General features: G+C 40.1%; 1 pseudogene; it reads right to left on the bottom strand.

Annotated features, from left to right (window-relative positions):
• Positions 1-24,534: 24,534 nt before the first annotated feature.
• LOC117388679 (tubulin alpha-1C chain-like) lies at positions 24,535-31,671 on the bottom strand (annotated as a pseudogene).
• Positions 31,672-72,089: the final 40,418 nt, after the last annotated feature.

Below are 72,089 nucleotides of genomic sequence, written 5' to 3' on the forward strand. Positions count from 1 at the left end.
AAAACTTGTACGTGTCCTCTATCTGCAGATAAAAGCAATGGCAACACAGGTTCATTTGTGATAAAAAAAAACAACAAAAAACTGAGAATGCAGGCTACAGATATTTTTGATACTTGTCCAAAAGGGGAAAAAAAAGTTCATAATGCATTTGTTGGTGGTTGTGTTTTAAATGTACGTTTAGTCAATCAGTGTCGATCACAGTTGAGCATAATGCGATTTCCTGCTCTACACCACTTGTCCAGGGAGTCTGCATTCATTCACCATCCTCCTCTTGTGCTTAAACAAACACATGACGCTGGTCGCACAGTGGAACAGCTCCTCTGTCACCTCCAGCATACGGGGTTCTGCTGACCTCTAACCTTCTCTCTGACTTTCTCCCTGACCCCTCTCCTGCTCATCATCCTCCAGCCCTCAGACTCTGTAGGCCTACAGGGAGGTTCTCAGCAGGCCCTGTCTCCTCCACAGCTGCCCCCTCATGGGCTCGTTCTGGTGACGATGGGGGGGGCTGTCTGTACGTCGTCTCCATGTCTTTAAGGAGCTCTTTTCTCAGAGGTGTAAGCAGAGCAGAGACCGTCTCAGACACACAGTGATGTCTATAAACTGGACTTTTGCAAAGCTTTAGGATAACTAGGGATGGACGATATACCAGTGCTCGTATCGGTATCGGCTGATATCGATGCAGACCCTTTTACATTGGTATCGAGATATATACATATATTTTTGACTATCTATTCTCTGTGTGCCATTTTTTGACTGATGAATTAAAATCAAAATAGAACAAATTACTATGTTATTATTTTGACAAAAGTTAATCTGACTTCACTTCAACTTCAAGGTAAATTTGTGGGCTTTGCTATGAATTTTAAAAATATCAGATATTGGTATAAAAAATAAATAAATAAAAAAAATCTATGTTGGCGATCCCTACTGATAACATTAACTCTATGTACAGTGAGTCATAAGTACTTGATACAATGCATTTAGAGAAGGAGGTCTCAGATTTTCAAATCATGTTCAGTTTTTCTTATGTCAACCCAGAGCATACGCAATAGGCCAAGTGTTTGGCTGCTCTTGTGGCTACCTTGCTGACGCACCGAGCAGTTTTTGAAATTTTTGTCTTTTTTAGCTCATATCATGGGATTTTAACCAACTAAGAAGTGCTACAAGTTCAGTTCAAGGGACACAAGCAACTTGGATTGTGTGAAATGCAGAAAAGCAGTTTGTTGTCCTGTACCCATGGAGATTGCGAAAGAAGCTAACTACATACTTTTGAGATGCTACAGACGTTTTTACTGTGGATCGAGATTCAGTAATTTCTAATTGTCAAAATTCAACTGGTCCTCAGTCAGTAAAACCATTTTTTGGTGTTAAATGGCAATTATTAAAGGTCCTGTATTACACAAAATTGACTCTTGTGAGCTTTTAGCCAGGTTAGAATGCTGTTACCTTCTCAAAAACATCCAGGAGTTGTGTTTTGTGTCATTCACAGATGTTTGAGTAATTGTACATTATTAGTCTTTCTACATCTCCAAAGCTCAGAATGCTCTGTTCCACCTTGTGATGTCATGAAGCAGTAGTTTTCAAGTTAACAGCTACCGTTTACGTTTGGTCCAGTAGAGATGGCAATTCCAGGTCTGAAGTCATCCAAATTAGTATTTAATTTGAGAGAAGAACACTCCCTAAATATGCATGATTTGTGTGTTAAACGTGTGAATGAAACACAGTACAGTTCTGAGTATTTTTTGATGAGGAAACAACATTATAACATAGATCAAAAAGTAGTGTAATATGGACCCTTTAAAAGACATCTTGTTCATGTTCAGGAAATTTATATTGAAAGTGAATATTGTTAAAGATAAGACAAAAAATGAAATTTAGCCTGGCTAACTCTCTTATTGTCTAACCAGTTGAATAAAAACACATCATTTAAACAAGACACGGAGAGGTGGAAAATTGGATTATTGTCATATTGATCCATTACATTTTTTATGGGGTAAAAAAGTGATATCTCCCAGCGAGCATCAGAACTGGCTTGCATGCACTGTAATGTAGCTAACAGCTCTTTATTAACTCTCTTGTGAGCCAATTCCCTCAGATCGGTTTAATTAAGAACACATCATTTGAAGCCAGTCACAGTGAGGTGGAAAATGGGATTATTGTTCTAAAAACGCCACAGTGGTCAAACATGGAGGATTACAGGGCACCAGAGGAGTTTGGGAGGAGACGATGTTTCCCACGCGCTTCCTGCTCTCCGCGGGCTGCCTCGCTTCACAAAGGGTGGTCTGTTCCCTCCTGTTTGCTCACTTTATTAAAATAGCCGACAAACTAAAGCGATCAAAACCCTCCTCTGGAACTCTGGAAATAGGACTGAGGCAGCAGCAGTGTTAAACCAACAAACGTGCTCCTGTAGGCTCCCGAAGCAGTGTGTGGAATGTGCTTATCTCCACAGGGCGTTCATTTGACAGCGTGTAGGCCTATGTAATGTTGATATTGTGACCAGTTTAAATTTGACACTATAAAGAGATGGTTGGAGTAGCCAAAAGTGTCAAGTTAAAGGAGCTCTATGTAGCCTGCGCTCTTACTGTTTTAAAAATCACAACTGAACCTGTGTTGCCAGAGCCTTAATCTGCAGATAGAATCACATACAAGTTTTTCTCATTCTCAGTGTCTGAACAGGCCTCATGTGAAAGCTCAGAACCTCCATAGTTCACTCAATGAGCTGCAGCGGCTGCACTAACACTGATGAATGGGGTTTAGGTAGTGACCATTCAGATCAGAGAGCCCTTTTAGGTTTAAACCAGCTGGATTTCACTGAAACGGGCAACCCAAATTAATTCTGCTGTCTGACTGGATAATCGTCTTAAAAAAATGAAACATCAAATTATAAAGAAGAATAAATCAGCATTTGAATTGTTATCAGTAAGAGTTCTATTTGATTTGAACGTGTTTACCTCAGATCTGGAAATAACATGTAGCCTAATAGAAATGACTTTAAATGACAAACCATAACATCATTCCCTCATCAAAAACATACCTGAGTTGTATTTTGCTTCATTCACGCTGCTCTCAGTAATCAATTGTAAAATATCCTTTGCCTTCAAGTCTCTCAAAATATGTGGTTTGAATTTTCCCTGGATTGTTGTCACAGGTAAAAACTCTACAAGTACATAATCAAATAGCGTTCACTACAGATGTGTTCTTAGATTAACATGTTGGAACATTACACCAGATTCCAGTATGTGGGCCCAAGCCTGACAGCAGCAGTTATGGGGAGAGGAGCGATAGTTTTTCAGTAGAAAGTTAAGCTGATAGTTGATGGAGCTGGAAAACATTTATTTTTATTTAGATATGGTCAGATTATATTATATAGATTATATTTTTAACCCTTTGTCTTCCAGTTTAACAATAAAATACTATATTTTACCCAGCTACACAGTGCTGCCATTCATAGGTCTTTGATTATGTTGATAACGTAGCTTGTTCATGTTGACATATTATTGGTGTGCGTGCGGCTTCATCCATGGTTCGTCTTATCTCTACCCGATCAGGAGCACTCTGGCTGGGCACTACATGTGACCCCTCTCCCTGAAAGCCCTCCACTCTTTATAAGTTCCAGACTGTGTACTCTGCACTGCTCTGTACACAAAAGGACCAGTGCAGGCTTAGGCACAGGCTCATTACTACAAGAGGTCCTGACGGCTTTACGAGGCCGTAACTCCCACTGTAAACCATCTCCACTAGTGTAAATAAATCAGATGTGCATTACACAGCAAGGAGAGTAAGCCCAATAATACAAAGGTTGCCGGTTTAATCCCCATTCCCACTGATTTACACTGCTCTTGTGTGCTTGACCGAGACACTATATGGAGCTCAAAAGTGATAGTAAGAAATTTTTTTCCATCGACTTTCCAAAAAAAAAGAAAAAAAAAAAAATGTATTAAAAGTTTCCAAGTTTTCTCTGGGTAATCAGATCTGGGGTAAATAATTAAACTTTTCTGAAACTTTAATAACTTGGCGGTTTATAAAGTTTCAGAAACAGTTTATAAAGGATTTCACCAAATATTTAATTTAAAATGTGCTTTTTGGACTTAAAGTAATCCTGTTTTGGATATTAGTTACCACAAACTCTTAATATTTGAATTTTTTGAAATGTGGATGAGAAAAATGAATGGAAAATTTACTTCCAGTCACTGTTGAGCTCCACAATGCTTTGCCTGCTGTCTCTGTATGTGTAATGTGTATGATGGTGATATTGAATGTTCCACGGCATGGCATTCATTAAATTAAAGGTATTTCAATTACTAAAAAAAATCTGGAAAATTGTTTACTGTGCACAGATCTGACCTATATGACCTTATCTTTATGAAGATAGGAAAGTTTTATGCTATACATTGGAACATTTTAGGCAAAGCAATAGCATATCCATAGAAACAAGCAGGTAGTGGACCTTCCAGAATGATTCTTTAAGGTTTGAATGTGAAGTGAATGAGAGTAGTGGGCTGGAGGTCTGTGGTGAAGCACAATAATCCATTTTCATAAAGTCATGTTTGGAGAGAGCTGGATCAAAGAGCAGCTCTGGAGCCGGACAGGAGACCACCCCCCTCTGCCCCCCACATACCCCCCCCCCCCCCCCCCCCCCACACACACACACACACACACCATGCCCCCCCTCGCCCAGCCCGCCAAGTACATGCACAGTCCTCTGATGTCACCAGGGAGCCAGAGTACAGTGAAACCTGATCCACATTCAAAGTGCGTCTCTCACAGGCCCTTGCTCTGTCCCTCTGTGCCCCCCCTCCACACCCCACCAGAGGAGCAGTGTCATCCCCCTGTCCCAAACGCCCCACTGGACCCCCGCCTCCAACCAAAGCCCTTTCATCTGAAAAGAGTGTTCATTGTAGCACAGTGGACTTTCTCATGTTGGGTCAGAGTGTTGTAGCTCATGTGTTGTCAAAATAAACTATCATCTGAATATTAGCCAGTTTCAATATACATCACATGAAGTTGGCGGTTTACCACCTGATCATGTGTTATGATAATCATGGTCATCTAATTTAAGCTTTTTGAGGTTAGGCTGCACCTCAAATAGTAGTAAAAGTGGAACAAGTTGTGCAATTCAATGTTAAATTTAAGCTTATGCTAAAAACTGTTATACCACTGAGCTGAATCTCTCAGAGGCTAAGCAGGGCTGTCCCTGGATAGTACTTGGATGGGAGAACGCAGGGAATGCCAGGTGCCACAGTGGGGCAATGGTGGTAAAACTATTGCTGTGTCCTTAGGCAAGACACTTGAACCACATTGTCTAGTATGAATGCGGTGTAAGTGTTGGTGGGCGTGAGAGGGCTGGTGCGGACTGGCAGCATTGCATTATTACTACATATTATTACATAAACTCACTCTTAATACAATTTTACAGCACCACTGAAATGTGGGACATTATGTAAAAGCAGTGGTTTTGGAAGTTTTTTCATAAGAAGCCAACCTCTTATCTTTTTATGGCAATGCATCTCCAGCTACACTTGATTGGCTGAAAAGAAATATTTGTATTAGAGAAATGTTATTTGATATGCAAAAATAAATATACATTTTTAGCAGGTCCACACTTGCAAACACCCCCCCCCCCCCCCCACACACACACACACACACACCCACACACACACACACTTGTCCTCTATCCCATGAAATGGACAGTTCACTCTCATCCTTGGAGTTCTGGGGGTAATTAAATCCAGGCTGAGTGAGTGCGGTGAGCTGTTTGGGCTGGAGGCGTGCTGCTGGGGTCAAAGGTCAGACATGGTTCATCCTGCTTTTGTGGGAATCATCTGGTCCATGACGGCTGAGCGTGTCCCACCAGCTCAAAGAGTCACTGTGTTATGTCAGGTACCGGGTTTGAAGGAGATAGATGCTTTTTTCAGGTTTGCATTGACATGAGTTATGAACCTGGCATTGCAAGGGTTAACAGTGGGAGAGTAACTTAAGAAGGCATATTATGCTTTTGTCTGCTGTATAGTAAACATACATTGTACTTCTAGATCATTCTGTTATATTTTGGACAGTTTAAATCACAATATTGATCTGAAGCAACTTACGGTAATAAAAGAAACAAGTCAGTTGGTTCCGGTTTCAAATTCCAAAATGACTACATGTCGAAGGAAGTAAGTAGAAGGCAATGGATGTGAATGGGGTAATGTGACACAGGAATAGTCAGAGCAATGTTGTCTTGAATGCAGGAGAATGAAGATGAATCACTCTAAATAGAACTTTTGCAGTATGTCTCCTTAAAATATACAATGAAATCCAGCATCATTCCAACAGTTACATTTTCAGGTTGTTTGGCTACACTTTCCTCTTCACTTTATATTTGAACCCCTGGATTATGTGTTTGAGGACCTGGACTTGACTTGCTCTCCCAAAATCTAGTGTTTTCAAAGGATAGACACACAAAAAAACAAAACTAAATCGTATCTACAAGAAACAAAAATCTGTATATTTTAAAGCAGAACTAAGTAACTTTAGATAGAGCTCTTTATAGTTATACACTGTCAGAGAACAGAACCAGGCAGCATAATCACTTACAAAAACAATGCAAAATATAAAAACGAGCCAGGGTTTCTTAGGGGATTTCTCTTTGGGTTATGTCAGCCATGTTGCAAGGCTGGTTTTCCTCACAGAGACAGCTGAGGGAGACAACAGATGCTTCAAATGCTCCGAAAATATATATTTAAAAAGCTTATATTACACTATTTTCTGATCTATGCTATTATAATGTTGAATTCCATATTAGGTTTTATAAATCACTACAGGAGATAGCTACATTTAAACTTGTGTAAAACAACAAAGCTAAAATGGTAGGGAAAGGGGTTGCGCTCAGATCCATATAAGACTCTAAATTAACATGTTAAGTGAGTTCCCCCAGTAAAGAACTTAGCCCCCCTATAGCTCCTCCAACCAAAAATATCTGACACCTCCCCTGCATGTAGGAACTGCTCCACTGTGGTTTTAAACTCTACACACCTTCACTAGAATCAATAGGATAATTTCCAACATGGAATTGTTAATCTCTATTAAATAAAAGGCAGGGTAGCTGGTAGGTAGCGGTTAACTTGAAACCTGCCACTTTATGACATCACTGAGCATATTAAGATTACTCAAACATGTGTGAAGGAAAAAACACAACTCCGCGCATGTTTTTGATGAGGTAACAGCTTTATAACATGGCTTAAAACTCACAAGAGAATCTAACTATCACAGCGACTCACAAAGATGTTTAGTTTTGTTTGTTTTTTTGTCACTAACTCACAGTGGGAAGAGTAGCCAAAACATTTACTTGACTGAAACTAGCAAGATTTTTTTTTTACATATTTAGTTTAGTTTAGTCTTTATTTAAGGGACCATGTACAGAGACATTAAGCATAAAACAGAGATGTTCTGCACCAGATTATAGCTAAATAGCTAATTTCCATCTGCAGTCCCTAGTTTATAGAGGAAAAATACACTAGTCACAATAATAATAAAAAAAAACAGACAAGAACTTACAATTTATATGCACATTCACACGTCTCAGTCATTCATCCCGTTCAGACACTCTGATGCACACACATTACCATACTTAAAATACATTACACACTTTACATATTACATTTAAAACACAATAAAAAAATAAAAAAACCCTCAGTGCTGGCAAGTGTAATTGTCCCAAAGCCATTTTTTTAGTTCAGAGGAGAATGTAGTATGGTTTGTGATAGTTCTTATTTCAAGTGGGAGGTTGTTCCATTGTTTTATTGCGTTGTAGGAAAAGGCTGTTTGTGCAAAAGCAGTTTTCCGTTTTGGGGTGATACATTGTCCGGTGGTGGAAGCTCGTGTGGTTCTGGAGGAGACGGTGGATGCGCACTGGACGAAGTGTCTGAGCGGTGTAGGGGCAGAATTATTCAGTATTTCGTGGACCAGCCGGAGGGATCCTTGCTTTTGTAGATTGTTCAAGTTCAACAGTTTATATTTCTGTAGGAGCAGTGGTAAGCTTTCATTTTTTCTAATTACATCTGGCCTAAAATGACTCCCTTTGTGACTAACCCCGTGTCTCCTTTAATAAGCATTACTGATTCCATATTGTTCTTAGTTTGTACAGACCCGTTTAAACATCCACTTAACGTCCAAGTTCAAAGTGTGTTTTGTACACTCACACACTTAAGCAGTGACTAAACCTGAGCTCTTGTCAATGTGTGGAATTACAGGGAACGTCTGTCTAAATACAACCATACGCAAACACTGTCCCTGTCCATTTCAGGCTTTTAGGACAAGTTCATGAGATATTTGTGTAGCCTCTTCTCCTTCTCGTCTCTCTTTCTCCTCTCCTCTTCCTCTCCTCTCCTTTTTTCCTGTGTGGTGCATCCCCTGCGTCTTTAAGTGTGGCAGATCCAAGATGTCCGCCGTGTGAGTGTTCGTGCACTCTGACATTTATGGGCTCCGACTTCTTTTCATAGAGGCTTTTAGCTCCATTAGGCTCTTGAGTCGCCCTTTATACTCCTGAGAATGTTTATCTAAGCATGGACTGGGGCAGATCAAACGGCGGGCGCCCAAAACAGGCACTCAGCTCTCATGTCGGGGGCCAGAGAGTACCCCTCCACCCTCGCCTCAGGGGCCAGAGAGTACATAGAGTGTACGCCGAGAGTACACCAAGAATAATAGGCCCATTACCAGCTTGTGGTGCTTGGTCCTAATTACTCTCTGATCTGAATCTCTACCTAAACCCCAGCAATCAGTGCTAGTGCAGCCTCTTCAGCTCAGTGAGTGAATTCTGGAGGTTGAGTTTTCACATGAGGCCTGTCCATATACTGAGAATGAGCAAACGTTTCAAAAATAGTTTCATACTCACAGCCATTACTAACCTGAACAATCTATAGACCACGAAACTCTGATTATTATTATGCACTTTTATAATGTGCCTTGTGTCTGTCCAATGTATGTGATGTGTTTGTGTGATATTGTATGTAAATGGTGTTTTTCCCTGTGTGAACATGACTGTGAAGACAAATTTCCCCTCAGGGACAATAAAGTAACTAACTAAACCTGTATATGTCCTCTATCTGCAGGTTAAGGCACTGGCAACCCAGATTGAGTTGTGATTGTAGTACTTTTGTAGTTTTTTTTAGAAAGATAATTCTACATACAGTTACTTTTAAGGTACAGAAGGTATGTAACTTCCTGAAGGAGCCACGTCACCTTCATGATTCCATGGACATAGAAAGTTATAAGCATACTTCACAACATTCTCCATGGAGATAAAAGTTTTATGCCATACTGTAAGTCCACTCACAGTAAGGACACAAGATTTTTTATGCAATAACCAAAATGAAATGAAAAAAAACCCATTATTTTATTTTAGTGTATTTTTTGCCTCAAAAGTCACATCGTATGGCATTAAGTAGATGACTGGACATCGTGGTGAAACATATTCCAATACTGCTTTAAAGTGCATAGACAAATATTGGACCTATAAAACTGAAGTGTATGAGATGAGTTTGTACATTTAATACTCTCACTCTTTAAGTTTCTCTCATAAACCAAAACCTTGAAGCTATTGTTTTAGCTATATTTAAACTGCTATTCCATCCACAAACCATTTTGGAATTCATGCCGATCTTGATTTGTTTAAGTTGTGAAGATCCTGAAGGTTAGCATCAAATCCTCTATGCTATTAGATTACTTCTTGTTTGAGCATCTTGACACAAAAGCATCCTTATAGTTGTGTAGGTCTGCTCTGTTTATTGGCATAGGTTACTTTTCCTGGTATTTTCCGTTACTTAAAAAAAACAACTCTCTTCTAATTTTAAGTGCTTGTGACTTGAGTCCTGTAATTTACCTGATGGAGCTGAGCTAAGTGCTGGTAGTTATCTGACAGAGGAGCAGGAGCCAAGGGTCACGTTGGAGAACTCCCCAGGGGAATTTTGTGCCGTCTCTCCACTTTAGGGATTATTTAGGCTAACTCTGGTGTGTCAGCCGTGACCCTCTGACCCCTAAACTCTGTGCTCCTCCTCTGCGTGCGTTCCTCTGTTCTTCTTAATGTTCCTCCATTTGATTGCCTGGGATCCAGAATCTCCATGAGTTCAGATGGGCATGATTGACAGGTGGATTAGCCAATTAGGGGCACACATGGTCTGTCTGTATCAGAACAAATATGGCTGCTTATGAGGAAAAAAGAAAGGAAAAAATATCAAATAAGTCATTGAGAAACATTGTGAATTTCTGCAGAATCAATGAGTGATGCTCTAAACCTTTGTTCAAAATGATGAGTGACTAATGAGCTCCTTCATTTTATGTCACTCTCTGCAGTTGCGTGCCTACTCAAAATCTTGACTATTATTAGATTTTTAGAGCTAAAAGATTATTTAAATGACATGCAAACAGCAAAATCTTCTAATTTATTTACGATTATAGTACCCTGAATGCTTACATCAGGTTTTGCAGTTTACATGTCATTTAAATCATTTTAAAGCTCCAGAAATCAGATTATAATCAGACTTTCATGTGCATGTAAATTTAGACACTGAAATAAACTAATCTGAGTGGATGACCTCTGTCTGCTTAGAGACCAGGGTTATGACAGTGCAGAGGTTAGGTGTGGACCAAAAGGTTCTTCGGGAGGTTCAGAGGATCCAGAGCTCAGTCTGATGAGAGACATCTCCTGAGGGTTCCTGTCAGTCTTCTCTTCATCATAAAGGGGATATATTAATTAATTTTCACTTTTTTTTAAATAAGAAAGGCATGAGCCCCATGGGTCTGGATCCATAATACAAGACTGATGCTACCTTCATGTGCAGATGAAAGGGCAAAGGTTATCTCATCTCTACAACTCTGATATCAAAATAATTTTCCAGCTCTCCAGTGGAAATTGCATTATTGTTCAAGCGCAATGTTTAACTCAACAAGTGCCACTTTTCATAATTTGCATAGCCTCTGAAGGCAGCACGACTAAGTGCACTCACACAAATGAGCTTTAGTGAAAAACTGTCTCATCACAACACACATTTAGAACACTGCATCTAAGTATTTGGGTCATATATTCTACTGACCCACACACATGTTGGGTTAGCCCTGCCCCTCCCCCCTCTGCTGTTCAGGAGCTGTGGAGGAGTGTAATAGTGTTGTGGCACGGCCTGTCAGCATGAGGATCAGATACTGTGGGAAAAAGCCAGGAGCTGTGTGTCCAATGGACTATGCTGATGGAAATGTGTCACTTTGTGTTCATTATATACACTTATACATTTTTATTTGTTTTTATATTATATAATTTCGTATTTTATTTTATATATATATATATGATATATATGTATATATATATATATATATATATATATAATATAATATAATATAACTTCATTTTAGTACCAAGTAGCAACACTTTCTTAGATATTGAAAACATTTTTGCATTGTAGAACATATCAGCCAAACTCAATGTTTGTACTATATTTGGCTTAAATGGGCCCTGTTTTATCCGAACAGCTACAAATCCTAATCTCACAAATGTATACCCCATCAAATAGCATATTCTCTTTACATCCCACCTTATGTAATTAAATGTATGTGTCCTGTAGAGTTTTCCCACAGCACACACTGAGAGCAGAGGCCGGCCCCGTTACCAAGCTGCGCGTTGCCCCCTATGGTCAGTGTGTGGTGGGAGGGGGAGGGGGAGGGGGAGGGGGTGTAGTGCATGAGTTGTGATCAAAGTTTAACCAGTGCCCCGCTGCTCCGCAAATAAGCCCCCCACCTCTGAGCTCCGGGCACAGGCATGTTTCAGTCTGCCTGCCTTCTGCGCACTCGGCTGGGGGCTCGCTCAGAGACAGCCCCTTCCCCTGGAGCTTCCCACAAGAGTGCATCGACTCTGGGAAGGGGGAGTGAGAGACAGGGGTGAGATGGGAGTATTGATGGGATCAGATGGGATCAGACTGTATTTTCCAAAAAATAAAGCGAAAAACAAAAAGAAAAAAAGTTCATATTAAACGGTTTGCAGAGGTCCAATCCAATGTTTTTTCTCACTTACCTTATGCATTCAGAGCATCCTAATTATCCACCGAGATGAGTTTACATGACAACTTTCAGAAGCCAAACCGAATTTTGACGCCACAGTAAAACTAACAATGACTAGCTAATAGACTAATAGTGCACTTCCTGATTGTGCAGACTATAAACTGCCTTATAATTAGATGCAAACAGTACGCAGGTGTCTCATTTTAACCCCAAGAGCTGCTTATACAATATATCTGTACATTTTGCGTCAGGTACAGGGTAAATTTTTTTGCATTTTCCTTTTGTGACTTCAAATTGTGATTTTGATTGATCTCGCTGCCCTAGTCACTGCGCTTAAAAGTCACATGTTAATAGTGATACTATATAGGACTAATATTAGATTTAACTGAAGCTAAATTACATTAAATGAACACTACAGAAATGCAGTATTGATACTTTGCAGAGGAAATCATCAACACTCCCTGAGGTGGTGAAGCTCACCAGTGGCACTGCTCTGTCTGAGGCTCAACTGAAGTTGGTAAAAATGTGTTCTCAAAATAGCTAATTGAAGTACTGGATGAGTATTGGAAGATAGGGAATCGATACATGAGCCATTACATTTTCCAGTATCAGCACCGATATCGATACTAGTGTTTACATTGAAATTACACAATTACAACTTTTACTTTACTGTGAATGTTTTTCTTCTTCGGGTGGACATTTGGTTTATTGCCAGAGTGTATGGAGGGGGTGGTGTTCTGGGTGGCCGTGATATCTCTTGTGGGGATTGTAACTGGCCCCTCGCCCCTCTCACACACTGTAGATCTGGAGCCAGGCTAAGAGCTCGGGTCCCTGTGGCAGCCTGATGGAAGCCAAACGCCGCTGTGTAAATACAGTGGCAGGTGGGACGTGTTGGACATGCCTACTCTCTCCGTTACAAATGGTGGCTAATGTTCCTGACCTCCTCACCTATAGGGGCCCCTCGGCAGCTGGGGCCCCGGAGCTGAGTGTAACAGGGAATGCATTAATATGCGTGTATGTATCATCCATGGGCAACAATGTTCAAATTAGTTGATCTAAGTCTGGAAACTCAAGAAAAAACAACAAGGATTTCAACGACACATTGTCAGTAGCCTGTGATCAATACGAGCGTCCACGTTAACAAAAAAGGTGAGAGTGACTAACTGAAAAACTGTTGGCTAATCAGTATTCTGCTCTGCCACACACGTCAATATGGACAGTACGAGTGGAATCAGAGTTTCATACTTTAAAGCTTTACCATTTAACTTTCTGGAGGTGGCACATCACCTGCACAATTCCATTCAAATAGAACATTAAAATCATACTTGTGGCTTAGGTCTGTGCAGGCTGTGTGTGTGTGTGTGTGTGTGTGTGTGGGGGGGGGGGGGGTAAATCACTGGAGGAGCATAAACATGTCAGCAGCTGCTCTGGAGGTCACAGGTCCATGTACATGCCAGACATTACTGCTACTTTAGACTGACTGTCTGTTGTTGAATTTACTTTTTCAGGGTGTCCTGTTTGCTGTATCCTATAAAATCCCAACTTTTCCCCATTTGGTGAATAAAGGGATGGGGCATATTAACACTTTTTAAAAACTATTCTACATTTTGGGGGACAAGGGCGAGCATACCAAGACAAAACCCCAGTGGTTGTCTGGGAACCACAAGTCTGAAACCCCTTCTTCTTCTTTTCTTTTCTTCATTTTTATACTTTTAATTTTTTTCTTCCTTTGAGTTTACAGATCTTTCTTACGTTATTACAATATTTACAACTTTTTAACCCAGGAGGAGCTTTAGCTACGGCGATATTGCAAAATATTTTTAACACTATCTTAACTCTAACCCCTGGCCCTTAACCTTAACCAAAGCCTTACCTTAACCCTGAATTCAGGTAAGGTCTGAATTTAAAACCTGGAAGAATTTCAAAAGGAAAACCTATAGTCCCAGACTGCAGACATGAGAGCTACAGTGTTTTTTTACACTGACCTCTATCCAAATTACATTAGAGACACCCCAGACTTAATTGCAAAACTCAAATAAGTTAGAGTCAAACATCCAAAGATCCTCTTTACTCTTGATGTATCAAGCCTATATACAAACACTGACACTAACCTTGGAATGGCAACAGTAGAAAGAGCCTTGAAGAATCATCCAGAACCGTTTTAGTAGTGTTTATCTGCTTCTCCAACACTCAAAAACACTCAAGTCTGCAGAAGACTAATGTGGCTACAACTGGCTGACCTATGACCTTTATGATGGACATAAAAGACAACCTTTGTGACTGTGGAAGGGTACGCATATCAACATATCATCGACAAACAAATGTTTTCTGTGCAGGGGGCGCTGAAGAGCAAATTTTAAAGATAGAAGTTTAAATTGCATATCATTATGTCCAGGTCATTCGTTAAGAGCTCATTATGACCATGCTCTGAGACTCATACAAATTCTTTTAACAACTTTTGATCACAGATATGTCCTGATGATACTGCACCAGTTTGGAGTCTGTCAGACAAAAACCTCTAGGACAAGTTTGTTAAAGTACCCGGTCTAGATTTTGGCTATCTACATATTCTGATTCAAAATGGCTGCCTTCACGTTGGAGATAGGGTGTGCTTGGCATAGAATTTTTTTGCTCAGGGTCACATAAAGAGTGAGTGTATCAGATTTCATTGTACTATGACAAACTTTTTTTTTAAATTGCCCTTGACTTTTTTGAGGCGTGGCCATGCGAATGTGGATGTAGATACACAATCTTCATTGGTGTTTTTGTTCAGAATGAATAATGAATGTCTGTGTAGCAAATTTTATTTGTCGTACTCTAATTTATCGTACCACTTAATTGTCTATATTTTTGTTTTTATGATTTTCCTCAAAATTTTACAAATACAATAGGGCTCTCATGCTCGGGCTCTAATGAGAAGAGATAAGTGGAGGGCAGGGGCCTCCTCAATGGGACATTGAAAGAAATGTCCGATCCACAAATATTGAATCTTATTATTTGTTTGGATTGGGCTACGCAAACTTGCCTTCTTAATCTCATGTTATAAAGTCCTTTGAAACAAAAAACTGTGGTTGAATTATCCACAATAAAATAATTTCACTTTTGCTGAAGATGTTGAACTTTGTGCCAGTTTGTTTCATGTGGACAGGCCCAGTGCACTGTGTGGACCCAGTTTGATGGATAGGACAGCTGCTGGGATGCATGTCTCTTTTGTGGATTACAATTGACAGGACCAACATGTCACAGGTAAAGTGTGTCTTTTTATTAAACCACAGCTGCCTTCAAAACCAAGTCACTATTATGCTATTTTAACTTTAAGAACCTGCAAATGTAGATTTGTGCAAGTGATGTATTTATATCACTTTTAAGACACCTCTCTTTCAAAAGTGTTCTTGTTTATTTTGCTCTCATCTTGATAAATCATGTAGCACCAGCTAAACAATATCATCTGCATTGTCTAATTTTATATGCAGTTTGGCCAAAACATCTCATTTTACATATTCATTTGGTCCCAAGAGCACAGGAGCTACAAAAGACACAAATCTCAACTGCGTTCACTTTTTCAGTGTTTCCAATGCATTTAGCACATACACAAATACTTAGTACCCGTAGTGCCACTGGGGCTGCTCCACAGAGCGCACTAACATGTGTGAAAACCACCATACTTTCTGTCTCTTTGTTTTTAAATGTTGGAACAAGATTTGAAATCCATCTGGGAGCAAAAGTTGGGAGTCAAATGAGCAGCATGGCTAACCAAACAGCATTATGTGCTATGTAGGACTTTGAATAGTCAAATGTTCAGAGCCGGAGAGTCTACTGGCTGCTTTCACTGCGCACTTCGTTTGGGGAGATGACAAACGATAACACTTCTCTTCTAAAATCTTAAAAACTGTGTAAGAAAAGTCTGGAATTTTATCTGTAAGCTTGAGGAAAAATGCAAACTGAACATTTGTGAGTGCTCAGAAGAGACAACTTTAGATGAATGAATTCATGAAAAAGGTATAAGCAAAAAAAGTCATTTTTACAAATTTGCGTCCTTGATGGAAAAATACTTTTTCTGTGTCATTATCCAAAAATGAAAACAATGAACAAGCTCTTAATCATAAATCTGATTCTCATGGTGACAAGACTGTAGGAATGTAAACTGCTCGGACAAACAAGTTCCAGCTCTATCCTGCATTAGATACACGTGCTAGCTGCTTTCTGCTACAGCTATAATATTAAGCAAGATAACATGCTAACAGGCTAATCAATCAAAGGCAGAGCTAACCCAGAGGTGAAAGGTCACAGCACAAATCCATTTACACCTCAGAGCGCGTCAGACAGGGAGGAACCAAGTACGTATCACTGCAAACATCACATCAGTCTACAGTCCAGACACACAAGTATGTGCCTGTAATGTGAAAATGATCTGACCCTATCTCGTGATGCTAATGTTTGTCATGTCGTTCAAAGGTAGCAGTGTGGACTTATCTCTGAGATTCCATGTTGGCTAGACTGTATCTGAGAAGGATGTCGTGAAAGCTCATGAGAAATGGTCTTGAAGCTGTAAAATAAAAAAAAAAGATAAAAATGTCATGTTGTATTTGTGTGCAATCAAAATAGAATGAAAAAACATACACACCACTGACAAAAAACTGCATTAAAATACTGACTAAGTTACCCAGTTATTTTATTACTGGTAAAGGCGCTGTACGTGATTTTGTCTTAAAACATGAAAAAGCATACTTGTCCATTTTAAATTGTTTGTAGTGATCCAAAGTTATTACTCTCTTAGAGTCCAAATGATTTATAATTAGATGTAAACAATACACAAAAGACTTATTTTGACCTCAGGAGATGTGTATACAATATGTGTGCACTGAGGCAAGACAAAATTTGCTCAAATATATAGAAAAAAAAGTCTTGTGCAGGGCCTTAAGTTACTATGGACATATTTTAATTCACAAAACCACCATTTGCTAGTGGTGTGTTTATAAAATTGGCAGTGACTGGACATTTGCTATTGACCTGTGTAGCTACAAACACAAGATCACTGGGCTAATTAAGCGAAGTTTGAAAACATCTGATCAAATATTTGTGTGTGAATTTGAAACATCACATGAGGCTGAAAAACTTTTCATGTTTTTGCATCATTAATGAGCAAACCACTAAACCCTGTTAATCTGAGGTGAGAGAAATGTAATTTGGTTTCAAATAACTGGTGAACAATAAACTGCTTTGTTACACTGAAATTAACTAATCTGATTGCACAGTGCAATCAGATTAGTTTATGGCTTGAGGCTCTGCTGGCTGTGCGACTAGCACTCACACTTTTACAGGAAGAAGGTTCCGGGTTTGATCCATGGATCCCCAGGACCTTTCTGTGCAGAGCTTGCATGTTTCCTCAGTGTCTGGACGGTTTTCCTCCGGGCACTCTGGTTTCCCCAATCAGCCCCAAACATGTACAGTCCTCCAACTAACCAAGCTTGACCAAGCGTGGCAACAAGTTCACAGAGATGGGTCCCCTCCTGACGAGCCCCGGGAGCATTGAAGGATGGGTCAAATGCAGATGATGAATTTACCTACAGGGACAATATTCTTGTACCTTGTTTTCTGTGTAATTCCTCCGTTTTTTGCTATGGATCAGATCTGGATGACTAAGTTTAAATCTGTCAACTGGACAAACTGTTGTAGGAGTGAAGATGTTTCTTGGCTCATCGTTCAAGCCGTTTCTTCAGTTCTGGTCAGATTGCTGGTGGACACTTCCTTATATCTACCTTGTACCTTGTTTATATCCAAGGCTTTTGGCAATTGCTTTACCAACCTGAGAGAAGAGGGTTGAACTTTGCTCACACTTGTTGTATTCGGACTTTACTATGAACATCAAACACTCCTCATTCTCAGAACTACAGTCTTTGGGGAATTATCTAGTTCCTTTGTACCTGCCCTGCATGAGTACCACAAAGGCTTCCATTGTGCCCAAATTCTGCAAGAGAGAAGAGCTGGGATGAGAGGAGAGACAGAGGAGAGACAGAGGAGAGACAGAGGAGAGACAGAGGAGAGACAGAGGAGAGACAGGAGAGACAGAGGAGAGACAGAGGAGAGACAGAGGAGAGACAGAGGAGAGACAGAGGAGAGACAGAGGAGAGACAGAGGACAGACAGAGGACAGACAGAGGACAGACAGAGGACAGACAGAGGACAGACAGAGGACAGACAGAGGAGAGACAGAGGAGGACTTTGATGTGCTAACCGCTAACTGTCCATTGTACTCACATTCATCTTTCATACATTGACAGCTACATAATCCCTGTGTTTGCCATCCCACAGGTCAGAGATCACATAATTAGATACATATGAGCACAATAACACAGTAGTGACTAATGAGTGCAGGGGTCACATGTCCAGTCTGCTCAAAGGTCATGACCCAGATAGAGTCTGTGCTATTGGATTAACTGTAGTTCAGGAGTTCAGACTACACAGATATCCTTTGTAATGAATAAAGTAAACAGTTGTGTTCAGAATATTCTAAATGACCTATAGGCTGAGAGTAACTTCTTAATGTCCCCCTCACGAGTATATTTTCTCTCAGGCTCAGACAGGATCAGGAGGGCAGGAGCAGGAGCCCTCTCTGACGCTGCACAAACACATTAGAACTCTGTCAAAGCAAACAGAAGCGGAGAACACAGAGAACACATGGAACGCTCCTCAGCTCGAAAGTTCTCATGAAGGGCAGAGGGGAAGTGATACAGAGGAAGTGCACTTGTTAAGAGACTACACCTACAACATATGGGGGTTTATAGTTATTGTCTTGAAACTTTGTGTCTGAAAAACATGAAAAACAGAATTAGTTTTTTTTAAAAGGTTTGCGGTGATCTGAAGTTATTCCTCACTTATCTTATGCATTCTGAGCATCCCAATTATTCCCCAGGAGTTTATAAACACTTTTCACAACTTTCAGATGCTAATGTGTTCTGTGCAGTACAAAATTGACTTATTTTGACCTCAAGGGCTGCTTATATATGTGTACTGGGGCAAGACAAATTTTATTTAAATACACTGGGAAAAAAAACAAGTACAGGGCCTTAAAAGAGGCTGTACCCATTACCCCAGTATAGTCCTTACTCTGAGCTGGCTCTATGGAAATGTTGTTCCTTTGGCTATAATATTCCACAGTATGGCATAAAATGTATCTTATCTCCATGGATGTTCTAAAGTATGGTTTTAACTTTTTGTTTCTATGGAATCATGCAGGTATGTGCCACCTCCAGAAAGTTACATTTAACTAACTTTAACTACATTATCCTATAATACTGATTCTGACACCAAAACACTTTCTTTAGGCAACAGAATATGATTTTCAACATTAAATCATAGTACTTTCTTTTATATTGCCATGTGGTCTTATATCCATGTAAGGCCTGAGTTGTCCAGGTAGGTTCCATAGTGGTCCATGATACAGCTCAAGATTAAAAGCTATTCAGGAAAGGTTCATTTCTATCCTGTGAATGTGACTTCTTTAGTATCAATACTTGTTCAGATGAGTGTCTCGTTTTGATACTAGGTTTAGATACTTTAAACACCCCTAATTTTGAGATGTGCTATGGAGCTTGCTGTTTGTTGCAACATAAGATCACAAAGCTAAAATCCCTCCACACATAAGTACAAATCATTGCAGAATTAGCTAGATGAATTTGTCAGGTTTCTGAAAACGGTGACAACCCAGCCTATGCAACACAAGGTCAACATTGTCTTCTCATTTTCCACAAAATGAAAATGAAAGACACATTATCTCTAATTATAGCCCGCTTTTCCTGTACGCATTTGAACCCACTGTGGCATATTGAGTTTACCCAGAATCCCCTGCAGCTCCCTCGGCCTGGAGCTTGTGTTACATAGCGCCATTGCAAACACACTGACCACACACCACAAGCAGTGCAGGTAATTACACATACGCACAAGGGCCTCCAGTGCGGGGCCCAGGGATGTGGTGGAGGAGATGCTGGGGGCCCCACTGTACAATCAGAGCTCAGGGGCCATGGCGCACATTATAATCAGCTTCAGTTTACACTTTGTTTGTTGTGGCGGCCGGGGCCGTGCTGTGCCAAGAACTGTGTGGTCTGTGAGCAGGCCTGCAGGCGGCCATATTGGTCTGGTATACAAAACATTCCAGCGCTGAACTTTCACTGCAGACAAAAACAAGCAGGGAGTTTTGGTTCTTGGTTTCCATCTTGCTGCTTTTCGTACAGGGTTGTCATAGCAAAGTGGGTGCATAGTGAGTTCGAAGGTTTTTTGTTGGGGTGACAGTGGCTGGAGTGGGAAATGTGAATGAGGTGTGTTACCCAAAGACAGCAGGAACACTAGTAAGGACTCTAAGGAACATTTATTCCTATAGACCTTCTGATAAAATGTAATATTAAAGGTTTGGAAGCTTGATTAGGGCTAATACACTTTTTGGTAATTAATGATGTTGTATTTTCCTGTTTTTTTTTTTACTATTATTTTTCACAAATGCCTCTTTTTTGCAGTATATACAAATAACCACAAGAAGGAGCCAAAGTGTCTCTTACTTGCCCTTCCACATAAAGATGTAACTATAGATATTTTAACCTACAACCTTAAAATATTTCACTGTAGTCAACATTAACACTTCATAACACTCCATTTATCTTTCACTGTTTAGCTTTTTAACTGTTTCTACCTTAACACCTCAGACTTTAATACAGAGCTCACAGCTGACACTGGTTTAACTGATGTATCAACAGATGTCAGGAGGTCAAATCTCGCTCGGCACATGCTCTTGAATCTTGCAACTTTTATTATCCAGCTTGCCATGTTCTTCACAGCATCGCACCAGTTAAACTTAATTATGTGAGCAGAAAAACATTCCCCAGACAAAAAGCTTTTCTATATATCCTGTGTAAGCTGTAGTGTGGTGGTTTCATCATCCGACTGTGAATTATGTCAACATTTGAAGTGCTACTTTTACATGTGAATATTTTTTCTTCTGTATCTGTACTTTTGAAGTATTTCTTTCATCATACTATACCTCCAGTGGTGGCATCAGTCCTGTCTCAGCACTGGTCAGACCAAACAGTTGCACCAAAGACCAAAGAGTAACAGACAGAGACATTGTATCTGCACAGATCATAGCCTGATGTCTGAGAGCTAAATGTTATCTCTGCTCCTGATAATATCTTCAGAGCTCCTCACATACTGTATATGTCTGGGTGTCTGCAGGTGGAGTCCAAAATCCAAATACTACCTCTGATACAACTATGTGGGCAAGACATCTCAGTGGAGTATTTGAAGATGACTCAGGTCTTACTAAAAAGACTAATTCTAATCTTCATTATATTTTTCTGTTTATTTTTAAGTGTTCTAGAGAATGCAAAATTTACTCGTGTAAGCTTTAAGACATGTTAGAGTGTTGTTACCTCACCAAAAACATACCAGGAGTTGTGTTTTGTTTCATTCATTGTTTCAATCACACGTTTGAGTAACCCTGCATTATTAGTTTGTCTACAAAATGCCATGTTCTACGTTGTGATTCATTCATTAGAGATAGGCCATTCCAGGTCTGAAATTATCCAAATGATTCTAGTGAAGGTGTATGGAGTTTAAAAACATAGTGGAGCTCTTGCCATCACAAGGTGGGAAAGATATGCAGTATTTGTGTGTTAAATGTGTGAATGAAACCAAACCAAATCGAGGTATGTTTTTAATGAGAAAACAGCATATAACATCCAACAGGAAATCGCATGGACCATTTAATTACAAAAACATTGTTATAATCTAGTGTTTTGGTTCTCAAGACAGTTATCTAGTCAGAAAATAGAATGAGCCTCACATGAGTCTCTCATTTGGGTTGCGAGTTTCAGTGCTGAAATCCAGTTGGTTTAAACCTAAAAGCGCTCTCTCTGATTTGAATGGTCACAATCATTAATCAGTGCTAGTGCAGCCTCTGCAGCTCAGTGAGTGAATTCTGGAGGTTCTGAGCTTTCACATGATACATGGCCTGTCCATATACTGAGAATGAGAAAAACGTATGTGTCCTCTGTTTGCAGGGTAAGGCTCTGGCAAGCCAAGTTCTGTTGTAATTGTCGTACTTTTTTAATACCATAGTCCAGGCTGCATACTGTTCTTTTAACAGAACATTTTAAGGACTTTCTTGAGGACTTCCCATTCAAATATATATATATAATATTTTGTTTTAAAAAGTTAAAACTTTTCATTATTCTGAATCCCATGAATACCAGGTCCACTACTAGGGCCAAAGAAGACTCTTAAATAAGGGCCAGCCCAAAGAAGAACAAAAACATTACCATGGTTACCATATTTAACCACAAAGTTGTTGCTATTTTTTGCCACAAAATTACTGTAATCTTTCCCTGCTGTGTATCTTTGTTTTGTTCTATCATTTGGCTCTGATGAAAAAGTAGAAGTAGAGCTAGAGTTCCCTAGTTTTAGGTAACTGGAGCTGTTTCCCACCTCTGGAGTCACGCTACAGTCTGGCCTCTCTCACAAACACTGGGATTAGTTTGAGGCAGATGAATTTAGGGGATTATCTGGTGCTACCGGGCAGAGGGGAGGGATATGCTGAGGTAATGTGGTCAAGGTGGTCAGAATGGTTACAGTCGGAACATGATCTATATTAAGGCATTTTAAACTAGCTCTTAACTACAGTCTCACAGAGGAATGAAGCAGTTTGAACTGCAAAAGCCATGCTGAAATGGGACAGGCCTACACCATGGAGTGTATGTCAACTGCTGTCTGTGCGCTTACATTGCTTACATTATGTTGCCTAGCAACCATAACGGCTGCTGATTAATGAGCTAAACGATTAAAATGGACTCTAAAATAATACTTTTTACTTTTAATTATTTATTATTTAACTGAAGAAGAGTCAAGGTATCATCGTCACAGGCGTTTATTTCTCTTTAGATTGAATGAAGTAAGGAATTATTCTCAATAGGCACATATAATGTTATAGGTGATTTTTTCCCAATTGTAGCTAGTATTACATAACTGTAAGAAAATATATCTTGTTTCTCTCATAGAAGTCACGCGCCGTGTATGATGGGATACAGAAGTGTGAGACGTCTGCTCAGATGCACACTTTATTCATGGACGATCTCCATGGAAATGGTGGAAGCGCAGGGCACATTTGTCAACCACATTCGTGGGGTGCATGAAATGGGACAAGCCTTGTCGCGCCGGAAGGGAATAAGTGTCCTTCAAATGCAGCCAACAAAGTGTGCAATCGTCGAATTGAGACACACAATTGAGAAAGAAGGGGGAGGAGAGATCAGGTCTTGTGAGCACAGACACATGACACAGGTCCAGCCAGGGGTCAGTCCTGATGAGCTCTGATAAGGAGAGAGACACCACTTTGTTTTTGCTCATTTTCAGCCTGTGAATACTGCAGAAATTGATTCTTCTTCCACCCACTGTGAGCACATACCATATTAAATGGTATGTGCTCTTACAGTCATTCCATTCCATTCTCAGTATATGGACAGGTCATGCTTCATGTGAAAACTCAGAACCTCTAGAATCACTCACTGAGCTGCAAAGGCTGCACTAACACTGATTAATGATATGCTGCAGGTGCTGGGGTTCAGGTAGTGAGGATTGACATTAGAGAGAGTCCTAGATTTAAGCCAACTGTATTTCAGCACTGGCAACGCAAATGGAAGACTCATGTGATGTTGTTCTATGCGCGCCGTAAGGAACGAGGTCGAGGACTAGTGAGTGCGAGAGACACAGTCCTGGATGAAACATCCAAGATCCATAAGTACATTAAGGACAAGGTCCCAACAGATGGAGCATCATAACCAAGTGATGGGCATAGTGTACAGAAACACCTGTCTGAGTACGGACTGGAGACCCCAAGGTCAAGGTGGGAAACAATTCCAAAGGTAGTGGAGAATGATCAAGCCAAGATCCTGTGGGACTTCCAGATACAGACTTACAGAATGGTGATGGCAAACCAAATGGACATTGTGGTGGTGGATAAACAGCAGAGCGAAGCCGTTGTGGTGGATATCACAGTACCAAGTGATGGGAACCTCAGGAAAAAGGAACATGAGAAACTAAAGAAATATCAGGGGCTCAAAGAAGAGCTGGAGGAGGCCTGGAAGGTGAAGGCATCAGTGGAGCCTGTGGTCATCAGAACACTCAGGGCAGTGACCCCCAAACTGGAGGAGTGGCTACAGAAGATCCCAGGAAAAAACATCAGACACCACAGTCCAGAAAAATGCAGTACTAGAAACAGCAAAGATACTGAGCAGAATGTGTGTGTTTGTGTATATGTATAGGTGTATAGACACAATATTGTGTTAAAGGTACACTATGTGACACTTCTGGTGGAGGGTCTGGCCTCTTCTTTTCTCCATGAAGATATTGTTGCTTTGTCTGGAATGTTATATGTGAAACAACTCTAACATGCTATAAGGTCAATTTAAGCTTCCACTTACTCTGAAAAACATAAATAATCGTGTTTCTTGTATTTCTATTTATTTCGGCTTCACTCTACAGTGTCGCGCACCACCTCCTTGTACTCCTTCTGCAACATTTCCATGTTCTCTCTGGCCTCTGAGAACTCCCTCTCCTCCATCCCTTCACGCAAGTACCAGTGCACGAAGGCCCGCTTGGCGAACATCAAATCAAACTTACGATTCAGCCTCGCCCAGGCCTCCGTGATCACCGTTGAGTTGCTCAGCATACAGACTGCCCGGTCCACTTTGGCTAAGTCTTCCCCTGGCACCAGTGTGGGTGGCCGATGCGTGATGCCAACCTTAATGCCGGTTGGGCACCAGTCCACGAAATGCAACATCTTCTTTGCTTTGAGTCTTGCAACTGCCACATTCACCTCCTGGTGTACCACATCACCACGGTACAACAAACAACACAACATATACTTTCCTTGACGCGTATCACACTTTACCATCAGGCTAGTGGGTTGGAACACCTCTTTAGTAATCTCAGCGACAGTTAGCTGCTCATTGTACGCCTTTTCGGGGGATATCACAGGAGCCATAGAAGTTAAAGGGAAGTGGATCCGTGGATATGGCACCAAATTGGTTAGCAAGTCTGCCAGGTTAAAGTTTAACACGCCGCTGAACCTCAGGGAAGCAGTGATGTTGGAGACCTGTTGGCTCAGCAAACGATTGAGGTTGCTGTACATCAGTCGCGGAATGTTCAGATTGCGTTGGCAGATATTGTAGAGGGCTTCGTTGTCCATCATGAAGGCACAGTTGGAGTAATCCATGTTGGTGTGGGTGGTGAGGATGGAGTTGTAAGGTTCTACGATTGCAGTGGAGAGCTGGGGTGAGGGGTAGATGACGAACTAGATCTTGGTCTTCTTGCTGTACTCGTCGGCCAAGAGCTCCATCAGCAGAGAGGTGAAGCCCGAGCCAGTGCCCCCTCCGAAGCTGTGGAAGAGGAGGAAGCCCTGGAGAGCAGAGCACTGTTCACTCTGTATACCTCTGCTTCTCTCCTCTCCCCACAGACTATGGTTGTAAAAAGTATCGAAAATCTGACACTGAACTAGTATCAAAACTAGATGCTCATTTGAACAAGTATCGCTACTAAGAAAGTCACATTCACAGGACAGAAATTAACCTTTTCTGAACAGATTTAGAATGATCTTGAGCTGTATCAGAAGTATAAGACCACATGGACTAGTACACGCCTATGGACCACTATAGAACTTACCTGGGCAACTGAGGGATTACACGGGTATAAGGTCACATGGTAATATAAAAGAAAGTTCTATTAAAGTACTATGATTTAATGTTGAATGTTGAAAATCACATTGTATTGTCTAAAGAAAGAGTATTTTTAATTATCATTGTGATATCAGAAACAATTGAGTATCGACTCTGTTCCTTAGTATCAAATCAAGTTTGAAATTTTTGCATTGTGACAAGACTAATACAGACAAGACTAATAAAAAACAAAACATTATTTTCAAAGGTGCAGGGTGCAGGAGGGGACCACGCTGACAGTTAGAATGTATGTTTTTCAAAGTATTTTTGCACAGAAAAATGCTAGACATATATGTTTCTCCATTGAGTCAAGCAGGTTACAGACTGCACCTTTAAATCCTTTTTTGTGGTTTAGTGGTCAGATAAGCAAAAATATTTCAGCAGTTTGAACTTAAATGTTTGGCCTGGTGGCACCCCTTGTTTGTTTCTATGGAGATGGCTTAATGCTATATAATGAAACATTTTAGGCAAAGCAACAGGTAGCTTCAGACTCTATAATGTGATGATGGCATACACCCAGATGAGGGGATGGTGACATTTTTCCCTGTTTATTACATTGTATTTTCATAAGAAATATCAAAATGGTAAATTCACAGTTACACAGTGCAGCTTTAATTGTCAGACAGACAGGTGAGTGCACTGACCAGTTTGCGTATCTGGTCCATGACGGACTGGATTATGCCCTGCCCCAAATCGTATCCACGGGCGTAGTTGTTGGCGGCATCCTCCTTCCCTGAGATGAGCTGATCAGGATGGAACAGCTGACGGTACGCCCCACTCCGCACCCCATCTGAGCAAATGAACACAAGGAATGTACAGCTTTAACACCTGAACTGAACCATTTACTGAAAACATATGGAAATGAAGATGAATCTGGTATTGCGTATTGATCAGTTTAGTCTGTACATTGATGCAAATATGTTGTTATGTGAATTATTTATAGACTCTATTTTAATTATTTATTGACTCTACTTTATTCTTATTGTTTTTAACACTGGGAATTATTAGGATGCTACTTATTTAAAATTTTTCTATTTTGTGGTTGGTGGCATCTGTAACAAAGAGAATTTCCCCTCGGGGATCAATAAAAGTGATTCTGATTCTGATCTGATTCTAGTTTATTTCCTTGCTGATTTTTTCACGCTTCAATAAATTATTATATTTTTCCATCCTTATTTAAAAAATGCATGAATCTGTTTGGTAACATTTTGGTAACAAAGTACAAAGAAAGGTTTAATTCATAATGAAAAAAATTGTTTTTTAAGAATGATTCGAGATTTGTAACAACTTAAGTGTGGTGTTTGAGTTACAGTATTAATGAAGTAGTTACTAAGACTGGATCATTTTAATAAACAATTTGTTCATTATGAAAGACGGAAGCCTTTGTTCATGTGTTATTAAGGCTATTAAACGAGTCGAACTTTAAAGTGTTACGTTGCAGTCTTTGTGATTGGCTAGTTGCACACATTGACGTTGCAAGTTTGATTTGATTACAATAAATGTTGCAGCCCTACAAGCCTTCACATCCTCCTTACCTACTACAGTGGGTTCCAGGTCCACCAGCACGCCCCTGGGCACCTGCTTGCCCACTCCGGTCTCATAGAAGAAGGTGTTGAAGGAGAAGTTATCCGGGCTGCACAGGCTGTGATGCCCGGGCATTTGGCCATCAGGTTGGATCCCATGCTCCTGGCAGTACAGCTCCCAACAGGCATTCCCAATATGAACCCCGGCCTGGCCCACGTGCACTGAGATACACTCTCTCTGAGGACAACAGCAGAAGCTCATGAAGCATTTAGTAACACTACAAATAAACAGGGAAATAGTGGTTCTCAGTGTTTCAGCAGGTCCTTTGGTTTTATTTAGGAAAGAGCTCATTAAAATATTTTGGGACTTTCCATTTGTGGAATAAAGGCAAAGAAGAGAAAGCAGCATGAAATGAGGGTGAAGAGTGAGCTGAAAATTGTTAGGCTTCCACAGATCCTAGCAATTGTTGCTGCATTGCATTTGTATTGTATCTTAAATGTCATTTATGACACTTTCCAATGGTGGTTTAGTCCTGATTCATACGTGGTTTATATCTGGTTTAGACCTGCTTTATATCTGATTTAATTTCGGTTTGAACCTCGTTTCGATCTGGTTTAGACCTGGTTTATACCTAGCTTAGACCTGTTTTAGTCTTATTATAGTCCTGGTTTAGACCAGATTTGGTCCCAGTTTAGATCTGGTTTTAGATTTGGTTTAGACCTGCTTTATATCTGGTTTTGACCTGGTTTTAATCTGGTTTTGATCTGGTTTAGACCTAGTTTGAGGTGAAAATAGTATGAGTATCTCTATTTGGCGCTGGTTTTACACAGCATCATGTTTATACTGATTTGGTCATTTTTTTTGTACATTACATATACCCATAATCAACTCAAAAATCTTACATGATGAAGCTACATAATGAAGCTTTCTCCAGACTACCAAACACATCATATTGTTTAATTTCCCCAAAGAAGCTGTAAAAGACTCTACTGTGTGACATGCCGCAGTGCAGGATACTCATAATGAAATCCTCTGGGCTACAGACCACAGCCCACTCAAGGTCAAACTATCCCGAGTTTATCTCTGAGTTCAGCTCCCTCCCAGTAAACCATTCTTCCTCCCCCACAAATTTAAAAGAATACAGACACAATGCACCACTAACTATAGCATTGTCACCATGGCAGTGCCTTCAGTTCTTTGTTGGTAGAATCAATTATATCCACCTGGATTTAACTAAGCAAATAGGTACGGGCCTCCTCCAGTTGGTCAGGTCTAGGTTCAGCAACAGTCTGTGCTCAAAGAATGAGGTCAGCTGACACCTGAATATACTGAATGACCAGGTTATTTGATCAATGGATTTTTTCTTCCCTGATGGCACGGGCATATTCCAAGATGACAATGCCAGGATTCATCGGGCTCAAATTGTGACAGAGTGGTTCAGGAGCATGAGACATCATTTTCACACATGGATTGTCCACCACAGAGTCCAGACCTTAACCCCATTGAGAATCTTTGGGATGTGCTGGAGAAGCTGCAGCGTCAGACTCGACCATCATCAATGCAAGATCTTGGTGAAAAATTAATGCAACACTGGATGGAAATAAATCTTGTGACATTGGAGAAGATTATCGAAACAATGCCAAGGTGAATGCACGCTGTAACCAAAGCTAAAGGCGGTCCAACGAAATATTAGAGTATGTGACCTTTTTTTTGGTGGTATTTTGGTTTGCATTTGCATTATTGCTATATCAACATTTCAAGAAGGAATCCTTTGACTGAAACCAATGAATAGGCCTACAACTATTGTGTCCATGGGCAAGACATTTCCTCTTCCTGTATCTATACGTTAATGTGACAACAGAAATCTGGGCGTCAGGTAGTCAAGGCAAGATGTTTATTTGTATAGCACAATTTGTACACAAAGTAATTCAAAGTTCTTTAACGTTAAAATAAATTTGAACGTAGTCAAAGTAGAGGTGTCATTTGATATATGAAATACAAAATAATGAAATGATATAATAAAATTGTGTAATATAATTTTTACAGTTTTACATTTTATTGCTGAAATGTCAAAGCTAGTAGAGAACATACACCACGATGTACACACCTGTTGTCATGTCATGTAGATCATACCTTTTTGCATGAGCACAATAACAATAAAACTGCTTTGTAAGTAACTTTGTTTGCTAGGATATGCTTTATCTACCTATTCGTGTGTGTGTTTGTGAGAGAGAGAGTGTGTGATGAAAACACACATTTGACAGACAAGGTCACATTGAGGTCATGATCTGCTCTCTTAACCAATCAGCAATAAGGACCTAATTATAAAACGGCTCCTCTTTGTTGCACCACCTCTCCTGGCTGTTCTCATGGCTATTTGTGTAGAAGTAGCTTTAACCCAATTTTATATTTCCTGTATCCAGCGACCACAAAGTACTGTAACAGAATCCGAAGTAAAACATCACATTATTGAAGAGAAAAGTCTGGCAGAGCAGCTAACCCGAGCCCACATCTCTGCACAAACAATGGGCTGGATACACAAGGCTCTGCACATTAAACTGCCATTTCCAGCATAAAAACAGCTCTTTGTTTTGGGCTCTGTGGTAAGGGAGGCCTGGGAACATGACTCAGCTCTCACATACTCTTATTAAGACATCGCCAACTTTAATATTTTTCCCATGGCTATTAATACAAAAATTAAAGAAGACATATTGTTCTTGTGTCTGCTACATAGTTAAAATCTATGACACCTGTGGATCAGCTATATTTTGGACGACATTGACCATCACTGTGCTGTTGTGGTTACAGACAGATCAGACTATAAAAGCTGCACTCACAAGTCCACATGGTAACTATCCCTGTAGTTGTCTCTGTAATCCCTCAGTCGTCCAGGTCTGATCCATAGGTAAAATTGTTGTGATGGACACCTGCCTCGGGTCAGAATAGATTCCCAACTGAATCCACAGGCACCATCACAATGCTCAGTGTGCCGTTTGAGCTCCTCTTGTTAATTTTAATGCTTTAGAAATCATAGGACCACTGCACTGTAGTTACACAGTATGCAGTCTGAGCCTGGGGACAGCTTCTACACAGACCAAACACACATTGTGACAAATGCAGTGGATTTGTGCACTTTATGGGGTAATCTAGAGCCCCCCCTCTGTCTTCTGTGTGCAGTAGCATAAATATAGTTTACAGTTTAGTCGTATGCTCTTCTATTCAGTGAGTAATCCAGAGACCCAGAGACCACAGCCTAAACTAGGGTTTAGGCTGTGGTCTCTGGTGCAGGTTAATAACCGGCAGTAGCGCTGCATGAAATGTGATCTCACTCATCGAGACTTTTAGTGACTGACAAACCGAGTCCAAGACAAGACCGAGTCCAAGACAAGTCCAGTTGATTGGTTAACACACTGGAATTTGAATAGAAAATAAGTTGATTTTAAATAAGTTTTCATTTTAAACTATTACATAATTCCTAGATGTATTGTTGTTGATGAATTGTTGTCAAACAGAAAGAGTGACGGCTGTGAGTGGTTCAAATGTGTTGGAAGAAACTCTGAATGATTTATTTAGCTTTGGTCACAAGCAGTCTGAAGAAACTTAAGCGCAGTTTAAGTTTTTCATAAATATTGATAATAGTTTTACGTCAGTCAAGTTTCAGTTTGAAAAGAAAAATTGAAAAAAAGGTTTCATGTTTGACCCAGAGCCTGATTTTTTGTTTCTTTACATAATTGCAAGTAAATAGATAAAGGCTACACTCAAGCCTCAGATGTCAGCCAATATTCAAACGTACATGAATGACACAGCCTGTCTACGTCTTTAAAGCTCAACATGCTCTGTTCCACCTTGTGATGTCACGTAGCCATAGTTTTTAAGTTAGCAAATACCTCTTACCTTTTGCTTAGTAGAGATCAGGAATTCTAGGGCTGAAATTATCCAAATGAGTCTAGTGATAGTGTATGGGGTTTAAAAACTGTGGAGCACTTTCATTATCACCACCTGACATCACAAGGTGGAAAAGGGTGTTATCCTTTTGAGGGAAGAACTCAGTTTAAATATGCAGGGTTTGTGTGTTATACGTGTGAATGAAACAAAATACAACTCCAGGTATGTTTTTGATGAGGAAACAACATAATAAAATAAGTTCAGATGATAGCGAAATGTAGCCCCTTTAAAAGACAGAATGCAAGATAATATAAGACTATTAACTCTTGGTGTACAGGATAAACGGTGTGTTTCCAGTTGTGGGAGTAGTGGAGTTGGATTGTGCTGCTTCCTCTGTGTCGATCCCACACATCCTGCTGGGTGCTGGCTGCTCCCTCTGCCCTGGCCTTGTGTGTGTGTTCTGGGCCTGCACACTTCTGAGTCATGGTGGGTTAGGACTGATCCGGACCGTGGAGGAGGAGGAGGACAGGGGCCAGTAAAACACATGACGCAGACTGGAAGATGAGAGCTGCTAATGTGATCCCTTGCGCAGAGTGGATATAAAACAGCACTGCACTGGAAAAACTAAACACATGACACAGTGTCTCTATGTAATATTTGTTTTGCACTTTGAGCCTGTCCCTGCAGAGCTGCTGTAGTTGCCGTAACTGTACAGTAATGTTGTGATAATATGCGGGGAAATGGCAATAGCAATAGTTTAATGAGAGCTAATTGTTACTAAGAAAATATCAACTATGTTTTCTGGTCATTTTGTCTTTCCTGGAGTCAGGCTTAATAATATCCCCATGGAAGTTGAATGATGTGTCTTCTTTCTACGGGTGGTTCTTCCATGGCTGGGATTTCAGGTCCTATGTTATTTAGAGTGACTTGGTTCTTACCTGGTAGATCTTTTAGTGTATCTGCGAACAACAATAATGTCTGAGTCTGTTGATCTGCTGTAGGGAGTGCCTCAGGGCTCTGTTGTCGGACTAGCTTTGTTTTTGTTCTATTTTCTCCCTCTAAGCATGTTGATCCAGCAGTTGAGTGGTGTTTCCTATCATCTATACGCTGATGACCTGTAATTGTACTGCTCCTTTAAGTCCGCCAAGGCACAGGAATTAAATTAAGGTTGTTTGGGCTCTGCTGTCACTAGTTAGACCGACATAAAAAAAACTTTCGATAGTGTGATTCAGGTTTCTGGTGCTATAAGTCTGCTGTCATTGAAATAACTTCGGCAGTCAGCTGATGGCCTCTCACGTGGCTCGTGATACAGTATTTGTGGTGAATAATCCGCTGTGCATTTTAACAAGAACCAACCCAACAGTGAAGTACACAGACCCTTAAGGAGGAAACAGAATTATGATGGATGCACAAATGGGATTAGCACTTCTCAATGCAAATGAAAAAGGTGTGCAACCTTCAGGGCAGGGGAAATGTAAATCCTTGAATTTACCCTACACAATTATCAAAGCTACATGTGTGTATAATGCAGAGCAGGGCTAGGAGGCTGACTACGGCTACACAGTTTAACAGCAATATATATTACAATGAAACACGCAGATGAATAACAACAGCTAAAAATAACTAGTAACTAACAAAAGAAATCAAAATATTGAAGATGTGTAGTGTTGCAGGTGTGCAAATTGCCTACGCACATGTACTCCATGGTAGGGCACTAAATCCAAGGTTTAACGCAATTAATCCACGGTATCGCAATTAACCAAAAATTTGGTCCTACCACACAGTTCAGCTCACCATGGTGTTGATTGTCTTTAGTTGTTGAGTTGACTGAGTTGAATGCTTTACATTTTAGAATCAGTCCATTACAGAAACCTGATCTTTTAATCCCGGGGTAAACGCTACTCCTCATGCAGGTGTTGTGCGTTTACCGTGCAAGGAGGCGCTAAATATGATGGTTGTACGAGTTTTAGAGCTCTAGTTAACTGTTTGTGTTTTCTGCCCACCATACTATCCTCATACCCCTGTTTAATTTTTCTCATATGCTCCATCTTAATCTTAAAGAAAGGGATTTTTACTTTGATGGGGAATTAACTGCTAACACATAACATATTTAGATCACCTTTTATTATTTTAAAAATGTTATATTTGCCGTATTATGATGGCCACAATGACACAAAAAACGTGCATCTAGGACTTCAGGGATTGACTCATGATAGACTTAAGGTCATCATCAAAGAAAAGAAATATAATAACTATGACGTCAAACATCATAGATCTACAGGAACACTGAATATATCTCGAATGATTCCATGTCTCCCTTTATTGTTCTAATGGGGGGTTTAGCTTTCGACCATTGTTCCCTTATCAAAGACAGGCCTGAAGAGATTTTATATGTCATCCAGGATTTTAGCTATCTCTCCCCTATTTGGACCCTCCTTATGGTTAGAGTCTGTCCATGCTCCTACATGACAAATCTCCATAAATATGATGATATTACAAAACTGTACACAAATACAAACCTGATACAGTGGATTCAATAGACTCAGAGCGTCAAAACGAAAGTGGAACTTATAAAATATGTAAATACGTTGTTTCCGGGAAATATTGCATTTTCTAAACAATAAAGGGTAACATGGTGATTCAATATGTTGAGTGTTAGCAGTTCATACCCCATAAAATGTAAAACCCTGTCTTTAATTTGGACTTTTAGCACACTTTTCACCTCGGTCGTTCTCAGTCATCATTTTTTGAATTCCACAGCTGGCGACAATATCTCACTCATCTACTGCTGATCACTTTCTGCAAATTCCTCCAGCTCTGATCGGCCATACTGTGGACTCAAAACCCTCCACGGGACGATTGTCAATGAAACACTTCCCAGTACAAATCTACAACATTAAATCTCCTCCTTTCCATCACCACCGTGTCTGCTTTCCTCCTCTGAACACCTAAAGTAGTCCCGTCCAGATGGGGCCAGAAGAGCCCTTGGGAGGTGTCTAGTTCCTGGGTGGTATCCGTGCATTACAAAGTGCTGACGTCAGATTGTGGAGGGTCTCCTGGAGGATGGAGGTGATGGAGGAGAAGCAGAGCCCAAGCACAGGCATCCATCACAGGGGATGTGGTGCAGTGGAGCTGGTCAGGAAAGTTATTGGTGCGACAGGATTGGAAAAACAAACGGGTGTGGAGAGTGAAAGTGAATCTAACGATGAGTGAAAAAGTGGAAAGCCAGAGGTGGGTAAGTAGACTAAATATTTACTGATGTATACACAGAGATGAGTAATACTCAGTTACATTTACTTGAGTAACTAAGACATTACATCATACTATTTTAGTACAATATCAGGGCTATACACACCAAAACACACCAAAATTACCAACATTGCCCTGCAAAATTGCCAATTGCCGATCCAGTAGTTGACCACAATGTGGACTAGACTAGTACTAACTGGCCCAGAATTAAACAAGGACTAAACTAGAACTAACCCACAATAAAACCAAGTAGTAATAAAAAAAGTAATAAAAATATATCTTGTGAGAAAATGATACATATCATTGCCTGTCACTCTAACACATTTCGATGTGCGATATATATTGCTGCAGTAAAATATTACTCATCAACTCATCCTTTATTGAAGCTACTTTAGGCCAAGGATGATTTCAAAATGCTGAAATGATTACACTTCATTTATTCTATATTTTTTTACTGAACTCAGAATGTTTTAGTGGAATTTGGTTAAGTTGCACAATAAATCTAAACCTAGCTGTGAACGGTTTTGCAAAATCAAATAAATACAAATGTCTATTTTGTTTTTCTGTTTGGGTCCAGAATCTAACTCAACGCAAAATAGGGGTTGAGGCCGGAAAAGTTTGGGAACCCCTGTACTAGACACAACTGACATTAACCCCCCAAAATATTGTTCCAGCTATCGTGTATTGTAACAATAAGTGTATATCGGCCTCAGAAAGGGTTAACTTTATTCTGTGAACGTGAACCCATAATAAACCTTTATGTAATTCCACCAAAAAACGTAAATCTAAGTCCACTCTAATTCTGCGGCCCCTCTCCAGCCGGAGTGTTTATTTGACTAAACTGTTTGGACAGAAATGCTCTAAATATGATTAAGTGGAGCGAGTGTTTGCATTTCGAACACTTAATTTCTTTCCTAAACAACATTCCATGAACATGCCCCTGCCGGGTCCTCCTAGAACAGGAAATTAGCGTTTGAACTGACAGAAGACTTCCTGTCCCGCCCACTGTGCCACCCGGGTGCAGCTCTGTGTTTACACTGGGGAGCAGGGGGTGACGCGGATCAGGTAACGCACTTAGCAACCACGCTGTGCTGTCCAGGTGTAGGTCCTTGTTTGCACTAGGGAGCAGGGGATCAGGTAACGCACTTCGGAACCTCGCTGTGCCATCCGGGTGCAGTTCTCTGTTTAAACTAAGCATCAGGGGATGACGGGGATCCGGTAATGCACTTCAGAACCATTTGGGTCGAACCCTGATGCGGAAATTGATTTTTGCTTGTTGTTCTTGCCCCAGAAGAGCTGCACACTGTACGAACTGTGGAGGCTCTAAACAGTCAGAAAAGGCAAAAATGTACAAGTTAACAAGTAGTTACTTGTTACTTAGACAAATTGGAGAACAGAACAAAATAGTTTTGGCACAATGCGGTAACACAAACATTTTCGCAACCCTAAAAATCATGTTTATGTTTACAATAATTTTGAAAAATACCCCAAACTAACCTGAAATCGGTTGGGAAAAGGCAGTACGTCATGATGAATATTTAAATCTGATAGGCTAAAGTGTCACAACAGTGCAACAAGCCAAGTTGAGAGAAAAGCACAGACATCTTCACTGTTCAGTTTGTATTTCTGCTAAAATAGCCTGAAGTACGCTCACCTGCCTCGCCATGTTTGTTTTGGTTAGTCTGGGCTCTTTGGCTCTGCCAAAACCACAATGCAGGCACAATCATAACAGCGGGAGCTGGGCCAGAAGCCTGTGCCTTCTTGTGAGGCAGAAGTGCTAAAACCTGAAACTATGTCTGAATACTATGTCTATACAAATTTACACAATAAATAAAAAAATGACAACTTGACAAATAGCTGACAACAATAATGATATATCGCTGTCATGCCTGGATTACATCAACATAACAGTCAGAGGGAAAAGGGTGACGCACACACAATTAATTCTACTCAATATTTCTTGTATGTATTCTGTCCAGTGGTATATTTCTCCCCCATTTTATCCACGAACTATCTCTGAAGCATGACAGTCTAATCCCAGCCCCTGGTGAGGCTTTAACAGACAATGTGCAAACACAGGGCTGGCACCTGACTGGAGCGCTTTTGTACTGACCACAATCCTGTCCCGTCTGGTCACAGGTAGCTCCGTGAGAAACCAGGGTGTCACGGCAACCGGCTGGTCACGCCATGGCCACACCCACCTCGCCACCACACAGGGCACAATAGAAACCCTTATTATTCTTTCAGTGTCTCGCCATCTAAGTCTCAAATGATCTAAATTGTATGAGGGGATTTCTGTCCATAGTTCCACGAGGCGTCTAGTGACAGAGGTGGGCCACTTATCCAGTCAAACATGGCACGAAGACTGCTCCATTGTTATCTGCATACGAGAGGGTAGTTATGTGTTATTAGAGCTAGAATACAGCAGACAGGGCATAGTCAGTATTGTTCTCCACATGTGATGGAGTTGTGGTTTATGGAATTGACTTTATATTGTGAAGAGGGTAAAACAACATAGTACTTTTGGTTAAGATAATAACAAGTAAAATCCCAATAGGAACAACAGCAATTCACAAAGACTACAAGGATTAAATTTACATAATATAACTTTCTCTGCAATGTTGTTGAGAGTAGCTGTTGATATTTCACTGATATGTCTGATGTAGATGCCTCTGGATATGTTTAAAATGCGCTCTGTGAACTCAATCTTAATTTTAGAAAAGTTAAAAGATAGTCCAGTCACATTATAGCACAGTGGTTGAGTGGCTAACATTCACATTTCAAGAGTGTTCCGGGTTCGATTCCCAGGTCACCCAAGCTTGTTTGTTTGGAGTTTGTATGTTTCTCCCTGTGTCTGGGTTGGGTTCCTCCAGGCACCTCGGTTTCCCCCATCAACCCAAAACAAGCGCCATCTCAGTTGCTTTCATTAAGCCATCCCAGATTGAGAACATGAGGAACTCTTTAGACTCATACTGGTTTCTACCATTAAAATGATCTCTGATGTGGCTGGAACACTGGTGGTGGAGAGGATATGGAGAGGCTGAGACTAATAGTTCTGCTGCTGCGGTGGTGATGCTGAGTATGACATGCAGGTGAAAGAGCAAATCTAAAAATAAGTTAGAAAGAGCAATTCTTAGTTTTAGAGAGTCTAGCTGTAGGAAAAGCTCATCCTCCATCTATAGCAAACTTAGTAAAATATCAGGATTATGGTCTTTCAAAAGTAGTTGGAAATGAAAGCAGGTACTGTATCTAACCAGCTTTCTCCATTGGCTGAGTGTAGTCTAGTCTGAGTCTCTTTTTTTATTTTTTATTTTTTTGACTAGCTCTAAAACTTGGCAATAAACTAAGTAGTATGTACAGTAGTGGACATAATATGGTGCCCCCTGATGACCTCTACAAAGAAAACTCACCTCCCTACATACCCCCCTCCCCCTCCCTGATTCATGGGGAAAATGTCCGCCTGTGGACTGGCAGCAGATGAAGGCAGTGGGCGGGGTTTTCCAGAGGAAGTAGGTGGGGTTTTCCGTGAGCAGGGGCGGAGTGTTTGTGTAGCATTTCCACTCACTTACAACAAGTTCAGTCACAGTTCAAGAAACAGAGCACGTCCATTTGGTTCTACAAGACATACACCAGGACGGAGTGGTAGTGGGAGACTAGAAGTGGATATAGTTACTCATACATTGGTGTACTAAACACTAAATTAACTTTTTTGTGATAAACTAAATGAGTCTAATTGGGTCTTATATAGTCTGTAATAAACATTGTTGGCCTTATTGTGACATTTTAGATAAACTTGTTAAAATACAGACTATAGAGTCTAAAACAGTGCCTGTACTGCCTCTGACATTCCTGTATCCAGCACATATGAATACTGCTGTTGAAAGTTTATATGCACTTCGCACAATTTTGCCAAAGACAGTGTCACAAGTTTAAAATGGAGGAGGTTATAGAACGGTGAACCAGAAGAGCACCAGGGCGAAACTCTTACTATTGCAACTGCAAAGACATTCAAGTAGCATTCCAATAAGCTGACTTTGACTGCTTTAAAAAAAATAAATAAATAAAACGTGCTAAAAACAGAACTAGCTAAACTAGAACTAATTTTAAATGGTTTGCAGTGATCTAACGTTATTCCTCACTTACCGTATGCATTCAGAGCATCCTAATTATTCACCACAATGATGCAGAGTTTTACCATGACAGTAAATCTAACAATAACTAGCATGCAAAATGCGCACTTCCTAATTATCAGACGACACAGCATTTTATGATTAAATGCAGACAGCATGCAGCATACTTATTTTAACCTCAAGAGTTGCTTATGCAATATATCTGTACTGGGAAAGACAAATTTTGCTCAGAAGTAAAAAAAAAAAAAAAAAAAAAAAATCAGGTACAAGACATTTAACGAGACACACAAGTCACATTTAATAGTAAACTGGCTGAATTGGCCTGCATCCATCTTTAAATGGCTTGTATCTGGATGTGTCTCTGCGGTACGTGTAATCTGGCCCTGGCTCAGCTCAGAGGTGGAAAGTGTAGACTCTGGCACCAGGACAGAGGTGTGGGCCAGAACATGGAGCCACAGCCAGGATGCAGCTCCTCTGCCTCTCAACTAGTCTGCTATTGTCTGCTTCTGTACATACATGGAGATGGGCACAAAGTCACTCCCCCTTCAGAGTGCTATCACAACACAATCAGCGTGCTAATGCAACTACTGCACATCGCATCAGATTTGTCAAGTTTTTGTGTGCAGTTGTGTATCATGCTTTTGTTTAGTTATAGAGAATTCTTGTTTGGGGTTATGGGCGACGTGGGCTTGTGAACTGAGCATTGCAGTTCCTTAAATATCTTATGTAATTGTAATTTGGTCATAATGGTGTACTTGTATACTATAGGTTTCTTGAAATTTCAGACATTTAAAAGTAGTGGAGCTAACAAATGTTAAAATTAATTTATAATTATAATACAATTATGTGTCCCTCACCTGGACATTGTCCTCGGCTTGGACCTAATTAATGACTTTCTGGACGAGAGCAGGGTTGCCAGATTTCATGGATCAAACTCAGTCATACAGGCCCTCTCTCTCCTCTCCCTTACAGACATAGAAGCTCTACAGACCTATGGCTTTAGACATGAGGATTTGCCACCAGCATTGAGGAGTTTTATCAGGAAATTTTCAAAAATTAACGCAATTTAAATAGAAAATAAATCTGGCTCAGTTGGTGTGTGTGTGGAATGCACCTTGTAACCTCTGGTAACAATTCTCATTCCGGTTACTATGGCAGGGTCAATGTTTCAAACTTTCCTTTAATCATCACACAAATAGAATGTCCAAGATTTGTGAGGGAAGGTCTTGTGTTCTCAATTTCATTTCACATTGAACCAGTGGACAGACGACACAGACAGCTGCTTGCTCGAGAATAATTCACTCAGAAGAGATCGTCTTCTTAGAGATAGTATCAGAACAGACACATTTATACTTCAACACGTTTAAAAATGGACGGTAGGTTGGAGCCAGTGATGGAGCGCCTAAAATTTCTTTTTAAGGCCAGGGAGAAGCAGGGGGAGGAGAAACGTCGAGGCCCTCTGCAAAGACCAACAGCAGGAGTGGACAGAAGACAGAGAACACCTCCTTCACCAACTGCAAAAGGAGAAATCTGCTCAGGAAATGCATGACAGCAAAGAGAGGCAGCAACAGTGGGAGGCAGAGCAAATGGACCTACTGGACCAAAGCAATGTCTGGAAACTTAAATTTGAGAACCTTCAAATTGAGTTCAATAAAACCACTGAGGAAAAACAAGCCCACGAGGAGATGCAGCAGGAGTGGGAGGAAGAACGTAGAGGCCTCCTGGAACAAGGAAATGTCTGGAAACTCAAATTTGACAACCAGAAAATCGAGTTTGATGAAGCCGCTCTGGAGTGGCAGGCCAGAGAGGAGCTTTTGCTGACCCTCTTGAGAGAGAAGAATGAACCCACAGTTTCAATAGAACGTCTGTCTGAAACACAAACTGAAGCTGATCCTGTGATGAAACACATTTTATTAGTTATGGTACAAGATACTCCAGATGCCCTTACTGAAGTGAAGACAAACACAAAGAAGCAAAACAAGAAAAAGAAGAAACTAAAACCAACTACTGAGATAATTGAGGAGGTACCAATTTCTATAGAAACTTCAACAGAGACCCAAGACACAATATCAAATGTTCAAGAGGTCATCACTGAAGAGTTCCAGATTGAGGAAAATACTTCAGAGTTTGCAACTGAAACCATAGATGTTGATGTTAAAGAGAACCATGATGGTCTCCCAGGTGCACCAGAATATAGTGGAACATTCCAGGCAAAACAATAACATCTACACAGAGATAAACTTAAGGGTAACCCTCCACCTGAAGAGTTACATAGTGCACCTTTAGAACTGCACAGTTATTTAACTTAAAACTTGCAGATGAAATATTTGAAAAGATGAAAACACGGCATCTTACAGTAATATATGGAGCCGACCAAGAGGAACACACCACCGTGACAATGATAGTGACCTGCCTCTAGTCCCCGCTTACATCACCTCTCCCCCCAATATCAGCGTTTATATGTTATTACCCCTTCATTACAATCAGACACTTTTCACATTCACACTTTTCACATTCACATTGTTACACTTGCAAGATTGGAGATAGAGATATGTCCTCATTGTTTGTTTTTTTTGTTTTGTATGTCCTGAGAAATATGAGTACCAAATTTGAATGATCTATGACAAAGTATAATTTTCATTATTTTCATTCAAATGTTCAAGGGAGCTCTGTGGAGCTGTTTTATATCATAGCCAAATATATTATAGATCATTAATCATTACGTTGAAGGTGTCAATGTGCACAAATGTTCCATTGGGTCTATCAGAGATATGAACGTTTTCATACTTTTCAAACAACATCTCCAACATCAAAACATCTGATGTTTCTTTATTTTATTTTTTAAATAATTCTTGCTTTTTGATTTATATTTTTAGAACATATTTGTCTTAGTTTAACATGAACATAATGTATTTTGGTTTCCATACAATATGGCCGACTTTCTGTACAGTTGAGGGCCATATTACAATATTGATTTTTTTTTTCCCGGGTCGGGCTCCCATTGGCCTCATGAAAGTTTGAGGTGATACGTCGTCTTTCATAATTTTTTCTTGGGGTCATCTCTCAAAATTAGAGCTCATTGCATGTCTTGTTTACTACTTGATTTTTGCCATTTTTGGGGCTCCGGACACGGTTTTAATTATTCCCTTGCCAGGACATTGTCCCCGGCTCAGGCCTCATAATCATGGAAGTACAGCCCCAGACTGAGAGGCTGCCAGGGGCTTCTCCCACCCAGCAGCAGTAGAGCCAGACAGTGCAGGAGACTGGCTCAGGATCCCTCCAGGCCTCCAGCCATGAGCTCATCTCCCCAGAGGCTCGTGGTAAATCTACTGGGAACATGGAGCAGAGAAGGCATGGGTTACTGGGTCAGAACAGCACAGAGAAACACCACTAGGAATATAGTTTTGGGCACCACTTCAACCACACTATTTACAGCCTTGATAAAGCATGAAGACAGACTTCATTCATACTAAAAGAATGGTTTATTAAGAATGACTCAGACGAAGGGCCTAAGCACACGTAACCTCACAAAACCACAGCAGTGCATCACTGAGGACGGCCACACCGGCTGCTCCAGCAGGACGTATACACACGGCACTGGCTCTGTGTTTCTCAGTGGGAAAGCCGATTAGTTCTGGAGTGTTTAGCCAATAGAGTGAAACTAGCTTGATAAATAGGTTGTCCTTACTGTCTGCACAGGCTGGCCATGACAAGCAAGGATTTCCAAAGTAAATTTCAACTGACTGCTAACTGACAGCTCCTCCAGCTGTCAGTTAGACATCATACCTCCAAACTCCCTAAGTCATTTTCCATGCAATCGGTGCTCACTTGTTCTCCATTGTGAACTATTCCTTATCTACTGGTCAGTTCCCTGCCTCTCTCACAGTTGCACAACCACTTCTTAAAAAGCTAACACTTGACTCCATGGATTTAATTAACTTTAGGCCTATCTCAAACTCACACTATATCTCAAAAGTATTCGAAAAATTTGGTGCCTCTCAACGAATGCCCACATGAATTTAGGCCTGTCATGATAATTACTATATTGACTTATCGTTCAATATATGGAAGCTGAAGCAATATATAATTTTTGGGTCATTATTTTTTCTTTGCACTATTGGAAAAAATCTTGGTTATTTTTTGGCTATATGATAAGATTTAAGACATAAAAAGTTGAATTAACAACTTCTATGCAAATAAAAAAAAAATCAATCAATCAATCTGGTTTCCATAGCAACCTTAGTATAGATCCTTTTTTAAAGTAACACTTGCAGGTTTTAGTCAAAAATCTCTGAAATGTCTCCAAACTGTCCAAATTATACAGAAGTCAGGCTGATGACTAATAAAAAAGACACATAAGCACAGTACAGTCATACTAACTCCCTACACTGGCTCCCCATCATCTTTCAAAATTATTTAAAAATGGTATTATCAGAGCCCCAAAGCTATTATTATTATTATTATTATTATTATTATTATTATTATTATTATTATTATTATTATTATTGTCCGGCAGCAAATTGAAAAGAATGAGTGTCAGTGAATTACAATAACTGGTGTCTATTTTGCATTGAGTTGAGCCTGGATTTGTACTTATTTTTTCCCCAAAGTCAAAGCCACATTCACACACTTCATCCAGTCCTGTACATATAGACGACATCTATGCTCTTATAGGTAAACCACAAGATGTAAACTTACACAGACCTCATGCTGATAGTACATGACGAAATGGAGAAATGCACCGGCTGTTTTTCCACTGCACAGAGTCACCAATGTAAAAGACTATAATGTATGCAGCTAGGTGTTTCTGTCAAAGTCTTCAAAGTTCTTTCTTTCTTTATTTATATATATTTTTAAGGGACTTTATGTAAGCGTTTTATTTTAAATTCCATAGACATGACCTTAGGAGACAAATACAAGGTAAATGTGTTCAAATCAAATATAGCTTTTACTGATAATGGTTGTAATGCTGATCGATTCAATCATAAAGCAGAATGAACCTCACATGAGTTTCATTTGGGTTCCAATGCTGAAATCCAGTTCGTTGAAACATTAAAGGACTCTCTCTCTGATCTGAATGGTCACTACCTAAAACCCCAGCACCTGCAGCCAGTTATTACTCAATGCTAGTACAGCCTCTGCAGCTATGTTTACATGCACACCAGGACAAGTCCAATTTAAACCAATTTATCAAAATACATGTAAAACCATGAGATGTTGTGGTTTGATTCTCCCAAATCCCAATAACACGTCTGGATAAGCCAGAACGTACTCAGATACCTGCTGCATGTAACAGTGCAGTCTGATTTGCATTAGGTGCAGACTAGGAGAGGCATTGAACTGCACAGGGTAAGAAACAGGCAGGAAAATATTAGACACACACTTGAACATGTACTCACTCATTTTAGATCAGCAGTGTTGACAAACTACGGCCTCTCCACTGAGCACACTGAGCACACTGATCATACTGAGTGTTATTTTGCTCTACTATGTTAAAGTCAAAATGAAACTTAATGGAGCTTCACTGTATATGTGTGCTGCAGAGAGCAAAAAACTTGAGAATAACACAGTTCTTAGCATGTGCGAAAATCAAATGCTCAACATGAAAAAAGAGATGTTTTGCTTATCCATTTCTACCAAAAGTAGTTCTACTTTTTATTAGCAATTATAGTTGTAAAGTTTTTGTGCTAGTGGTAACTTACTAGAAGCACCCCGTTCTTTGACCTGCTGCAGACTGAGACAAGATTGCATGTACAAATAGTGATTGTGGCACTGATTTTTGGAACTAGAGCTTCTCAATGGGTATACATCAGGGTTAACTCATTTTTATCCAAGCCAAATGTAAACACATGGGGAAAAAAAACGAAATCTCGCAACAATTTGTGGTACAAGATCTTGCCCCATTCCTAGACATCCCACAAGCAGCCATGCACTGCCAATGTTTAGTCCGAGCATGCTCAGTGTGGGTGTGTTGATATATTAGATAGGAGGAAGTGTGCGTTTGACCCTCGGTGACCTCTGGAGGAGCGGTGTCCGGGCCAAAGCTAACAGGGCACCAGAGACAACTCAAACTGTCAGAGGAGGGACAGGGCGGGACAGAGCATCCAATCTGAGCCGGACAAAGGAGGAGGAGAAGGGGGGCATTATGGGACACTTGGTTTGAAGAACGGTGGTTAAAATGTGTTTGGTGAGACAGGATTACAGAGCTGAAAAAACAAAATCATCATTGAAATACAGAGCTCAGAGTTTATCACAACATCTGTGACTTGTTAGGGTGAAATACTGTCCTTGCCTGGGATCCAGAATACACACTTCTCCAGTACTTTACAAAGATGTTAATCTGGTCACCGGTGAATCTCCCAGTTTCCAGATGGGTGTGATTGACAGATGGATTAGCCAGTCATGGACAAGCATGGTCAGCCCAAATGCAAAAAAATACAGCTGCTTATTAGAAAAAAAGAAAGTATAAAAGTATCACAATGAACTGAAACCCATCACAGATTTCTACAGAATCAATGAGAAAAGCGCTAAACTCTGTTAATCTGAGGTGGGAGAAATTGGATTATGTTACAAGTCTAATCGGATGGCTGTGTTTGAGCCTGTTCTACAAAATAGTACAAAGAGATGTCATTCTCAAGTTGGCTTACCATTCCCAAATAAACTAAACTAAAAGGGTCATAACACTTGAGATGAGATAAAAAAAAAAAAAAAGCTTTGGAGAGGTGCAGTAAAAATCAAAAAACTTAATAATAGATTAATGTAGGTTACATAGCCATTGCTGCAAAAAAGAGATATTTTGTCCAGTTTTTGAACAGGAAATTGAACAGTTATAACTCATTTGATGTTATTTATGTTTATATTCATTTATGTGTTGCACTTGAACAGACTTGTGTTGGTCTTGTAGTGTCATCTGATAAGAGCAGAGTGCCGTGGTCTTAAAGTAGTGCTGCTGTTATCCTCCTGTGGTGTTTAGATAAGTACTGTCTGTGTGGAGGTGTGGCTGAGACTCCACAGACACACACCTCTACCTCCCCCTCCACCCTCCTCACCCTGTCGTTAGCGCTGTTATATCAACCAGGCTTTGCAAATAGCTTCTCTCTTTGGCTAAATGTGGCGCAGTGGCTCACCTATGACCAGTGCACACTGTTGCTGTCCTTCATACTAAGTGTCTTACACTTTACCCACATTGCTTAGAATGCATGTGGTGTGTGCGTGAGTGTTGGTGGTGGTCAGAGGGTCAATGGCAAAGATTTGCATCCTCACTTCCGTCAGTCCTCCCCAAGGCCGCTGTGGCTACAATTATAGCTTACAATCAGCAAGAAGAACTAATGCAAGAAATTGTAAAGTGATTTTGAGTTATACCTCGCTCCCACCGCATAACTTCTGGTGGCCTATATCTGCTCCTCCTTGTCTTATCAGCCTCTCTCTGCTATCTCTTGTGTCTTTTCTGACTCCTCACAGCTCCTCAGCCTGACCGTCGCCATTTAGCACATCTTTACATTCTAATGCAGCCCATTTATGCCCATTAATCAGTGAGTGAATTCTGGAGGTTCTGAGCTTTCACAAGAGGCATTGCCTGTGCATTTACTAAGATGAGAAACAAACCTTGTATTTGTCCTCTATCTGCAGGTTAGGGCGCTAGCAACTCAGATTCAGTTTTGATTGTAGTACTAAAAAAGAAAAAAAAACCCACTAAGAGTGCAGTTCCTTAAAACTTGAGTACATTTTAGAGAATTAAACACTGCTCTGTCATTCCTGAGAAGCCTGTGTGCACTGGCCCTGTGCCCGGGCTCCTCCTCTCTGGTCCAGGAAGATCTTCTCTTTGTGAGCCATCCTGGACTCCTAAATTAGACCATCCTGGTTTTAACGCAGCCTCTCATCTGCTCCTGGCCCTGCTTCAGAAGGTCACCCGCACTTCTGCAGCTCCATGACAGCTCCTCGGTGGGTTCCTCTTGGGTTCCTCTTAGGCTGCTCTGGTAGTGGGGAGGCCACAGCAGCTGTGAATCTCTCCTCAAACGCACTGACAGGATGTTTTTGTCAGACATGAGAACACTTTTTCCCAATATGACGTCTCTATTCCAAACTCCTGGTTTTGTAGTGGTTGATCTGTCATGAGGGTTTAGAAGGCACATTATACAGATTTTTTCTTTTAAGAATGCTATAATTGTTTTCTCCATACACGATTTTTAATTTTTTCAACATGACTCATCCTTTCATTCAATGTTTTTTTGTTATTTTTTATGTTTACTACTTCCTACATTTTATACATATGGAATACATCAAATATAAAGCCTTATACATGGAATTATGTAGTAAAAAAACCCACAGTAAATAACTATACTAAATATTTTTTGACAAAGCAAAGAGCGGCTTTTTTGAGGGCATGAATATAAAATATAAATAACTCTACTAAAGATGTTTTTTTTTAAATATTTTTTTCTTTGCTACATAATTCCATGTATCATGCTTCACATATTTGATGTCTTCTGTTTGTATATAAAACTTTTGACTGGTAGTGCAGTGTTTACTGATAACAATTATGCTGATTTATTTTTAGTTACAAAAACACTGACATGGTGGCCAAGTTGTTGTATAATGTTATAATGTGGTGTTTGGTTCTCAAGACAATTATCCAATCAAAAAGTAGATTGAGCCTCACACGAATCTTTCATTTTGGTTGTCTCATTTTGGTTCTGACGCAGCCCAGGTTCAGTCGTCCAGTTCAGAATTCCTTTAACTCAAGTTGTATACTGAGTCGCTTGGAAATTTCCCTTTTTCACTCCTACCCGATACATTAGTCTCAACATAAGTTAGAAAAAGTGAAGTATCATAAAATCAAATCCAAAATAATTATAACAATCCTGAATAAATCACAACTGGAAATGTAATGTGTTTCAAATCATACAGGACTCTAAAGTATAACTGATTGTATCTCTTTGCTTTTTCCCAGCCCACAACAGGCCCAGAGCTATTAGCTGATAATTATCAGCCTGCAGGAGGATGTCTCTGTCCCATGTGATGCTTTCTACTTCCTGTTTGCTCTGACTCACTTCCTCCCTCCTCTGTGCGCTGGGATGTCTGTGCAACTCATTCAGAAATCAGCCAAATCACACTCTATAGTGACTATTGGAGAACAGGGTTATACCCAAGTGTGTTCAAGCACTGCTGATATTGTTGTCCTGTTTACCGCATAAACCAGGACTAACTCAGGACTACACCAGGACTAAACCAGGTCTGAAGCCCCTGACTAAGACTTGAATGTCAAATGTGGCTTAAAACAACAACTGCGAGCTGTGGGATGTGGGATGTGGACTTTAAAACATGGTCCATTGACTTCTAGTTCAAAACTGCTGAACTGATATTTGTGTATGTATGTATGTATTTATTTATTTTTTTAAATTGCAAGTAAGTACAGAAGTGGGTGGATGTTTTTCAACCAACATCACACAGTATAAAAACTTTTTTCCAAGCACTGTCCCAGAATGGAATCATCTACCAACTGAAGTAATTTGTTGACCTGCCCATGGACTGCACATGGAAACTATCTTTAGCTGAATAAATCTGGTGTAAAGCATTTCCCTTCTTTTATTACGTTAATGTGTTCACTCATGTCCCTGTTCAAATAAGTCAATAAACTAAACTAAACTAGTTTTAAGCCTGACTTTTGACAGCTTTAAAGCACTCTCTCTCTCTCCAATCACCATGTGGTATCCATTTGAAGTTTGCCAATTAATCAACCAGAACCAGAAATACAGGACAATATAGGACAATACAGGATACTCCAAAATGCATGAGCTCTTGAGTAAACTAATGATGAGGTGTGGTGGTTATGCATGTATGTCTATGGAGTAAAGTTCAGCAGTTATCATGGTGGCACACATTAGCAAACACAACCAAAAAATCTTTAAAATAGTCTGAATACTCAAGAAAAAATACAAAATGGATTTAAACAGCACATTTTCAGGAGCCTGTGATCAATACGAGTGTTCATCGTCTTGTTTAGGTATTTGATTTTCAACAAAAAGGTGAGAAAGATCATCTCACCTGTTGTAATTGCAGTTCTTTCTGGTGTTAAAACCAAGCTCAGATTAAAGTCTAATAAAGCTTCAAATAGAGCAGTGCTTCTATTTAGCATCACACCCCAGAGATTGTTAATGACATCAGCTGAAAAGTATCAATAACAGGTTTAAAAGCTCTTTTCTCTGTCCTCTTTAATGCGTTGAGCTCATTTTATGGAAACCCAGTCTGTGATTTCCATTTTTATTTTGTGAATTTCTTTTTCTCTTTCAAACGTTTTGCACTGACAACTGCCGCACACATTCACTGCTCCTCTCCTCCCTCCTCCCTGATAGCCTCCCAGTCTGCAAATATCTGAAAATAGCACATTCCAAGCCTTGTGTTTTCAATATGATAATTGTGTTCTTGATTAGCGCCCGGTGCCGTGGAGTGCATGTCCTCTGCATGTATCTAATCTGCCTCCTCAGCCAATCACAGAGCAGAGAGCTAACCAGTGGCTCCGTCTGGCCTTAGGATCCCGATTAGATTTATCCGCCCTGCCTCCAGTACACACCCGGGCCAGAAAGTACCCAGACACTTCCTAACACACAGAGTTAGTGTGCAGTATATCAGTAGTAATGAGACAGGACTTTGGCATATACCCATAGTTGTTCGAGACGCCATATTTTTCTAATGGGAGGTAGTGAAGTGAGTGATTGATATGAGTTGGCTGTGAGCTCACTGTAAAAAAATATATAATCAAAAAGAATAGCTGTGGTTATAGAGCCTGTATTTCAGCAAAATGCGTCTTGCCCCAGTACAGGTCTTGTATAAACAGCTCTTGAGGTCAAAATAAGTGTCTGTAATATGTGTCTGATTATAGTGTTTTATTGTCCGATAATCAGGATGTGCACAGTTAGTATGCTACTTGGCGGCAAGATGGCTGAGTGGCTAGCATGTTTTTGCTCGTTGTTGTTGCACTGGTCTCTAAACGTTGTGAAATGTGCTTATAAAGTCATCATGGTGAATAAACAGGACGCTCAGAATGCATGGTACAGTTACAAATAATGAATTTAGTAGAGGAGATAGAGGAAATATATCTGAAAACACAAGTGAGTAGCCACAAACTGTAACCAAGTAAGAGTACCACAAATAATTCAAAGTAGTCCAAGAAATTGTTCAAGTAAAAAAGTATTTAGGGAAACTACTACTCAAGTAAGAGTAACTGTCTGGGCATAGCATCTGGTTTATAATTGGCGTTAATGTGATTTGGAGGACAGGGACACACACATAAGAATGATTATAATGTGGTATTTTCTGTGGTATTTTCATAAGATAGACCAAACTATTTTGAAAAACTAAATCATATCTGAAAGAGTGGTGCAAGAAATCCAAAAGTTCAAATAATTTCATATTGTAAACATAAAGCTTTTGTCACTTGTAGACTTACTTTTACTGAGAGTACTGTTACACTGTACAATATATTAATGAAATAGGAGTAAGTGTGAAAACTACTCTTGACAATTTTACAAAGTAAATATTGGATAATTATTTTCGATTAGTCAGGCTACTAGGCTGCTTCCTGTTTATCATTCGAGCAGACATTTTGTGTGGGCTCAGATCTGAGATATCTGAGAAGGACTATGCTGAACCAGCCCAGACCTGCCCCACAAACAAGCAACCAAAGGGGGGACTGCACATCAAAACAGCACTCACTGGTGTGGAGGATTCAGCTGTTAAATACTAGTACTTAGAAATATATATGATGCACATAGACTAGTACCTTCAGATTGAAAATAACTTCTGCTTGAGGGCCAAAACATCTGGTAGCCTTTTCTACAATAAACCTTTAAATGTATGGTACATTGTATTCCTTTCAGGTTAGCACTCACACCTCACAGCATGAAGGTTCAGGGTTCAAATCCAGGGATGCGTCTCAATTCTTTTTCTTTGCTTCCTTTTCCTTGATTCCTCTCTTCAACCCTCCATTTTTAGCTGTCAATCAAATGTGCCATCTTAAGTGGTGTCTCAAAGCTCAGAGGATGAAATTGAGAAGGAAACTACGTGGTGACCATGACCAGGTAGGGAACCACGGACTAATCATGAGCGAGGCAAGCATCAAGTAAAATAATCAAACTTTATTTGTCTCACAAGCAGGACTTTGTGTTGTTACAACAACACAAGTACAGACAGAGCAGCAAAGGATGTTTGACAGAGTCATTTTGGTCAGAACCAGCCCTTGAGGAAAGACTGTCATTCACTCTGTTTCTGAGTGGCTTCTTCTGAGCACTCCTGTTTCCCACATCAACCCAAAACATCCACAATAGGTTAAATCCTGGTGGACCTGACCAAGACTAGCTCAAGATCTGGAGATCTGGAGATGGGTCCCTGATGCTGTGCTGTGGACGCTCACAGCTCTTGACAGGGTCCAATGGCATTGAAGGATGGGTCAAATGCAGAGGATAAATTTCCTTATGTGGATAATTAAGTGCAGCTTAAACTTCTATATGCTGCCATACGGTTGTTGTGGTTGTGGTTGTTGTTGTGCTCTTGGGCAAAACACTTGAGTCCATTTACTAGTTCAAATGACCATTAGCTTGGCTCAGTAACACTTCATGTTTATATATTTGTAAGAGAGGTTAGTGTAGTAGGTCATGGAGTTTCCTATTCTCCCTGGAGTCCTTGGTAGCGTAGTCATGTGGACATGATGACTCTACTCCAATGATAGTCGTAACTCTACTCCAGTGATAGCCATCAGGTCCTGGGTCCACCCCTCCTACTTCTCACCCTCTACCCCAGCTCCGGGTCACTGAGTAGGTGGTAACACTCTGACATGAGCACGGGTCTGTCTGGAAGTCTGGCATAGCTCTGTGAAGGTGATAACTCGCTCACACATTTACACAGGCTTACTTCACAAGCCTGCAGACCGCGCTGGTCCTGCACTGGAATGAACCATATGGGAGGTAAAAGGTACACTGTTAAATTGGAGGGATGTAAGTCTTGGTGTCCAAAACTAACCAGCCAATGAAAGATAATTAACGAAACATTAGATGTCTGTGTAATCCCTCAGTCATCCAGGTAAGTTCGATACCAAAATTGTATTTTCTTTTGCTATTGGACGGAATAGTTTGCATTCATGTGACATCACAACATCCTAAAATCCCTATAGGTTAAACGTGCGCCGGAGAGCAAATCAGAGTTCTGTGGTGAAATTTGCAGTTTAGCTGTCAGACTGAAGAGTTGTAGATCCGGGTTTACGGTTAATATCTCTGTAATTATTGGCCCTATCCACAAAATCTCACTCTGACTTATGAGATATGAGGTACACTTCATTGTCCTCATATGGACGTTTCTCCTCTGCATTTGACCTATCCTTCAATGTTGGGTCCTATCTCTAGATCTTGAGCTAGTCTTGGTCGGGATTATTTTAGATGGAGTTTTGACCTATAGTGCATGTTTTGGGTTGATGAGGGAGTGCCTAGAGGAACAGCCACCCAGACACAAGAAGAACATGCAAACACCACTCATAAAGGTGCAGGTGACCAGGGAATCAGTAATAACACATAACACTATTTAGATTATTATGTTATCTTTTATTGTTTTGAAAATGCTCTATTCGCTCTGATTCCTACCTCCCTTTGCTCCCCACACTAAGTCACTCCCCCTTCAGAGCACTATCACAAAACAATCAGTGTGCATCCTGCTAATGAAACAACTGCACATCGCATCAGATTTGTAAAGTTGTAGTGTATTTTTTCGTATCATGCTTTTGTATATTTTTGAAGAATTGTCATGATGGGAGCATGGGTGACGTAGACTTGTGGGCGGAGCATTGGAAACCTTTGAAGGCATTTTTTTTTTTTATGAGAGAACAACATTATAACATGGTCGAAAGCTCCAAAAAGTAAATTTAGCATAAGACGCCTTCTTTAAATAAGAAATGTCTGCTTCTAGTTTTTCTTGCATTGTTCAGTATCATTAAAAGAGCTTTTTAATCCAGTGAACTTTTAACATCTCATTTGTGTTTATAACTTATCCATTAATGTCCAGGGATCCATAACTTTAGTGTTTATGGCCCATTAACCCTGAGCAGGAGAGATGGGTGGAGGTGACTGATAGTATGTCCATGCCTGTAATGACTTTAGTTCCTGTCATAAACGCATTAGATTTTATCAGTGAGTAAATACAACATTAAGCCAGCAGGATCATAAATAGGTCACATGATCAATAAACCAGGAGACAGAGGTGTGTGTCCATTCACCTGCAGTTATCACAAATCTATGAGTCGTTGCTTAAACATATTACGCTCCTATCTGCTGAGCTACTGAAAAAATTGACATATTGATTTACTTGCAAATGGGTTGGACACAGTAGGTCAATAATACAATTAAAACTTTATTTTACTTCTATGGGGTATTAGCTGCTAACGCATAACATATTTAGATCAGCATGTTACCTTTTATTGTTTTGAAAATGCTATATTTGCCAAAAACATATTAACATGTTTTATAAGTTTCAGTTTTGTTTTTGATGTTCTAAGTGTCCCCTTCCTTTGCTCTCCACACTAAGTCACTCCCCCTTCAGACACCGAAAAGGAATAAGAATATGTTACAAAATACATTTTAGTGTGGGTATTCAGTATTATGACTACATATTTATTTAGTATTCTTACAAACACTGCCCATGGAGCATTGCACAGTGACTTTTTGAATAGGAATAAAAGACACAGTATGCAACTTTCTGGAGATGATGCATCACCTGCATGATTCCACTGAAATAGAAAGTTAAAGTCATTGGCAGAAGCTCTCCTAATGAAAGCTAAATAAAGCCAAATAAGAAATGCAAGTCAGATCACATGTTTTTCTTTTTTCATTGCAATAAACACAACCTTAAATTGCATGCGGTGGCTTTGAGACACTGTTTTCATGTGCAAATCCTTATGTTTTGTGTGCTATTTGGTAGTGTAGGGATATCGGATCTTAAACAGCTCAGAGCCTGCTGTGGTCTTCTAATCCAGTCCTCCCTCCACTGAGCTGCACTGAGTCTGTAAAATTCCTCTCTTATGGCAATTGTGCAGCTCCTCTTGGGGTCCAGTGTCCTCCCAGGTCACACGCACCAGGTAACCGCTAAAGTGTGGAACACACGAGAGAGTACGGGACATCCAGGCCACAATACTTACATGGCAAGGCAGAGATATCCTCTGCCCCTGCGTGTGTTAAATGTCACAACACTCTTTCACTGGTCCCGATCCTCTTTTTGGCTGGCTCTGGTACACTAGGACACCACTGCAGATCACAAAAACATACAACCAGTAATGTGCGCCCCAAACAACTGCTGTAGCCTTAGGTTACTTTCTGACAAGTGTTACTACAATTTGTCGTTAGTCATACGACTGGCAGGGATCTGCCCTGCCCCTGCCTGTCTGTCTCCTCATAACACTTGTGGTCCCAGCATGCTCATGTTCCCTTGTGTGTGTGTCTCATCTCTGCTCTCTCTCCCACTGCTCTGCTGCACTGCGTCCATCCTCCATGCATCTGTCTGTACATCTCACTGTTTTCCTCCACCAGCCAATAAAAGTGGTCCATCCAACTTGCCACAGGTGTGCTGGATTCCAGTGCTGTGTAAAGTGCAGTGGGTATCGATAAAAACAAGACATGCATTGCAAAATAAAACAAAGGAAGGACTCATTATAACTAAAAACATGAACTTCAAATTAAAAGCCTAAAACCTTGCCATTTTACAAAACACTGGCCCCAGTCTCAATTTGGCCTGTCCTTTTGGAAATACACGGTACCTGTTTGGATAAGGTTCACTGTGTTCCCACAGAATGTCAAATACGGATGGCCTCAAAATACTTCAGGCTGACTCAGCCGATCATGAGTGAGAGTTACTTCGGTTTCTAATTTTAGTATTTACCTAGCCAGCCAGAATCACACGCTTTGACAAAACTTTACAAAGACGTGTGAGTGTTGATCCTGTTTCTCTGATTTGAGTTGGGCGTGAGTGACATGTGGATTAACCAATCAGAGAGACACATCTTCTGTTCATGTCAAAACAGACACAGCAGTTTACACATTAGAAAGGGGAAAAATAATGCAACGGACGAGAAACAGCAGATTTGATCGCAAGTTAAGAGTTTTTTCACACTCTATGGTCCGATTACAGGAAAGTGAAATTCATAATTATTTATAATACATGTGTGTTCACCAAGCACAGAAACAGGAGGTTATTCAGTGGATAAATGAAGGCTTTTAGACACTTGCAGAGTTGTCAAAAATGTCCTGAAGGAGTAGAAGTTTAATTAGGTGTTTTTACTACAAACTGAGCCAATATGAAAACAGTAAACTCAAAGGTATACTGTGTTACTTTTCTAGTCACTTGCTTGTCTCCAATCTGAATCCACTGAATTGCCTTAATTTGATCTCTCTCTCTTTCATTTTATTTTATTTTTATTGCTCAAAATGCATTCTTACTGAGAGCTCTAGGTCGTCTCGCCTCAGAACTGATCTGTGACTTGCCACCTGCTGGTTTGAATTTCCCAAGATTGTTGCATCACAGGCACTAGTCCTTCGCAGTTTTAAGTTCATAAATCATCGTCTGACTCATTGTAAGCGTTTATGTGTTAATATCAACTGCATGCTTATAATAACAAGTCAGGGCACGTTCCTTAATTAGGTATCATTTGCTGTTTTTTTTCCATGGTAATTGCTGAGCCAGTTGACGGAGCCCAATGCCAGATTTCAGTAGCAACCAAGCTGGAAAATAGACTTGATTTGGTCCTGTATAAGTGTGTATGCAGTGTAAATGAAAGAAAAGTTACACAGTACTAACCTCTTAAAGCAAGATGGATTCTCATGATAATCCATTTTGAGATACTCTCGCTTTAAGGTTCAAATCACAGTCCAGCATTGAGGTATATGCAGAAGTCAAAAGCAAGCGTCCAAGCAAACCAAAACAAACATGGCCACACCGACAGATGTACTTCAGCCTATTTTAACATCAGTACAGACTATTTTGTTTGAGGAAAATGTGTAAAAGGCAAGCCATTCGTGCATTTGTGGACCAGGAAGGTGTCTGCGTTTTTCTCTCTGTAACAAAAGTTTGATTTTTCAGCTTGTTCTGCTGTTGTGAAGCTCCGACCAATCAGATTCAAACATTAATCATGACGCTCCACCATTTTCTGATCGCTTTCAGTGAGAGCTGTTCCAGATTGGTAAATGTGTATAACTCAATTCAGCGTAAAATACTTGTACTGTGTTGGGCACTGGGTGAGGCAGGTTAGCACAGTACACCTTGATGTGAAAAGTTTAAAACAGACCCCTGCTATTTATAGAAACTTTGAACATATAAAGGATTGACTATCGCAGGACAGAGTAGTCAGTTTGAGATATATTCCCAGCCCTGAGTTGTCCTTAACTGCTGCAGTGAGCACTTTTCTTTTTCCCTGGAGTGTTTTTCATAAATATGCTTCTGTTGTGCAACTGTCAGGTGTAATTTTTCTAATTATCTGGCACATTTCATTTGAGTTAATCGCTTTTTACCGCCTCTCCTACTGCTTCTGTCAGGACATGCTCAGCTCTGGGCACTGCCTCGTATACACTGCAAAAAATATCTCCATTATTTAAAGGTGCATTCTGTCACTTTTCAGGTGGAGGATCTGGCAACTGCTTGTCTGGAGATAGAGATGTTGTTGCGTTGCTTAATATGTTGCAAAGAATGACTATCTCAAATTTATTTTATTTTATTCCTCTAAAGTACCTTAAAAAATGTATATTTGTACTATGACCAGGGTCAAGTCTCCACAGATCTGATCTGGCTAAAGCTTGCCCTGGTGTCATTACCTGCTTTTCTCCATAATGCCGTACTGTGAAACAATCTGAACAAAACAATGAGACATAATAGTTTACAGGTCAAATATATAGTATATCGTGAATTGAGAATAATACTTCAGATTTTGAGTAGTTTGGACAAATTTTTAGCTTTATAGTTCAGCATTTTTAGATTTCAAATAATAGAATAATAGATTTTTTTTCTCTCTCAAAACGAAAACATTTAACTCCAAAAATGATGAATATTATTATTTACTTATAGCGCAAAAACATCACGAAAATATACACATTCAGTTGTCATTTATCTACCTCTCTTCTGAATAGTAAATATAGTTTTGTCATCTGAAACCCAACAATGGCAATAAAACAAATATTTAAATGTGCACTCTGTAACTTCTCTGTCAGTGTGTCTCCTACCTACCGGTAATGTTCAATGGTGGAACGTAACAAAGTAAAAGTAGTAAAGTACTATATTTAAGTACACATTTTTTGGTATCTGTACTTTACTTTAGTCATTTTTAAAGGGGATACTTTTTATTTTAACTTCACTATTTGAGAACAGGTATCTAGACTTTTTACTTAACTACATTTCTGCACAAGACTGAAAAGTAAAGGTATTTTTCATTATTGTTTGAGACCTGCTGAGGGGTTTATTTTTAACATGTTCATAATTTGAGCAAACAAAAAATATACAAATACAAATAGCTAGGAAAAACTAATACATTTAAGTGTTGAACAAAATTCTGCATACATTTTTTTTACATCACAGTCACTACATTTGAAGCCTTATAAGGCCTCAAAATATGTGCGAAATACTTTTACTTTTTACTCTTTAAGTACATTTTGAAACAGTTACCAAAATACTTTTACTTAAATAGATTTTTTCATATGATACTTTTACTTTGGTGCTTTTTTCCTCAGATATCTGTACTTTTTAATTAAGAAAATTACTGGTAATGTTCCACAAAAAAACAAAAAAAAATCTATTTCAACAGAGTCAAACTACTCACAGTAAAAATACATGTTTACCAAGATATTTTAACCCATAAAAAACAACCCTAATTGAATAAATGCAAGACAGATTTCTTGAAATCACACTGTGGAACATTCAAGGCAATGAAATAACTTCTCCACAGACACAAGTCCCATTAGAAAAGCTACACAATGCAGCTTTAAACATGCAGGTCATAAAAGCAATCAAATCAAATCATTCTAAAATCAAGACTGAAGTCATCTTAACCCATTTACAAATTTGCAGTGCACTCGAAAATGGTTCACATGGCACCTCTCGTTTCACCACAACAAACAGCCAAGTCAGAAGAATTTCACGGTTAAATTTGAGGCGTAAATTTGATCATAAAATCCGGCACATTTAGTTGGCAGCGTTGTTGGTGGCCCATAGCTCTACTGTGTAATTACATTTGTCCCTGTAATATGAAGTGTACTGTTAGTGGACACACCCAGATGAGAGGAGCAGACTAAACAAAAGCCTAAACACTGTTGTGAAGTTGGCGCGTTTAAATACCACATGGTGAATGGCTGGTTTACTGTGGGAGAGAGATAATTATGAAAGGCAAGGATGAGAACGCTGATGAGAAAACAGGGTAACTGGCCTAGTCCTAGTATTTAAACCGGTTTATCAAAATGTATGTAAACCCGGGAACTCCCATCGAGGTGTCGTGATTAACATATCTGGAGTAGCCGATATGTATTCCGATACCTGCTACGTGTAGACCAGTCCAATTTACATTAGGAGAGGCGTTCAACTGCACAAGGTAAGAAACAGCCAGGGAAATTATTTATTACAGTGGTTTATTAAGAAAATGCACAAAATGTCAAAAAGTTAAGTTGAAGTTGATTTTTACTGTCTAGTTCAAGGATGTCCAAACTACGGCTCAGGGGCCAAATGCGGCCCTCAGACCAATTTTTGTTAGCCCTCATGCCTCCTCCTAAACTGGCCCAAATGATCAGGAAGATTTTTATTTTTTTTTACCACACACTGAAGAGATTCTACCTCTATAACCTGAATAACATCACACTGCATTGTGACACAGACCTAAAAATAATCTTCCAAGTCTTATTAAAGATACAATGGCTCTGTCAAACCTGTGTTAAATCCACCATTTGAGTGTATCGACACTAGTCTGTGGCCCTCTGCTTCAAATGTGTTTCAGCATCCAGCCCTCGGTGAAAAAAGTTTGGATTCCTCTGGTCTAGTTCACTTTAAACGATTTGCAGTGGTCCAAAGTTACTCCTCACTTATCTTATGTATTCTGAACACCTAATTATTCACCACCATGAGTTTATAAATGCTCTTCACAGCTTCCAGAGGCCAGAGAGGAGTTCTGCCCTCACAGTGAAACTAAAACAACTAGCATGCTAATATGCACCTCCTGATTCTAGGATAACACTCTATAATTAGTTGCAGACAGAACACGGCAGACTTGTTTTGACTTCAAGAGTTGCTTGTACAAGATATCTGTACTTGGTCAAATACATGGAAAAAATCTGAAAACTCTTACAATATTTGAACAGTATGGCGTATGGGACAAAAATCCATGAGACATGAGAACAAGAGCTGATTTTGTCATAGATCATTTACAATAAACAAATGCACACATATCTATTTTGGCTTTATTAATTGTAAAATTACTATTATTCATGTTTGCACTCAAAAATAAAATGTTGAAGTCATCTAATTATTTCATCTTGATAAAAAAAAAGCAAAAATAAAGTACCAATGGATTCATTTAATTAATTAATTAAAAGATTTTTCAGTGTTCATTATTTTCAGTTAATGATTTGCATATTATACAAATGATTATACTGTCTCACGACATCTTAGCGGTCCACAACTGTTTTCCTCATGTTGAACATATTTAGATTACCATGTTACCTGTTATTGTTTTGAAAATGTTTTATTCGTGGAAAACAACATATTATGTTTTATACGTTTCACTTTCATGTTTGACTCTGAGTTCCTCCTTCCTTCTCCTAGTTTTGTATCAGGCTTTTGCATATTTATGAGGAATTATCAAACAGGAGCATTGATGGCCTCGGCTTGTGGGCGGAGTCTTAATCGTAAGAAGGGTTTGAATTCTTTAAATGACTCAAACATGCATTGATGACATCTAAAGCCTCTTCAGGCATGTTTTTGATGTGGGAACATTATCATTTTGTAGATATTCTCCAAAGATTTCCCATAATACCCCCTCTTTAACCATAGTTTGAAAAAATGATCTTAATACTCCTGTTTGCTGCTTACAAGGTTAATTTGGCTAAAAAAACAAAAACAAAACATGGATCTGGTGGTTTCTTTTTTATTATTAAAAAAAGAAGTAAACCTCCTTTTAAAAAGATCTAATATTTTTCTCAGGGAGCCGCTACTACATGGCCTGCGGCCCGGTTTTGGGCTCCAGTCCGGTGGTAAATTATATTGGTGACAAATTAAAAAATACAAAATCTTGTCCCATACATCATGCTTTTTAAGGACTGACCACTTCTTGCCAGTAAGTCCAGCTCCTCCCCTCCCTCCCTGGAGTCTGCAGTATGTGGATGGCGTCTCGCATCAGAACAGAGCCAGGCTTCTTGTGGTCTGACCAAACAGTGAGACAGCAGCTGAGGAGCAGGGGAGGGGGAGGAGGGGGGAGCAGGGGCCACGGGGCTCTGGAGCCTGGGGGCCCAGGCTGTGGGGGGGGTCGGGGTCTGACTGTCTGTGAGTGTTGTCTCTGTGGGATGGGACAGGACACGCGGAGATGGTGGCTGTGGCTTACATGAGACTGGAGGCTGCATGTCCGGTATGTGCACAAATGTCACTGTTTAGTTTAGCTGTATTCTGGGAAAAGATGTGGCAGCCAATTGTTTACAAGCCAGAAAGATTACAGCCTATTTATGTTGCCAAATTGTTCAGGAATAGACCAGCGATTAAAGGGCTCATATTCTGCTATTTTCTGATCTATGTTAGAATGTTGTTTCATCATCACAAACGGACCTGGAGTTGTGTTTTGTTTCATTCACACGTTCAACACACAAATACTCAAACAGTAAACACTCTGTTCCACATTGTGATGTCATGTGGTAATACAGGAAGTGCCCCACTGTGTTTTTAAACTCTATACACCTTTGCTAGAATCATTTGGATAATTTTAACCCTGTAATTTCCTAACTCGGGGCATTTTGAGCTTTGGCGAGTATGGGTTTAATTGGTGGAGACAGTGCACGTTACCCACAGGATAATTTCCATCCGTTGTCTGTGATACGCTCTCACAAACACATTCACATTCATACACTTGTGTATCTCTACACTGGCAGCATAGTGGGTAAAGTATCTTACTCAAGGACAACAACTAGCCCGGTCTGAGCACGGTTTGAACCCTCAAGTTGGTGGTCAAGTTCTTTCTTGCAGTCAGACTTAAAGCCATAGTATGTAACAATATAAGTCATTATGGATGCTTTTATTGCATTGAGAAATACAGAAACATATGCATCCTTAATGTGAGCGGCCTTGCATCTCCACAAACCTGACTCTTATATGGCTTATCTATCTCCATAGAGAATGTTCTGAAGTATGGAATCATGGAGCTGAACCACCAGAAAGTTCCATACTATCACTTTAAAAAATCTGACTTGACAGGGGGCAATAGGAATGTAACGATATCGACATCTTAGTGCGATATTTCCACGATATGCATGTTTTGGTACAACATTTATAATGATAGACTAACAAAAGTGTGAATATGCCAGATAGAAAATGCCTTGACACGCCTTTGGTTCTGTCATAATCCAAAGTATTAAGATTTAAACGTGCTTAATAACAGTTATTTCTTCATGTACTCCGCGCTGAGCAGAGGATGACTGTATGTGTAGTTCTCTGTGTGGGTTATTGTTACATCCCTAGTGGACCTCGGCGTGGGCTATTAGCTCTGGAATAAAATGATCTTTGTAAACTCAAACACTCATTTTGTTTGAGTGCATGTTACCACTGATATCATCCACAAACTGTGTATCGGCTGCAGACAGAGCTCCTGGGTCTGAAATCTGCACCAAATTATAAATAAACTAAAATAGATTTGAAAATCCTCTACAAGCAATTAGTGAAACAACTTAGAGCAGACAGAGGAAGCATGTGGGCCACAGACGAGACAGAGCAGTGATGACAGCAGACTGGAGACAACGCACAGACAGACGACAGAGAGAAGAGAGAGACGAGGAGATGGGGGGAGGAGAGAGGGATGAAAAGAGGCTAAAGGAGAGCAAGAGAGAAGGAAAGAGGGATAAAAAATGGAGAGGGGGAGAGAGAGAAGGAGAGGGATAAAAAAGACTAAGGAAGAGGGGGAGAGGGATAAAAAAGAGACTGAAGGAGGGGGGAGGAGAGAGGGATAAAAAGATACTAAGGGAGAGACAGAGAGAGAGAGAAGAGAGGGAAAAATATACTAATGGAGAGTGGGAGAGAGAGGAGAGAGGGATAAAAAGAGACTAAAGGAGAGGAAGAGAGAGAGAAGGAGAGAGGGATAAAAAAGACTAAGGAAGAGGGGGAGAGGGATAAAAAAGAAACTGAAGGAGGGGGGAGGAGAGGGATAAAAAAGACTAAAGGAGAGTGAGAGAAAAGGAAAGAGATAAAAAAGAGACTAAAGGAGACTGGAGAGAGAGAAGGAGAGGGATAAAAAGAGACTAAAGGAGAGGAAGAGGGAGGAGGAGAGAGGGATAAAAGGATACTAAAGGAGAGAGGGAGAGAGAAGGAGAGGAATAAAAAGAGACTAAAGAAGAGGGGAGAGAGAAGGAGAGGAATAAAAATATACTAAAGAAGGGAAGAGAGAAGGAGAGAGGGATAAAAAAGAATAAAGGAGAGTGAGAGGAAAGGAAAGAGGGATAAAAAGAGACTAAAGGAGAGGGGGAGAGAGAGAAGGAGAGGGATAAAAAGAGACTAAAGAAGAGGGGGAGAGGGATAAAAAAGAGACTAAAGGAGAGAGGGGAGAGAGAGAGAGAAGGTGAGGGATACAAAGAGACTAAAGGAGAGAGGGATAGAGAGAAGGAGAGCGGGATAAAAAAGAATGAAGCAGAGTAAGAGGGAAGGGAAGAGGGATAAAGGAGAGACAGATAAAAAGGAGACTAAAGGAGAGAGAGGGAGACTAAAGGAGAGAGGGGGAGAGAGGGATAAGAAAAAGAATAAAGGAGAGAGAGAGAGAAGGAGAGGGATAAAAAGAGACTAAAGGAGAGGGAGAGACAGAGAGAGGAGAGAGAAAGACTGGAGAAACTGGGATCAGAAAGGAGACAGAGAGAAATGATAGAACCTATAAGAGAGGGTGGTAGAACATAAGAGAGACACAGAAGGAGAGAGTGGGAGAAAGAGGGATTAAAAAGGAGACAAAAGGAGAGATAGGGGAGACAGGAGGGAGACAGAGTGTGTGGGCAGGACTGTGCTTTAAATACATGAGCCAATATGTGATTAAAGAAAAGCTATTAGAGCATTAAGAATGTTTCCATCAAAGCCATGAGCACGTTTCAGAGTGACATGGACAGTGGCATGTTCACAATGAAGGACCTGCCCTTGGATACACAATATACTTAATGAGGAGGGGGTGGGGGGAAATGTATTTGGTAGGCCTGTCACGCTAACGCAAGTAAATATAGACGATAAATGATAATAACACATAACATATTTAGATCATAATGTCACCTTTTATTGTTCTGAAAATGCACCGAAATTCACCGAAAACAACGCATAAGTAAGTTTCACTTTTGTCAAATATTGCGCAGAATATTACAGCTAACCATAAGGAGGGTTCAAATAAGGCTCAGGGGGATTGCTAAAATACTGAAACATGCATGGATGACATCTAAAACCTCTTCCGACGTGTTTTTGATGAGAGAATAATTGTAACACTGTAGAAAGCTCAAAAAATCTATTTTGCACAATACCTTTTAACACTAACATAAGACCTGTTTTGACCTCACAGCACAAGAGTTGCGAGTTCAAATCCCAGACCAGATAAAAAATAATATAAATGTTAAATAATAACTGTAGCATGAACACCTTTTCTATTTAATCATGTTGCTTTTATCCAAAGCCAATAATTGCTTGCCAGTTTTCTTAAAGATTGACTAAATAAAGTCATATTTCATTGAAAAAACAAACATGCATCTTTACTGTAAGCGGGCTTGCATCTCCACAAACCTGACTCTTATTTGGCCTGGAGGAGAACCTTCTTCTGCTTGTTACTATGTTTCCATGGTTGTTCTTTGGCTTTAGTCTTCCACAGTATGGTATGAAACTTCTTTATCTCCATGGAGAATATTCCGAAGTATGGTTTTTCATGGAATCATGCAGGTGACATACCACCAAGAAAAGTTACATACTGTACCTTTATATACAGTAATTTAAAGTACATATGATAGGTTTTCATGTTCAGAGTGCTTTCTAAAAACACAATTAAACTACTGCACATCACATCAGGTTTGGGAAGTTGCTGTGTACAGTTTTGCATCACGTTTTTGTATATTTATGAAGAATTGTCGTGGTGGAGCATGAGTGATGTAGGTTTGTGGACGGAGCCTTGCACAGGATCTTACAACTAACCGTAAGGAGGGTTCAAAATAGGACCCAGGCACGAATGACATCTAAAACCTCTTCAGGCATGTTTATGACAAGGGAACAACATTATAACATGGTAGAAAGCTTCAAAAAAAGATCTTACATAATACCCCCGCTTTAACATAAAATATTTAGAGATGGGTCCCCCTTTACCTTTCACAAAAATAGAGTGAGCTAAATATAAACCTGATTTATGAATTTGCTCCTCTCCCTCTCGCATATTTTTAATATTACTTTCGAAAGCGACCCTGGAAATTCTTGTGTGTAAAACTCAGTCTTGCCATAATAAATCAGTCACACATGTTTCCCAAGGTTGTGACATTTTCAGATTATCCAAACCAAGCTGCAGAGCCGAGCTGCAGAGGCTGCACCAGCACTGGTTAATGATTGGCTGCTGGGGTTTAGGTGGTGAGGGTTCAGGTAAGAGAGAGTCCTTTTAATTTAAACAAACTAAATTTCAGCATTGAAACTGGCAACCCAAATGAGGCTTGTGAGGCTTATTATGGTGGCCAGAACCAAACCAAAACACCACATTAAACCAACTTGGCTTTCATGTCCAATGTTTTTGTAATTAAGAATAAATCATTAGCATTAGCAGCATTGCAACTGTTATCAGTAAATCTATATTTGATTTGAACATACCACATATCTGCTGACTTAGAGAGTTATTGAAACCACGCATACTGTCCCTTTAAATACCATTCTTTAGGGTTGGCACACAGTTATCTCAGATGCCTTTCCTTATAAAAATATACAATTATAAAAATCCATAGAGTAAGTGTACATCACTCTGCTATTAGGAGGTAAAAGGAGGTGGCTGACCTTTTAATCTTGACATAAGGTGTAAATTACTCCAATAATTGTGGAGAGCTCCACACTGACAGCTCCAGTGTGCCCCCTACTCCTCTGGGTCATATGGGCTCTCCCTGTGGGTGAGGCGTCCTCTGGCTCAGGAAGCACCCACTGCTCCTCAATGACCTGTGAGGACCTCAAGGTGCTACTTCCCCTGTCCCCCTCTCACACACACACCCCCACACACCCCCACACACACCCCTACACACACACACACACACATGCACACAGTTGGTTTCTATGCTTTTTGGGGACATTGCATTGACGCACATTCAATTTCCTGGAAACAATGATCATCTTGACCAGAGTCATTACTTGTCAAAAATTTACCTAAAGCCTAACCTTAACTTACTTCACCATAGACTGTATGTGTAAATGGACATAGCTAACCTGCTAGCCGTCACATTCCAAATCATAATTTTTTTCATCTTAACCTGCTCTTCATGATACTGGTGGTTTTATTTTGCTATTTCTATCTGTAAATCAAGATAGATTAATAATAGACCCATGAGCTACTCTCATTCACCGAGGTAACTCCTGCTAGCATTAGCATCAGGTTCAATTGACAGCGTTGCTAAGCTTGAAAGTGTGTCACCTTCAACATCCTCACTCTGAATTGGCTCTTTGGTTGCTATGATATTTGCGGTTGGAATTCTAAATATGGAACTGGGCTACAAATCCACTGCTATATCTGCAAACCTCGATGAGCTTCATTTTACTAGAGCCGAATGCTATGGATGACATCACACTCCCTTAGTCCACTTCTTTATACAGTCTATGATCTTAAGCCATATCTGAACTTTAAATCGTGTTGTTGATCTAATAATGAAGGACTTGCATCACCTGAGTTTTGTCTCCATACAGGGGGTAGGTCACCATGATGTGTGTATGCAAAATGAAGTCCCTACATTGTGACTAGTAAAATTTGGGCATTTGCATTGCTGTCACAATGATCAGCAAATAAGACAAAAACTATACATGGTATGTACCAATCTGCCCAACTTTGTGCTATTATATTTGTTACGTAACATAAACAGATACTGTTGGATAAAGCAGAACTAATGTGTACCTGAGTACCCACACAGACATTGTTATTACATTGTCTCTAAATTGAATTGCCAGTAAACTATTGTCATGCAAGTCGCACAGTTTTGTCTGTGTCTCCCGTACTCCACGTCAAACAAGACATAGCTAACATTACTGATGCTTTTCATCCCACTTGAGACATGGCCTATTGTCATAAAGGGTCTAAATAGAAGTTGTAGTGACCTCGTGGCTCATCTAAATGTACTAATACTACACTCTACCTCCACCGAATAACTTACCCAGTCTAACTTAAAGCTACCATCTGTAAGCTAATTGGATTTTTTCGCTCAGTAGATTGCAGATGGGAAACCTGCCCCCTTGTGCTGCAGAGAGCGAATAACTTCCAAGTAACAGTTAGTCACATATTTGAAAATGAAATCGCTTATCTTTATCTGGTAAAAGTGAGGCTGTATGTATGATGTAGGATAGTGCTAATGTTACGAGCTTCTGAACATTTTGCTCCTTGTTCTCACCTTACCAATTCTTTGACCTGCTGTTGACTTGGACAAGAGAGTTCTGACTGAATTTGGTTGTTTAGCACACTCTGATTGCTCTGTGGACATAAACGTAGGGACCGATAGACTTTATTTTCCTGCACACCAGGAAAACCAGATAACTGGCCTAGTCTAATTTAAACCACTTTATCAAAATGCTGTAAATCCATGAACTACAATTGAGGTGTCATGAATCAAATCTTCCAGATCCCAATAACTCATCTGGAGAAGCTGATATGTACTTGGATGTCCGCTGCATGTCCTATTACATTAGGCGTAGACGAGGAGAGGCATTCAACTGCACGAGGTAAGAAAGCCAGGAAAATGTTAGACATGTGTTTGGACATTTACTCACTCATTTTAGATCTATAGCAATGGCAAACGTAAGTTGCTCCACGGTGAACTAACACGTGTTGTTTTATTGTTCTGGTCTGTTACGGTGAAATTTAAAACTACCATAACTCCAGAGTGTTTATTTGTGCTGGTGTGTACGTGGTTAGATGCCAAGTTTTAGTGCTAATGCTAAATTACTCGGCATTCCTGAGTGTCTCATAGCCTCCGTTTCGCACCTAATTGGTTCTTCGACCCGCTGTAGACTGGGACAAGCTTGCCTGTAGTCTCTGCTTCTCAGACTGATTGTCTCCTCACATTCCTCCACAGCTCCTCTGCTCCATCAGAACCTCACCTCCAGAAGCAGAGGAGCAGAAGAAACTCTCTCATCCCTCTGCCACTGGCTCCAGACTAACTCGATTCCACCACTTCAAAAGCAGTTACACGGCCAGATTAGGTTAGGAGCGTTCAGAGGATGAGACGCCCGGGTTGGCTCAGCGTTTGGCCCGCAGATGGAGACAGCGGTGGGCTAGAGACAGGACCAGTGCTAATGCTCGGGCTAACTCAATAGAAACTCCCTCTCAGCCCCTCACGTCTCACTGACCACATGTCTGACTGACCACTCCCTGCGACTGTGCGGGGTCAGAAATCCTTTTTGTGGTCTGGACTTTAGAGCAGCTTGGACATTTGATCACGGATGAGTAGTAAAGATTTAATCAGTAACATTTATAGATTTATAAGAGTGACTTTGAAAATGTGTACGTCACTTTGTAGTTCTACGTAGGCACACTTCTTCTTTTACTATTTTTTTAGTATTTCCCCTAATACCACGTAATATATTTTGTGTTTTTATTTTATTTGGGACCAAGTAATTTCTCTGGATAAATAAAATGATCCAACTTGAGTAATATTATTTCCGATCATGAGTCAGAATATGGCTCCTTCCCTGGTCTGGCCTGGACTGAGTGCCGCATGTGTGCTATTGGCTCGCTTAGTCTTAGCATTAGCGTTAGCATGTCTCAAATTCTGTGTTAAATTCCCTCTTGTACCATTGGTTGCCCCCCTCCGTCATGCCCCCGCCCCCACCTTCCTCCCCTCTCTTCTGTCTCGTTCCAGCAGTTGGACATAAATAATGGATTAATTACAGGAAGCCAGCCCCCACCGCTAAACATTTTCCTAACCCGCGATCTGGGAGAGTTGGGATTCGGTGTTCGGAAGAGCCGTTAAAAAGATCTGCTCCTAATTTGCAATATCTGGGTTAACGATTAGTGAGTGCTCCGTGTGCAGAGTTAGTACTGCGTTTAACCACCAGAAAGGGAGGAGGAGGAGGAGGAGGAGAGAAAGAGAGAAAGTTGAATAAATGGAGATGTCAGTGTCAGCTGTGATGTGCCGAAATGCGAAAAACAGAACTAGTTCATTTTAAACTGTTTGCAGTGAGCCAAAGTTATGCCTCACTTACCTTATGAACATCCTAATTATTTACTGTGAGGACAGAGCAGAGTTTTGCTGCCAAGGTAAAGCTAGCATGCTAACGTGCACTTCCTGATTAATAGACAATAAAATGCTTTCTGATTAGATGCAGACAGCATGCAGCAGTACTGTATAGAGCAGGGTGGCACCTGGTTTGGGGATGAAAAAATGGTGATGTTTGTACTTTGTAACCAGCGATTACTGTTGTTTTTTATGCAATTTGCTGTATTTTATTGCATTTTAGAGGTCTATAAAGCCACAGTTCAACAGTATATAAACCAATGTAGCCTATATGTTTTCATAATTTTATTTTCCTGACAGTGTCTAGTCCATGTCCTCTGTCTCCTGGTCCTGTGTACCTCTCACAGACAGAGGCCTCAGTCTGCGTCTCAGACACAGCAGAAACAAACACTACAGACTTAAGCCTTTATCAGCATGTCTGAACATGTTGTGTTTGATTCTGTATTTATCATATGTGATATAATTTATCACATCTGTCCCTCACTGGAGTCAGTGGAGTCACTCAGATGTAAGAGTTTGTTGTTAGTTTGATTGTGCAGAGCTTAGTTTGTTTGCTAATAAGAGGGGGAGATGAAGGACAGTTCAAATCGGCAGAACTAGACTGGCTCTGACACCTGATCTTGGTTCTATGGGTCAGAGGGGCAGTGACAGAGATATGAGCTGGAGGAGTCTGGACATGCAGCCTCTTCAGCTGTAAAATTGTCCCAGCATCACCCCATCACAGCTGCTGCCACGGCAACAGGCCCACTCCAAACACCACAACAGTCACAGTGAGGCTGTGGGCACAGGCAACAAAATGCATTCTGTCAAGTCTAGACTGAAGCCTCAAATCCTCTATACGAGAAGACATGTTTGGAGGATGGTCAGGAATAACAAGATGGAGTACATACAACTGTTAAAGTGGAGTAATGAAGAATGTAATATCTAGGGATGTTGTGTGTGTTTCAAGTCCCATTCAAAACATCTAAAATTCACCATAATATGACCAACTGTATTCAGCAAACTCAGACGTCCTCAGGTAACTCTGTTCTCTAAGATTTGGGCCATTTTTACTCTGTGCATTTCTCTATCGTCCATTTTACATCCATAATAATAATATTATTTCGCCACACCATACACCAACTGTGATAATGATTATGATTAATTTTATGATTGGCTGAAGTGTTACAGGAGCGGAACAAGCTAAAAAATCAAACTTTAGTTACATCCGATTGCACAAATCCACAAATGCTGAAAGCTCCTCCCTAGACACAGCACATGGAGGAAAACATGCAATATGCAAAAACACTTCTTGGGAATCAAACTTTGGGACCTTTTCGCCGCAAGCAACAATGCTAACAACTCCGACACTGTTCAAAAGCTCCCCTCTGTCCTGAGGCGTCATGTTCTCTGCCAGTTCCACAAAGAAGTTCCAGATTTTTTCAAGTCTAAGCTCTTCACTGAACACTGTGCCAAAGACAGATTTAAAGAAGCACTTGTGAGACTGTTTGGACTTGAGAGAGCCAAGTATGTCATCTAAGAGAGAGAAAGAGGGAAAGAGAGACAGAGAGAGTGTGAGAGAGAGGAAAAGAAGCATGAAACAAGAGAAGGAAAGTGTCTGAGAAAGACTAAGATAGGAGAGTGTGTGTATCTGAGAGAGAAAGAGAAGGAGTGAGAAAGGAGAGCAAGAGAGTGATGGAATAAGAGACAGAATTGAGAGGGTGTGGGTCTGAGGGAAAAGAGAGCGAGAGAGGGAGGAGAGAGACTTTTATTGCTGTGAAAACATGTTGCCATTACATTTATACCTCATGATATTTACAGTAACATAAACAGAAGTATTTACACATATTTACACGGCAGGAGTAAAAAACGGCTGCCCCTTGCAGACAGAAATGAGAGAGAAGAGAAAAAGAAAGAGGGAGAGTGGGGAAAAAGAGGGACAAGAGAGATACTGAGTGTGAGACATAGATAGACAGAGTAATGAGCTTTTAGTCCTGGTTCATCTCGGGGGCATATGGGTGCTCCTTTAAAGGCTTGCACTGGTTTCATAGGTGTTGAGCAGGGTGTGTCCAATGTGTCCACCCTGTCTAACTAGTGATGGGACTTTTGGCTCTTTTAAAGGATCCGAATCTTTTTTGGATTTGTTCATTTCAAAGAGCGACTCAGAAGACTGGCTCCTTTACTATTTATTCATATGATAGAAAAACTAATTTTATCTACAAACTAATCATGGAGAGGAATGACCAAGGTTAAGATGTGTTGAAAATGGTTCAAACTGAGAGTAGGAGTGTGTTTACCCTTTGAGCAGCGTATGTTAAAAAAAAAAAGGCTAACTGTGTAATCCCGCAGTTGTCCAGGTATGATCCACGGTAAAAGGAAAATTTAAATCGTCAACTGGACAAAAAGTTTTGACGTGCTCAAGGTTCTCACTCATGTCGCTTGCTCTGCTTCTCTGATGACTGTTGTATTGATTCAGTGTTAATCAGTATAAAAATTCATAACAATTAGAAAGAAAAATCATGTCATTTGCAAGGGGACGTTTGATAATCTACAGTGGCTTTATGAGGTCGTTTTTTGTGAGCGATGCTCGTCGAAAATCCTAATGAAATTCCAGTATTTTATCCCTCAAAACTGCAAAACATATATGTATTTTAGTTTTTGAAATGTATTTAATTGATTTATTTACTTTTATTTATTTTGTCCCATAAAAAGTCCAAAAGAAAAGAGAAGATGACTTTGTGTTTTTGTTTCATGTGGCTACCTGGACAGTATAAATAATGTATTAATATTTTTTATAATAACTTCAGTAAGAGGTGTAATTAAATCCCAGATATGTGATGGCTGTCAAATGAAGGATTTTTGGAGCTGGAGGAAGTGTCCAGGGTGAGGGAAGTCCGGGAGTCCTTGCTTAGACTGCTGCCCCCGCGACTCGGCCCCAGATAATCAGAAGAACAGGGATGGACAATAATTTTGAATATGTCTTTCAAAAATGTGAATCTCCCATAGAGTTTTATAGGCCAACCGTCTGAAACTATGACATCATCAAATTGTACTTTTATGCCTCCTCCACACACCTCTCTCTAGCTGTGGTACTACTCCATGAGACTGTGACCTTTCAGGGGTCAGGAGGTCACATTAAATCCCGTCTCTCTTGTGTGAGGAGGTGTAAAACAGTGCAGGACAAAAGCAGCGGTATGGGCTCCGACACCGCGGGCTCTGCTGCTCTGGACAATGGTGTGTGTGATATAGATCCGTCAGTGCAGCAGACTGGGGCACTGTTCAGTCTGCACTACACTGTCTGCTCTCTCATCGCAGACAGAGTAATTATCATATAATTTTTCTGCCCCATTTCAGCACTGCGGCTCACTTTACTCAAAGAGGCAGTTGTGTGGGAGAGTTTTGGTGATACTGACTGGTATGGTTATAGAATGGGATTTGAACATTTTAAGGGGATGTTAAATCAACTTTTGGATGGTTTTGGTCATAAAAAAATAAACAAATATTGTTTCCCTGTGAAAAATAGACCTAAAGTTGTGTTTTGATTTGCTTGTCTAACATAAAGATGTCATAAAGTAGTATTGAGGAATTAATTAATTTATTTTATTGTGTCTTGCATAGATGCACAGCCCTTTCATGGGTGTACAAGACAAACAATATTTTCACACAATGACATCTTCAATGCAGGAGAATACATTTTAACAACTCTGAGTGGGTAATTGAGAAGTTGCCTAGTTTGCGGAGGGGGTAATTTACTTCTATGGGGTATTAACTGCAAACACATAACATATTTCAATCACTACGTTACCTTTTATTGCTTTGAAAATGCTATATTTATAGAAAACAACGTGATGATTTATAAGTTTCATTTTTGTTTTT

This window comes from Periophthalmus magnuspinnatus, chromosome 20 (assembly GCF_009829125.3).
Source record: "Periophthalmus magnuspinnatus isolate fPerMag1 chromosome 20, fPerMag1.2.pri, whole genome shotgun sequence".
Classification (NCBI taxonomy): Eukaryota; Metazoa; Chordata; class Actinopteri; order Gobiiformes; family Gobiidae; genus Periophthalmus; species Periophthalmus magnuspinnatus.